The sequence below is a fragment of the Phragmites australis genome, chromosome 16 (genome assembly GCF_958298935.1).
Source record: "Phragmites australis chromosome 16, lpPhrAust1.1, whole genome shotgun sequence".
Classification (NCBI taxonomy): domain Eukaryota; kingdom Viridiplantae; phylum Streptophyta; class Magnoliopsida; order Poales; family Poaceae; genus Phragmites; species Phragmites australis.
In genome coordinates this window covers 3,167,185-3,238,214 of record NC_084936.1, presented here as the reverse complement: position 1 = coordinate 3,238,214, position 71,030 = coordinate 3,167,185, and the positions used below count along the sequence as shown (strand labels likewise).

General features: G+C 43.7%; 4 protein-coding genes, 1 non-coding gene and 3 pseudogenes across 7 annotated transcripts; 5 read left to right on the top strand and 3 right to left on the bottom strand.

Annotated features, from left to right (window-relative positions):
* The window catches only part of LOC133895789 (uncharacterized), a 5,160-nt pseudogene extending 4,006 nt beyond the window's left edge, over positions 1-1,154 (top strand).
* Positions 1,155-10,767: 9,613 nt separating this feature from the next.
* Positions 10,768-15,271, top strand: LOC133896039 (monocopper oxidase-like protein SKU5). Its single transcript, XM_062336553.1, has 9 exons — positions 10,768-10,878; positions 11,674-11,783; positions 12,647-12,917; positions 13,086-13,224; positions 13,618-13,984; positions 14,203-14,568; positions 14,658-14,736; positions 14,862-15,061; positions 15,160-15,271. The coding sequence occupies exons 1-9, from the start codon at positions 10,768-10,770 to the stop codon at positions 15,269-15,271; spliced, it is 1,755 nt and encodes a 584-aa protein (XP_062192537.1).
* Positions 15,272-16,283: 1,012 nt separating this feature from the next.
* LOC133896018 (uncharacterized) lies at positions 16,284-18,287 on the bottom strand (annotated as a pseudogene).
* A 24,105-nt stretch (positions 18,288-42,392) lies between these two features.
* On the top strand, positions 42,393-43,502 carry LOC133895779 (uncharacterized). 2 transcript variants are annotated; one of them, XM_062336286.1, is made up of 2 exons: positions 42,393-42,605; positions 42,700-43,502. In XM_062336286.1, the coding sequence occupies exons 1-2, from the start codon at positions 42,426-42,428 to the stop codon at positions 43,315-43,317; spliced, it is 798 nt and encodes a 265-aa protein (XP_062192270.1). In that variant the 5' UTR covers positions 42,393-42,425; the 3' UTR covers positions 43,318-43,502. The 2 variants fall into 2 exon arrangements, with proteins under 2 accessions (XP_062192270.1, XP_062192269.1); XM_062336285.1 differs by having other exon boundaries at positions 42,697-43,502.
* A 2,525-nt stretch (positions 43,503-46,027) lies between these two features.
* On the top strand, positions 46,028-47,393 carry LOC133896101 (uncharacterized). The gene is made up of 2 exons (XM_062336618.1): positions 46,028-46,327; positions 46,425-47,393. Exons 1-2 carry the CDS (start codon positions 46,085-46,087, stop codon positions 47,025-47,027), a joined length of 846 nt encoding a protein of 281 aa, XP_062192602.1. The 5' UTR covers positions 46,028-46,084; the 3' UTR covers positions 47,028-47,393.
* A 6,217-nt stretch (positions 47,394-53,610) lies between these two features.
* LOC133896017 (pentatricopeptide repeat-containing protein At4g16835, mitochondrial-like) lies at positions 53,611-55,567 on the bottom strand (annotated as a pseudogene).
* A 330-nt stretch (positions 55,568-55,897) lies between these two features.
* Positions 55,898-65,973, bottom strand: LOC133896114 (factor of DNA methylation 1-like). Of its 2 annotated transcripts, none has more exons than XM_062336628.1 (9): positions 65,847-65,973; positions 64,419-64,514; positions 62,444-63,336; positions 57,949-58,130; positions 57,583-57,672; positions 57,204-57,488; positions 56,855-57,064; positions 56,392-56,648; positions 55,898-56,283 (listed from the first exon to the last, which is right to left on the bottom strand). In XM_062336628.1, the coding sequence occupies exons 3-8, from the start codon at positions 63,327-63,329 to the stop codon at positions 56,421-56,423; spliced, it is 1,881 nt and encodes a 626-aa protein (XP_062192612.1). In that variant the 5' UTR covers positions 63,330-63,336; positions 64,419-64,514; positions 65,847-65,973; the 3' UTR covers positions 55,898-56,283; positions 56,392-56,420. The 2 variants fall into 2 exon arrangements, with proteins under 2 accessions (XP_062192612.1, XP_062192613.1); XM_062336629.1 differs by having other exon boundaries at positions 57,204-57,344.
* Positions 65,974-66,560: 587 nt separating this feature from the next.
* TRNAR-UCU (transfer RNA arginine (anticodon UCU)) lies at positions 66,561-66,633 on the top strand. The gene has a single exon. It is a non-coding gene; the product is annotated as a tRNA-Arg (tRNA).
* Positions 66,634-71,030: the final 4,397 nt, after the last annotated feature.

The window sequence follows — 71,030 nt, the reverse complement described above, 5'->3', positions numbered from 1 at the left end:
TAGGGTTGATTACATCATTGCACCACTGAAGATATTGCAGTCTCTGGAGGAATCTGTCACTGGTCCTGATGTGAAGTACGGTTATGTCCCGAGGTTGACTCCTGCTATTGGCAAGACATATGACTTCACTGAAGAGGAGGTTTGTGCGGCTATGGATCATGTTCCAGATTCACATATATCTGAACTGTTTAATTGGCAAATAGCTTACTGATGATCGATAATCATGCACTTTTTAGAGTAAAAAAAGAACACCTTGTAACACTCCACCTACCTGTCCCCTGTAGGAGTCATCGTAATAGTCATGTTGTATCTAAAATCTAAATAGATATTACTCCATCTTCACTAGGCATGTGCATTTCCACTAGACCACTATATAGAGAAAAACTAGCAGAGAAATGGATTGTTAGACGAGGAAAATATCTGTAGGATTCTTTTATACACCAAACATAGTTTGGAAGTTGGGTCCTTTTACATATCACCCTTAAAAAAAAAAAGAATGTTATGTTGAAGCTTATAGCAGGGATAACCATGATTCAACAAATGATCTGAACTGCCTGGAAGGGAAAGCTCTTTTTCTAGATATGCTAAATCAAATTGATTCTCTGATAACCTTCATGAAGATAAAACAAAACTAAGAGAAGAAAAAACAAACCGATCATGATCATCCTCTGGTTTTTATCTTGTATTTGTAAGATGATTGATTGTTCACACTTTGATGAACGATGTATGCAGCTTGTGAAGTGGGACCAGTTGAGTCTAGCAGCTGCGATGGGGCCGGCCGCTGAAGAACTACTTGCTTCTGGTTTGGAGGGATATGTGAACCAAGCACGCCGTGTGGAGGAGCTCTTTGGGAAGATCTGGCCCCCTCCCAACGTTTAAGGACGCCTCACTGCACCACAGTTTCTGGTTCCAACAAAGAGTAATAACAACAGGCAAGGATGGTGCTGACCGACATTTGCCTTTTTGCTTCGAAGAACACTTCTACTGCCTGTCTTCAGTTCTCCAAATGTGATTTACCCAGCAGATCTCGCAATGTAGTGTCAAAATCATCTTTGTTTCGTTTTTTTTTGGATATAAAACAAAGCGCTCCAGCGTTACATTAGCCCGTGAGATGTATATTATGTTTTTGTCATTTAAATGCTCTGCTGGATTGATGTGAACTTACTGCCGAATGTTTCCTACAAATGTCGTCGCACTGGCGGCAGCAATTTGTTAGTCCAGGTGGCAATGTTGGTTCCATAAGAGAATCCTACACCCCTCATATCACCGTAGTTGAATTTCTAATTCACTCTGTATACTACCGAAAGTCATCCAATGCTGGTAGCCCATGTTCATGTTTTCAGTGCAAATAGACAACAGTGGCAACTAATTCAGATCTAAGCTACTCTTCACTTTCAAATTGAAAAAAAGAAGTCTATTTTACTTTCACGAACTTTGCCCGTAGTTTGGATAGCTTTCTGAAATATTAAACCGTTTGTTTAACTCCTTTAACTTCGAATACCGGATCATATAACCCTCTAAAACCGGTTTTGTTAGTGTTTTTGCCACCGTGACTGCCACGTCGCCTGGTCTTTGCCACTAGCTACCATGCCATGCCTCTCTGTCTCTCTCGCCACAATAGGCTCCATTCGTCAGTGACTTGTGTTTGTTCTCGTCCTGTTGCGACAGAGCGCTGCCGCCGTGTGGCCGCCGATGCTTGAGCTCGTCGTTCCATCGCCGCTAGGTGGTGTGCTCAAGTGGGAGGAGCTGAGCTCCTTTACCCCAGCCTCCCCTCTGCTTTGCTCTCTCTCTCTCTCTCTCTCCCTCACTCACTTTTCCTCACCAACACCACAAGCTAAGCTCTCCTCCACATCAACCAAGTGTCGCCGATGAATTTGCCTCACCCGAGCATGGATTCGCCTAACCTGAGCTCTGAGAAGGCGGGAGGGAGGTCACGCGACACATTTTCAACTAGTTCGGCGCGAGTTCCCATTGGACTGAGCTGCATTCCACCATCTTCTTCAGCTCAGGCATCTTCCTCTACCACCTCGCCGTCAAATCCATCGTGCCACCTCACTGATGTGCTGCTCTCCTTTCCTATTCAAGCAACGGTGAGCTTCGCTATGACCCTATAAGCGTTTCACGCGCGCTAGTTCCCTTTTGGCCCGACACCGGTGGAATCGTCCACGTGAGTCGAGCTCCGTTGCTCCGGGTTGCTTGACGTTTGCCAAGCTCCAGTTGGGCTCGTCGGGCGCAACCCACACCGTCGGGTTCCCCATCTCGTGCTGAAAGCGATGGTGCCCTCGGCTGGCCATGCCACACGGTCGTTCACTAGTGGCGATGTGCACCGCCATGGCCACGCACACTAGCCCCAGCCCCACCATCAGAGACAGAGAGAGAGAGAGAGAGAGAGAGAGAGAGAGAGAGAGAGAGAGAGAGAGAGAGAGATGACATGGACACTAGGGAACAAAAACCAGGTGATGTTGTAAGACCCTAAACCTAGGGTCTCATATGTCTCTTGTATCAGTCCTTAGATTAAGTAGCTGATACCTATAATATAACAGTTGTAGCCTCATAGTCAAATTTTGTACATAAAGTATTAAGATTTCAGAGTACAAAAGGTTTACAAACCATACCGTATATTACAAACTTGGCCTAACGGCCAACAAAAGCATAGCGAAAAACATCTACCCAAAGCCACAAATAGTTAGGGTGCGAATGTGACTTCTAACTCTACTCTTCATCTACACCTCCATCTTCGACGTAGTCGACATCGGCTTCCTTATCTGAATGATAGCAACAGTAAGTATGGAAGGTACTTAGCAAGTTCTATACTACCTCAAGATGTTTGATAGATGCATAAGGGATTGAATCAAGGACAAGACCTTATGCTTTAGTTTTAATCGTAAAGCGGTTTTATGCCGGTATTCAATTAGGTTCTCTACTGTCAACCTTTAAAACAGTTTGAACAAGAAAAACCAAGTAACAAGGTATATCTGTGGGTTCTTCGGTTCTGAGAGGGGCTACACCTCGTTACGTAGTTCCTATCATCATATCTAGTGCACCTCTAGTACCACATAGCTCCTGGCAGATTGAGCTAGCAACTTCGCCTCACAGACATCTAGTACACACACTCACTCATCAAGACACACACACCCTGAGTCTAATCAAAGCGTGACCAATGCTTCGCATGTCCATGACCATGGACATGACTACTCGAAAAAAATTTACACTCTGCAGAGGTTGTACATTGTACCCACACGTATGCTCAGCCATCAATCATTGCAAGCGGAGGAGCAATCACACTGAGACATTTCAATCATCTTTCCTTGCCGGACACTACTACATGATACATCAAGTGCTTTATGTCTCGTATAGGGAGCAGACCCCCAAGATCAGTTAGGGCGGAAACTCCTTCGCGACAACCTAAAGACACTTGGATCAATGTTGCCCCCAGGCCCCCTTAGTAGGATGCCTAGTTCGATCGGGAGAAAGAACAGTCAAGTCCTGCCCATAACAGGGCGTATGATTGCACTGGGGTGACTTAGCATGACCGCGCAATGACTTATACGATCGAGACAGGTATCTACTGTTGGCAATGAATCACCACCAAGGCGATTCAAGCCCCCAAAAGAGCATCCTCGACCGGAGGAATACTCCACCTGCTCTCGCCAAATCAGTTTTCACCTATTTTTTCACCTCACCCTCCATATCCCATACCACATCAAGGATTTCACAACCATCATAGAATTCACAACCATTAAGGATTCATGTCATATGAGTTAAATTGATAAACAGTGAAGCGATATCTCCGAAGAGATGTATTCCAAAGCAACATCTCCGAAGACACTTATTCAATCCTAAGCATGCTACATATCAAGGCATTGTCCGACGTTAATATATATAACGACATGTAATCCTAGGATGATATGTATTATGGATGATGACATTTTAAGGTATAGCAATTGTTTGATAAGATTTAATTACTACAAGTAGTTTAAATAGCGCAATACATAGCACATGCAATAATAAGTCTAGTTTTTAGTTGATCATGTAGATTATTGCAAAACATGGGTTCAATATGATCGAGGAGATAGGACTTGCCTTCTCCGAAGTCTTCCTCTAAGTCTTGGTCATAGACAGAGTCCTCTGGGTTCTCTACGAAGTTTTCTGATTCTGTAAACGCGACTACGATCAATGACAAACTATACTAGACAAAAATCAATTAACACCAAATGAAAAACCAAATGAACCCTAATGGATGCCACACCATAATAGAAAGGTAGATCTCAAATTTAGATGAATTTAGGTGAAAAAATCATCAAAATCGGAGCAAGAACGGAGAAGTTAGGACTCTTAGAAGATTTATTCTAAAAATAAATCGAGAAAATATGAAATGGTGCTATTCATAGGTGGGGCCCATGGGTGGGACCCACTAAACAGTAACTTGGTGGGGCTTATGGTACAATAACTTAGTGTACGATAGTATTTTGCCATGTATATTCGTGATCCCCCATATACATATGCGTACATAAAAAGAAAATAAAAGAAGAAAAAAAAGAAGAAAAAAAGAAGCAAATGGGCCTATTTCTTTTCGGCTGAACCGGCTGAGGCTCCCCCTCCATCCGCACCAGGCCGGCCCGGCCCACCCCCTCCTCCTTATCTCTTGCGCCGAGCAACCCTAGGGAGGGGCTGGTTCCTGTGCGCCTTTCTTCTCCTCCCCTCCCTCTCTTTCCATGCTGCCACCGCTTCCCTCGTGCGCCGTCTCCTCGCGCTCGCCGGCTCGACTGCGCCCGCGCCCGAGCCGCGCCCCCTCCTCTCCCCTCTCACCTCTCTATGCCCCCTGGGCCGGCGCGCCCGAACGCGTGCCTCGACCATGCCGCTCCCGAGCCGCGCTCGCCTTCTCTCGTGCGCATCTCCCTTATCTCTTCCCTCTTGCTTATCCTTTCCCCAACCCTATCTCATCCCCAACTGAATTGATTCGAAGCCCTCCGCGTGGGAGTCCCCCCCCCATCGCCGCTATATAGGTTGGGAGAGGGTGCCCATGGAGGGAGGGGTCGAATCTGCAAGAGAGCGAGAAGAGAAGAAAGAGAGAGAAGGAGAAAGCTCGCCGCCTCGATCTTTGCTTGGTTATCGCCTTTTTGCTTGCCGGAGTGCCATGACCGTTCTCGCCTTGTGTGCCGGTGGGTCTCTGCCATAGCATTCCCCTCCTTCTATTCGTTACAAGGCCGCCGGTCAGCGTTCGCGCCGCACCGTGCGATGAGCAGATGGCCGGTCGGCTTTCGTGCCGCGTCCGTGCAAGCAGGTGGCCAGCCGGCTTTGCGCCGTGTCTGTGCAAGCAGGTGATCGGCTGGTGTCTCATCACCGCATCCGTGGAGGTGCTGTGATCTGTTGTTTTGTTCTTGGCCGGCGGTTGTTGTTCTGTTGCTTTGATCTTGGCCAACGGCGCTGTTGTTTTGGTGAGATGGTGTTATGAGCTGGCCGGCTGATGTTCTCGGTGCTATGATGAAATTCGGCTATTATGCCGCGTCCGTGGAGGTGCTGTGATCTGTTGTTTTGATGTTGGCCGGCGGCTGTTGTTCTGTTGCTTTTATTTTGGCTGGCGACACTGTTGTTTTTTGGTGAGATGGTGTTATGAGTTGGCCGGTTGATGTTCTCGGTGCTGTGATGAAATCCGGCTATTATGCCATGTCCGTGGAGGTAGCTTGGTGCTATGGTGAGAGTCGGCCGGCGCTTTGTGCCATGGCTGGAAGGCATGTTGGTTGTCATGAGTTTTAGTGGGCATATATGTGTTGTTGCCCCTCCTTTCTGTTTGCTGTAGTGCTCATAGGTTGCTGGCAGGGAATCAGAGAGCCGTCAGTCTGTCGGCAGGGTGTCCGAACGCCGCCGCATTTGAGCACTGTTGGGTGAATGATCTGTTGCCATGTTTGAGCGCTTGATCTGAGCACCATCATCCAGGGAATACGTTGGCAGCCAACTCACATTCGTTGTGGCCAACGTTGTGTGTTATTGCTGTGATTTTGGGATGTGGGCTGTGGCTGGGCATATGTGTTTGCTACCCTCCCCCTCTTTTGTTTATTTGCCGTCATGTTGATACAGCGTCGATTCGGCTGGGAACTCGAGCACCTTCGTGCTGGGGCAATACTGGCGTGGCTGGGAGCTTGAGCGATGTCGAGCCGAGCGTATGCCGTCATGCTGGCTACCTTAGGTGTTGTTTCTGTGATGGATGGTGAGATTGGCAGTTGTTGTGTCACTGTTACCTTGTGGCTGTTACCTATGGGGCTATGCAGCTTGTTATCACCCTTCACCTTGTAGTATTTGCCTTGTGGCTCTATTGCTGTGGGATAGGTCAAGATTAGAGGTTGTAGATAGGAGTCTAGAGACATCGCTGTTTGTCGAGCTCCCAATAGGTTGTAGCCGGTAAACATACATGTAGCTAGATTATCTCTCCGTCTGTCTCTCCGTATTACCTGAGGCTACAGCCGATGATGAAGGGCTACAATTCTGAGGCCTGTGTGGCCGTTGATGACCCGGGATGTATAAACAGTTCATAAAGTTCATGCTAGATTGTTTGTCCCGTTTCTTTTACTATTTTGATTTCTGACGTTATCACTTTGCTTGGTATGTGCTGCTTGTGACTACAACCTTGTAGGCTCGGAGACGACTTGATGATGACTAGCGGCAAAGCAGCCTAATCGAAGGTAGTCCGGCCGAAAGCCGGGCGTAATTAACCGGCGATCTCATGAGGCCCTGGGAACCAGAAGACACAGTCGACAGAAGCAGTCAGATAGCATGTGCGTTGTACTCATGTGTGTGACATTGTATTCATATGAAACTGTACTTTATGAATTCGAGATTGAATGAATAAGTTACGTGTTTCAATTACAATTGTCTCTTGTTCTTTGTATACAATAGTATATTGGCACGCCCACGACACATATACAGTGATACAATACAACAATTCGAAATACAAAGCGCAGTGTTCCGGATGAGTGAAACACTTAGGTTGGGCCAAAATGGGCTTGGATTGGGTTGAGTCGGGTTTGGACTATGTAGTATTGGGTTGCATAGTAGACGACCTACTTGGGTTGGGCCAGCTGGTGTTGCGGGCTATGGAAGTTGGGCCAACCCACTAGGGTACGGCCTGTTGGTGGCTAGGTTAGCCTGGCTGCCCGATGGTGCGTGGCCGAGCCACGACCCACTTGGCCAGGCTGTGCGGCGTGGGAACAGTGGCCTAGCCACATGAGCGCGGGCGCATGGGCACACTGGCAGAGCTGAGCGGTGGCGAGCAATCATGATGGAGCCGTGTTGGAGAGCTCGCCAAACTCACGCTCCCGGCGAGGACTCACGACGATGAAGACGTGATGGGCATCTACGCACTACGGGGAACTTGTCTGGAAGCTCATTGACGACAGGCGACGCTCGGAGCAGCATCAGACGAAGGCCGGCGAAGATGGTGGCAACGCACAAAACATGGGCAGCACCTTCCCTATACTACACGTGGTCTACTTGCAAGGAAAAGGAGCCTAGCGCTCCTGGGCTACACGACACGACGGCTGGTTCACACACAGAGGGTATGTGCACGCCGACGGTGAGAGTTCGATGTGGTAGCGGGAGGAAAGCTGGCGGCTGCACGCGGCCAGGCAATGGAAGGGCACAAGAATGGTGACACGCTAGCTAGAAGGGTGTAAATGAGGACGAGGATGCTCACCAAGCTCAAAAACGGCGAGAGGCTGGACGGCGGCTGATGATACGATGGTGCGATGGCGGCTGTGCAGCTCAGCTTTCGGCTCAAGCGCGCTCCCATCGGGCTCCTAGGCGATGGAGGGTGGCACATAGACAACAACAATCTCTAGAACCTCCTCGACAGCTCGCGGGGACGGAATGACTAGGAGGAGGTCAAGGCAGCTAGCAATGACGCGATGGCGGTGCTGTGGTGGTGATGAGATGGGAAAGTAGAGAAATAGAGGGTCGGACGCTCTATTTATAGAGAGAGGGAGCGGCAGTAAGGCGGCAAGGAGCGAGAAGGAGTGGCACGGCTCGATGGTGGCGCCTACTGGATTTCACGCGGTGGCAACGACTTTGCACTAGCCAGCACGTGCAGCGGGCAAGGAAGTCAGGAGTGGTAGGTGGTTCAGGTTGCACGCATGAGAGAGCAGAGGGAGGGAGAGCAAGAGCACGGAGGGATGGGCGAGGTGGCGAGAAAGTGGCCGGAGCATTTACTGTATCGGCCATCGCGGTGGCGGGACAGAACCACATAATGTCACGCTGAAGGAGGGAGATGGTGGGCGTCGATGGGGGATTGATGGATGGGTGACATGTGGGCGGCTGCGCGTGCGCGTGAGAGCGCGAGCGAACTCACCGGCCGGGCCGCGCAGGCGTGCGAGGAATGGGCTAAGCGAGGCGTGTCGTGGGTCGAGCGCGGAGAGAGAGCGGGGAAAAAGGAACCGACGGCTAGGCTGAGCGGTTGGGCCGGAATATAGAGGGGAGAGAGATTTGGCCCAGGGAGAGAAGGAAAAAGGAAAAAGGAAAAGGGTTTTGGGACAATTTCAAAAGAGAGATTTGAATATGGATTTGACTTTGGACTTGGCACAAATTCGAATAGGGATATTTGAATTATGAAATGGGAGTAAAGCTATGAGATTTGGAAGATGATTTGAATCCAAAAGATTTCAATTCAAATTGAATTTGAGCTAAAAGGAAACTAAAATAGATTTGAAATTAAGAGACATTCAATTTCAAATATCCACTCAAAGAACCATAAAAGCAATAAACCAGATACATATGATTCAATTAATGCGTGGAGAAGTTTATAATTTAATTTAGTTCAATCGGAACACTTAGCAAATTTAATATATATGAATATATACATACATGTATGCATATATTCATATACATATTTCTTTGATTTTATTTGGATTAATTAATTATAAAAATTTAAATTGGAGTGATTTTGTTATAATTCATATGCTTAAAACTCCGAATGTTACAGACGTGGCAACTATAATGGCAAAACCACTTGTAAAATCAATCTCAAAGGGTTATATGATTCGGTATTTAAAGTTTGAGAAAGTAAAATAAATTGGTTTAATAGTTTAGAGGGTTATATAGACTATATGCATAATTCAAGAGAGTAAAATAGACTTTTTCCTTAAAAAAAAATTAAGCGTCAACTATATCCATAAAAAAGGGCTCAAGATCGACTGCCTACCATAGAATGCTGATGTGCATCACGCTGAATGCGTGCTTTGTGTCTATGTGTCACATGATCGGTGCTTCTAGCTTGCATTGTGCTTAGGTTTGTGTCAAGTAATTTATAGGTGTGTGTATATTAGAATGAGGTCAGCGGCCGGTTGTTCACGCTGATGCAGTGGGTGAATAATCGTTAAGCAATTTTAACCTTCTTGTTGCATTTGAAATTTTGGACTCCCATATACACACTAGAAATTGCACACATATTTTACATACATAAAATCAATTCAAGATATAACAATCAAAAGAAATAGAAGAATATATTATAACAAAAGAGATATTTGCATACACAAAATTCATAGTATAATCATATAATTTTAGAAGAGAGAAGAATGATGAGTACCTGGATAGGAGGGTGGAAGGGATTTTATCAACCAGAGTTGGCCGTCCATAGCAACGCTACGAGGAGGATCAAGATGGTGACCGATTTGTGATAAGATGAAAATAATTCTCATATAGTAACTTAGTATAAAGATAGCTCAACGGAGGTCGCCTCTATGGTAAACAACGGTGGAGGCGACGTGCGAGTGGGGACACACTCTCTCCAGAAAGGCGGTGTTGTAGGCGAAGTGCGGGAGACGACACACCTTCTGGAGAAACCCGACGTTGTAGGCAAAGTGTGAGAGACGACGCAACATCTGGAGAAATCCACCGGTGAATATATGGAAGACAAATATTGGACGTCTAAGTATAGAAAATAAATAATAGGAGATTAGATGTATTTTTGTAATGTATGAAAGGTAATATCGGACGTTTAGGTATGTAAGATAAATAATTGAAGATTAAATATATATTTAGAAAGAAGAATGGGTCTAATTTTATAAGATGGCTATAAGATCAATTAGATCTATCATAACTTTTGCATTTTATAGAGTATAAATATCGGTAGATTCTGCCCATTTATAAAATCCCCCGCTGTCCCATTTTTTGCATGGCATGTAATTTTTTTTTCTTTTTGCAATTTCTTACTTTCCGGAAATAAAACTGAAAGGATACACGTGGAAAAGTTCATTGTGACGTAACACGACGCTTCTTGCTTATAGCTACTACCGCTGCAGCTCAGTGTATTTATACAATCGGTGCATGCACGACGCACTGATAATTGGTTGGATTCTGCGAAGGAGGGCCTCCGAGGCGGCAGCTCACCACGCCCTTAATCCTGGCCGCTAGAAACTCGATCGGACGGTCCCAAACCCGCCTTCCTCAATCCTTGGCACATATATAACACTTAATATAAACCCATGAATAATCGAGTGAGATATTGCACATTCGTATTTTTGCGATTATTACTTATTTATTATTGGCCATAAATAAAAGGCACCTTCGAAACTTCCTTTTGCTCATTCATGTTTGGTTTTGGAACTTCTGCGTTGCTTTCCATCTTCTCTACTGTCTCTCTCTCTCTCCCCTCTCTTTTCCACTTTTTATAGCTCAAAACCCCACACCAAGAGAGGCCAAAACCCCTCACGCGAGGGCAGGACGAGAGGGACTTGGTGGAGTGCACGCAGCGCAGGAGACCCGTTCATGGCGGCTGTGATGGCGGCCGCCGTGGTGTTCGCGGCCGTCGTGGCGTCGGCGGCGGCGCAGGCGGAGGTGCGGTGGGAGGTGGCGTACCTGACGCTGGAGCCCCTCGGCTCCGCGCAGAAGGCACGTACTCGTTGCTGGCACCTCCCTCTTTCTCTTTCTCTCCGTGCCGCCTAGGTTCTTGGTTTCTTTCCAACTTGTTCCGTGGTTTTTTTTTTTGCTCTCGTTCTTCACCGTTTCCGGATTTCTAAGATCTTGATCTTGTGAACAAAATGTCATCTTTCTTTTGAGTTGTTTTGAGTTTTGACGTTTGTTTGTTCGATGAGCCTGTCTTAAAAATGCTTCCTTTATTTTCTCTTCTCCGCGCGAGCAGTTTCCATCGCACGATCTCGTCGTGGTCGTTTCGCTTCTCCGTTCTCCTACATGGATTTGTCCTAAAATTTTCGTAACGACCGGCCTCTCCTCTAAAAAACAAATTTGCAACGACGTTGCAAGAAAAATCCTCTCTTTTTAGATGAAAATCTTTTCTCTTGGTCGTGATACGTGTTCTTGGGATCAGCAAACCCCCCTTTCTTTTCAGGATGTCGTTTCTAGCTTGATCTAAACGCAGTTCATTTCTCGTGGGAAAAAGATTTCTTTTTATTTCTTTTGAATTTTTATTCGGTGGTTCATGCCTGAAACTCTTGTCCTGCAGTAATCTTGCATTAAAAAAAATCCCTCTTTCGCAATCCATTCGGAAGTTCCAAAAGTTTATTTTTTGTGTGTGTGCAAATAATCAAGATGAAGATCTTGCACTCGGTTTTTTCTTACATGTCTCCTACAAAAAAGTTTTTGTGAACAAGCGACTCTTTTTTTGGGGTTGGAGATGCAAAATCTGAGGGCACGGATGTGAATACGCGACTCTCCATTTGTCTTCAGGTGATTGCGATAAACAACCAGTTCCCGGGGCCGGTCCTGAACGTGACGACCAACGAGAACGTCAGGGTGAACGTCCAAAACAACCTGGATGAGCCCCTCCTCATCACCTGGTACTTACTACTTCTGACGCCTCTCTGTATATAAATACATCACCAGCTCAGATCAGTTCATTTTTAAAAAAAAGAAAGATCAGTTCATTTTGATGCAGCAGATCTCAATTAGTCTTATCATCTCCTGCAGAAAATCATTTCTTTGCCACACAAAAAAAAAACATGCGCCGCATATGCATTTTGTTGATCGAATAAAAAAAAAAGCAGCAGTGAATAGTATGAGTCAATGATATGTTCGCAGCCATATCTTCAGTTTCCATCTGTGATGGATGGATTTATGATCGAATTCTGGGTGGATTTTGAGCTGTACTTCCATTTCTGTGGTGCCTCTTGGCCTCCCTATTATGTATTGTGCCATATAAAATTATAAATGCCTTATGCATTTGAGACATTTATGGGCTTAATTGATCATGGCATATTGACATATATGGACAGGCACATCATGTTCTTTCCTGCTGACTTGCTCAGATCGCGTGTTTCTCTGCATCATATCATTTACAACTTTATAGTTCATACCAGCATGTCATTTGCTCTAACTATTTACTGAAAGAAATCTAGCAACTTTATGTCTTTTTAGATATCCGTGTTCTTGAATTATATCTGTACCCAATAAAATGTGTAGAACATCTCGCCCTCAAAATAAAATGTGTAGAACATTTCTACCCATGCCGTGTTCTTTGAAATTAGTAGCAAACAGCATTGCAAATGTCTAATCATGCTTGAGAACACGATAGAAGTGCTCAATACAATGAGGGTTGCTTCTGCAAGTTCCAACTTTTAAAACTGAACTAGCATTGGCGCCAATTTTCTTCTCATGTGGCAGCTGATATGGTAAGCTCTCTCCTTTCCAATGGCAATGGCAGGGATGGCATCCAGATGAGGATGAACTCGTGGCAGGACGGCGTCGCTGGCACCAACTGCCCGATCCCTCCGGGATGGAACTGGACCTACCAGTTCCAGCTCAAGGACCAGATCGGCAGCTTCTTCTACTTCCCGTCGCTCGGCCTCCAGCGAGCCGCCGGCGGGTACGGCCCCATCACCGTCAACAACCGCGCCATCGTCCCGGTCCCCTTCGACCAGCCTGACGGCGACATCACCCTGTTCATTGGGGATTGGTACACCAAGAGCCACATTGTAAGAAATTTGTTCTTGTGTTTGTCACTGCAATTTATTTAACCAGTGTGATATTTCAGAGATAAAGAGTGGGCTTTCTTAATCTTTGACACAATGATATGATGCTCTGGTCTTTGCGGAAAGATTTTGTATATTCTTCTTGTAATGTGAGAATTCTGTCCCATGTAGGAATTGAGGAACATGCTAGATGATGGCAAGGATCTCGGAGTACCGGATGCAATTCTGATCAATGGAAGGGCCCCTTACAGATACGACAATACACTGGTTCGAGATGGCCTTCAGTACGAAACTGTCGGAGTTGAGCCAGGTCAACTATATATCTTTGATCACTCATTTGTTTGCAAATTTGCAGCTTTACATGTACCCAAAATCCCAGATAATAGTTTTTTTGCGAATACATCACATTTGTGTTTAATGCTAGTCATGGTTATGTTTCAACTTGTCATCAATTTGGTACTTGCCGTGTAGCGGGGATGTTTCAATTGCAAAGGCCAGATTTTTCCCATTCTGTGTGATTTTGAAATCAAAATAAATGGAAGCAGGTGATGATTACAAATCATCCAGTTGCATTTGCATACCGATGTCGAGATTGTTTACAGAAGCATCTGATGCATCAGATGATTATCAGCATTACTCCAAAAATTCCGTATTTATCATCACCAGTCCTGTAAAATCTGATGCTCTGAATATTTTGGAACAGGCAAAACATATCGCTTCCGTGTCCACAATGTTGGCATATCAACTAGCCTCAACTTCAGGATCCAGAATCACAACATGCGTCTGGTAGAGGCCGAAGGAACCTATACCAATCAGCAGAACTACACCAACCTCGACATCCATGTGGGACAGTCCTACTCTTTCTTGGTGACCATGGACCAAAATGCGAGCACCGACTACTACATCGTGGCGAGCCCGAGGTTCGTAAGCGATCCTTGGTGGCGCGAGGTCAACGGTGTGGCCATCCTGCAGTACTCAAACTCCGAAGGCAGTGCTTCTGGCCCCCTCCCTGATGCTCCAAATGATTACTACGACAAGGTCTACTCCATGAACCAAGCAAGGTCTATCAGGTAAGTGCATTTGAGATTCACAAGAGTGCATTATTGTGATCTTGACGTGAAAGCACTTTTGATCTTGAATTACCATGGATTCTGAGCTTCATTTAGCATATCTGATTCTTCTGCTGTTGTTTATTTATTTTGCTTTCTAACACAATCTATTTAACTTGAATGACTTCATCTGATGTTAATATGTTCTCCATTAAGAGCCCTTGCCATTGTTCTTTCAGCATGAATACGAGTGCTGGTGCTGCCCGTCCAAACCCACAAGGATCATTCCGCTACGGTTCGATAAACATCACCCAGACCTTCGTTCTGAAGAACGAGCCGCCCTTGCGCATCAATGGGAAGCGTCGAAGGACGATAAACAGAATCTCATACTCTCCTCCTGAGACGCCACTGAGGCTTGCTGACCTCCACAACCTGACTGGAGTCTACGCAACTGACTTCCCCACGATGCCAAGCAATGCGCCAGCGAGGATAGCTTCATCTGCGTTGAACGCATCCTACAAGGGCTTCCTCGAGATCGTCTTCCAGAACAATGACACTGATGTTCAGACCTACCATCTGGATGGTTACTCATTCTTTGTTGTCGGGTATGTGCTGAACCATCACATTCTTTAGCTTTATCCAGTCTTCTGTTCAGCTTGATCATCTGAAAGAACTGCCATGTTGTAAATTTCAGGATGGATTATGGTGAGTGGACACCAGACAGGAGGAATGGATACAACAAACAGGATGCCATCTCTCGCAGCACTACTCAGGTACACAACTTCTTGAGGACCATCTGATCATGTGTCAAAAGTTCTGCACTTCATCGACAGAAAAAAAGTTCTGCATTTCACACAGCTGCACCCTTGGACATTCTGATCTTTCCAATGCCAAACAGGTCTTCCCCGGAGGCTGGACTGCGGTCCTAGTTTCGCTTGACAATGTCGGTATCTGGAATCTCCGCGCCGAAAAGCTGGATAACTGGTACAGAGGGCAGGAGGTCTATGTGAAGGTTCCTGATCCACAGGGCTACAACATCACTGAAATGATCATACCGGATAACGCCCTGTACTGCGGTCTACTGAAAGAAAGGCAAAAGTATGTTTCAGCTGAATGCTATCTTGTCCTTTGATGTAATGGTAAATTTTTGTTGTTCTTGGCCTACAACTCACATCCTGTTCTGAAAAACCTTCCAGGCCGCAGGTTCACCAGACGAACAGCAAATCGTCGGCACTTGCTGGAGCCCGATGGAGCGCCAGGCTCCTCGCGGCCGTGACGCTGATCATTGCAGCTTTGTGCTTCAGTTGAATTTGTTCAAGTTGTTTGTTAGGCTTTTGTGGAGGTAGAAAATCCTACATGGAACTGTTTACCATACAAGTTCACCACAGGGAAATTTATGGAATTTGGTGGAGATTCTCAAGTTCTTTTGACTGAAAAACTGTTTGTGCAAAGGCAAACTTTTTTTCTCGAACACATGCAAAGGCAAACTTGATACCGGCAATGAGAACTTGACAATTTCCCCATTGTTTGTTCTGATTGTTTTTATCGCTAGTTCAGGTAGAACGTTCATGTCTCGTTCCTTCATTGGATTGTACACTTTATGCGATAAAGGCTTAATCAACTGGTCCTGTTGTTGCTAATTTACAAGATATTTGAATTTAAACTTAATTTTGACACGAACCACTTGCATCTAGGTAGCCTTCAGCAAACAGCAATGCATTGCCGTGAACGTTAAAAAGATGGAAACAATATCAATAATTCACAATGATACAGTATTCTGATTGTAGATGGAATATTTTGCATTGACTGATTTGTGTGTAAGTAGGTTAGCACACAACGGTAGACGTACATAAGTGAAATCAGTGGTATTATAGCTTGATCCTGATTCAGACATCAGTAGTCAATGAAAAATCAGAGGAAAAATGAGTAAACCGCACATACCCAAGCATTTGGAAGAAATCGTCTTAACACTTGCAACCAGCTGCTTGTTATACGCATTGTCAACAATTTAACGAGATTTTACTACCACTTGCCTAAACATGATATTTCATATGTGGCCAATCCATTCGTGCACCTAATCCCTCCTGAACATACTTGTGGAATACCAAAGATCGAAATTCAGTGGATCGGTACACTGCTACATGTAAAAGCACACCATCTGTTTTCCCTACAGAAGAAAGGTACATATCAAAACCGTGATCCATCAACTAAACACCATAGCAGCATGTTCGTTTCGTGCTTGAGTCTACAACTGTTTTCTGAGGAGCAAATAAAATCAAAGTCAATTCAGGAAAAATACCCATGCCAATGTTAATCTGCTTCAGTGCAGCAATGGGTCTGATGCACCACATGTCTCCTCCATGGTGGTTTGTACACTTGGGGGTAGGCCGCTTGCTGCATCTGTGGATATTATCAATGTCAAGAGGTACATCACCTGTAATTCTTTTACTTAATTGCCCCATAGCAGTTTGATCTTTCAGGGCTTGATATCGGCAAGAAGTTTACATGTACATAATATGCTGTGAAGTAAAGTATCTACTAGCTTCCGGCAAATTGTCATCCCATCCGCAATAGGCACCTGCAAGTCCCCCAAATAATAATGCCATTGTTAACAAATGAAGGATGCTGATATTGCAGTACTGCTACACATCAGAGTTTGTACTGTTCCCATCTTCTACAGGACAAAAAATTGTGCTGGCATGTCAAAGTTTCTCTAAAAAATTGCAAGTAATATGCATTGCACCAGATATCAAACGTATTACAAGGGGAGGGAGAAAGAGACCATGCTGATATCGACACGCTTATCCTCCAAAACTTTCTTATTGAAGTTCCTTATACTGATTGTCTTTTGGTCATCAACCTAAAAAAAGGTGGATGTGTTAAATATGATGTCTACTCTGAAACATATTAGTATGCTATCTCTCAAAGCCATTCTAACCGACCATTGGATCAGCAACTCTTCCATACCAAAGGACATTGTCCATTACAATTAAGCCACCAACTCTTACCTACAGTTGATATCTAAGAATATTAGAAACCAAATTTGAGACAAGAAAGCTTCTAAAATAACTAATTTCTTCAAACAGTATAAGAAACATAAGGACTAAAAAAGGGTAAAGCACTCTATGGGGTAAATTGAGTGTAAGACCGCATGTGTTAAATATGACCCAGAAGATAAACCAAATGTTAAAATCTTACTAGCTTCAGTAGAAGCTCAAAATACTACTCATACATTCTCTTATCAGCATCAACAAATACTAAGTCATAGCTAGAAAAGGTGGAAAAGTAAAGGTTAGATACAAATGTAAGAGGTTAACTTATGTGATCATGGATTAGAACAAACTATAAATCAGTATACCTGGAAGCTTCACCACAATCAAGCAATGATTGAAGAGAATCCGCAGCTAAAGCATGTTTCACATCAATCTGAGGGATTTTAACACATTGATCAGCATAAAAATCTAGAATAGAAAAACACAAATGGTTTATATAATATACTAATAAATTATTGCAATTGTAGGGTAGTTCCAAACATATTCAGCTTTAACTTATGAATGAGGAAATATTGGTTAATATAATGATGACTAGATTTCAAACAAGATTAAATGCAAATATGCAATGTATTAAGAATCCTTATCAGTGCCATAGAACTCAATACAATCTGAAACAAATCTAAGAACAGTGAAACAGATAGCACAAAGGAAAGAAGTGAACTTTAAAGGAAGTTTTTCTTTGGAAGAATTTCAATTTTGCACCAGAACACAAGGTCTTCAGCCTACTTTAAGCATCTCTAACTTTGTCCTACGAAAAAGTTCTTGAACTGGCTTAAAAATCACAAACGCTTAATTGTTAAATTTCTATTGAAGGGTTAAGATGTGAATTATCATAAGAATCACCTCGTGTGCAACACCAGCAAAGCTGATAGTATTTCTTGGTAACTCCTAGACATCTTTCATCCCTTTCACAAGCAACCAAGCGACCAGATTCAGGGAGTGTTAGTGCTACAGCTAACGATGAATAACCCTGTAGAAAGATAAAAGCACTGCTAAAACAAGGATAATGAATTTGCAATAATAGGAATTTCTGTACAGTAGAAGTACCTTTTCAAAAGGTCTACAATGAACACTTTTCATTTCAACAACTGAAACAATTGTCCCTTAAGGAAGAAGGATGGAAAATATAGAGTAAATTTCAAAAACCTATAACTATTTTGACACATGTTGCAAAAAACTACAACTTCTAGTGCTAATTTAAAAAACCTCAAACTATTTTGAAATATTTTGCAAAAAAACTACAACTTTCTCACCTCAGGCCCACCTATCATGTCCGCACTATTTCATTTCTGGATAATGTAAAGGACGTCAGCCTCGGTAGGGGCCCACGTGCCAGTGACACAGTTGCCCCTACTGCCGCCGTTCAAAAACCATGCCTCATCGGGCTCTCATCGCCATCCAGCTTTGACACCGAACAAGGAGGTCTGTCTATACAACACTTGGGATGTTTTCTCACCTCCCAAAACACTTGATTTTTAAGCATTGGATCTTTTACAAGACCAAGAATGACGACTAAAGGGATGTGAATATACGTCTCAACAAATTTCTTTCAAAATAGATGATCTTCTCTTATTTTGTTACCCAACGTATCTCAAGAACAAAGCACAACACAAAACACAGAAACACAGCGAAAACACAGAGCTCATTCCGGAAGATCCGACTAGAACAGAATAGAAACTCAAATAATTCAAAAACCAAACTTGAAGATTCAATCAAAGGTGGGTCTCATGGTTGGAATCGAACACTAGGTTCCACAGTAAACTAATCCATAACTCATCCCCACATAAAGTTTGGAACTTGAGAAGAAAGATTCAAAAATCGAAGATAAGGTTACCGGTTGAAGAAATTCTACAAGTTGATAATCTAGAGGTAAGAGAGTTCAAGACCCATGAGTATATACTTGTATGTGATTTTTATGTATTTAGCAACAAGAAGAATGACTTCACAAGATGCTAAAATTCAGCCTAAAAAACAAAACGAAAATAAAAAAAAACACCGAAAACTTTCAAACTTGTAAGAGAACCAATAGAGTGAAATTAGAAGGAGCGGAATTCAAACATGTGCAAAAATATAAACTTCATTACTTAAAGAGGTCAGCCCTATTTTAGACGGATTACAAAGATTTTTCACTCAAAACTATCACTTAATACATAAGCTAAGCACTCATCATTCCCCTCCTCTGAAACCCTAGCACTATGCTCTCAAATGAGTAGCACAATAGGCTCAAGTGGCTGGTTTCATCTCTCTCACAGCCCTACCTCTCTATTTATAGTTCTAGAAATTTGATCCCTAAATTTCATAGCTTTTTCCCAAAATACCTATCTCTTTTAGTACACTCTTACCTACCACCGAGGATATTTTGGTCCATTTTCTTCATTTATCGGACGATCTCGGCGCCTTTACGACTTAGCTTCGTCTCGACGCAAGCTTTACGATGGTGTCACATACTCTTCTAGTCCTCCCATGATTTTAAGGCCAAACCGCGAAATCCTATCACGTTTCTCAAAGCGTGACTAGCCGCCACTTGCTTCCTCCTAAAGCAAGTGCTCTGATGATGATGTGTTTGCTCCGTCTTGCGATCTTGACCACTGGCAACTCTCTTCTGCTCCCGATTCCTTGGGTCGTCTTGTCACTTGCACAGGTATCCCTTTCGCTTGATTTTGTCCACACGTCATCTTCATCCTCCGTTTCATATTTTGCTTGACCTCCATATGTAAAACTAGGATCACCATTGACTCCGTCTGACCCTCCTTGATCGTCCGGCACCACAAAGACAGAAAATATAGTGCAATATTTCTCAATCCACTGTCTTGAACCAAGAAGACATAGAGCAAGATATTCATCAAACTAGCCTTAACACAAGCATTGACTAAGCCTAAGCAATTACGAACATGGTGATCAAGAATATTGCATTTCAAAGCCTACATGATTCATAAAATTACTAAATTTCATCTTAAGGAAAGCAAGCTTGCTTGAAATGTATCATATCAAAGCATCAAGAAGAGCCTAAGATTAAAATATTGCTCCACACAACTACTCAACTTAGTCCAAATTCAAGTCTAGCAATTGAAAATGCTAAAGACATACAAGTAAAAGCTCAACTACTATGCTTATCTTACATAATGAAATGTAATGCAAATACAACAAAAGTAAGATAGAGTTTGTACAAAGGATAACTCCCCCTCACACAATGCTATAGGGATGACACACACCGAACTCTCCTCTCAAATAGGAAAATCTTGTAGCATTTAGAGGCTTGGTGAATATATCAGCTAGCTGATGTTAGGTATCTATGTAGCTCAACTCAATATCTTCCTTCTCATTACAGTCTTCTAGAAAGTAGAATCTCACATCTATGTATTTGGTTCTAGAGTGTTGAATTAGGTTGTTGGCTAAGCACTCCTAAAATTGGCACACTCCTAAAATTCAACCCAAAATCTCTCAAAGTAGCAACCATCCATAAAATATATGAGCAACAGCTAGCAACAGCTACATATTCAACTTCAATAGTAGACTGTGCAATGCTAGACTGTTTGCGAGAAGACCAACACACAAGAGAACTACCCAAGAAGTGACAAGTACCAGAGATACTTTTCCTATCAATTCTACAACCAGCAAAATCCACATCTAAAAAACTTCGACGAGAAAGCAAAGAGGAAGAGAAAAACTAAAGCCCATACTCGAGAGTGTGCTTGAGGTATCTCAGAATGCGTTTCACTGTTTGGTGGTGAGACATCCTCAGTGAGACTTGGAAACGAGCACATAAGCAAATGACGAAGTGGATGTCGGATCTTTTCACCTTCAAGTATATGAGAGAGCCGATCATGCTCCTGTACTCCTGCTGGTCCACCTCCTCTCCATCTTCATCTGGATCAAGCATAATCGAGGTGGCCATAGGTGTTGCCAAGGGCTTCGCATCACTCATATCGAACTTCTTTAGTAAATCCTTGGTGTACTTCGTCTGGTGGACGAATATACCTTACTTGCATTGCTTGATTTGTAGCCCAAGAAAGAAGTTGAGCTCGCCAATTATCGATATCTCGAACTTCTTGCTCATAGTTTCTGCAAAATTGGCCATAAATGAATGAGAAGAGCCATTAAAAAATAATATCATCCAGATATATCTAAACAAGTAAGAAATGATTGTTATGTCTGAGAGTAAACAAAGTTTTTTCAACTAACCCCATCACATACCCATGCTCTAGCAAGAAAGACCTAAGCCTATCATACCAAGCTCTAGGTGTCTGCTTAAGCTCATACAAAGCCTTTCTAAGATTGTAAACTCTATGTAGGTATTTGGGGTGCTCAAAGCCTGAGAGTTGCCTAACATAGACCTCTTCCTGAATGAAACCATTAAGAAAAGCACTCTTGACATCCATCTGGTACAACTTAAAACCTCGAGATGCCGCAAATGCAAGGAGGATCCTAATGGCTTCAAGTCTAGCTATCGATGTAAAAGTCTCTCTAAAGTCTATCCCCTCTACCTGAGTGAAACCCTGAGTCACTAGTCTAGCCTTGTTTCTCATTACAGATCCATCATCTTCCTGTTTATTTTTGAAAACCCATTTTGTGCCTATGGTGTGAATATTAGTGGGTGGCTCTACAAGAATCCAAACTTGGTTTCTCTCAAAAAATTTAAGCTCTTCATGCATGGCATTGACCTAACTCGAATTAGATAAAGCATATCCAACATCGTGGGGCTCAAAAGAAGTAACGAATGCAGAATCAGTAAAAGAAGCATGAGAAACAGATTTGGACCTCGTTACCCTCTCATTGATATCACCAATCATCGTCTATGGAGGGTGTCGCCGCTAAATGTGTTGAGAGGTCTAATGCTGTGAGTGTACCTCCCCCTCAAACACTGCTGGTGCAGGCTCAAAAGCAGCTGAAGTGGAAGTAGAGACTGCAGGACCCTCTGCTGGAGTAGAAGAAGCAGGAGCCAGGTCTGGAGCAAGTGTGGTAGAGGGAAGTAGTGGATCATCCTTGTTATCACCAAGAGCTAGAAAGTCATCATCTACAGAGATGCTCTCGCTCATCTCCTGATCACCTACAAACTCAAAGACAGAACTAGTACTGGGGGTTAACTCATCAAAAGTCACATTAAAAGATTCTATGATTGTGTTAGTGTCAAGATTGTAAACCCAGTAAGCATGACTATGAAGAGAATACCCTAAGAAAAAGACATCGGAAGAACACAACTCGAACTTGTTAAGATTGCCACGCTTTAGGATGAAGCACCGACACCCAAAAACTCTCAAATGTGAAACCTTCGTGTCACGTCCCAAATTCATAATCACATGATTAAGTCTAATTTTGTGTCATTAGCATCATAGTTAGTTTTGAGGTAATTTATTTTGGAACTCTAGTGCAATTTGTTTAAAGTCAATCGGGCGAGAGAAAGAATTTCGGGAGAGAAAAGAATGGAATTCGCAATTAAAATGGACCCTTTTCTCTAACACGTGGGCCCACCATGTGGCCCCACTACCCATTTCTCCCTCTCTATGGGTAGCAGCCCAACCACTCCCTCACTTTCCTCGTGCTCTCTCTCTCTCTCTCACTCCCATGCTCCTCAATCGACAAGCCAAGGAGCTCCTTCTCACTCGCCTCTCAAGCTCCCTCTCTCCTTCTCCCCTAAAATCCCACCTCAAGAGAAGGAATTGAGGTATGCATGTGTTACTCACACGATCATGAGCTCATGAGCTATCCATCCATCCAATTCATTTTTGTTTTCCTGAAGGATTCGATCCGGTTTTGATGTCTTTTGGTGTTCTTGGTTGAAGCACAAGGAGCACCAGTGTTCTTCCTCTTTCTGAGCTTTTCCTCCTTCAATTGATGGTCCTCAAGCCTAGCAAAGTATCTTGGGTGAGTCTCCTAGGCTCCCATGGTATAGATGCATGTTTTGATTGGATGAATCCCGAGTTTGAAGCTTTGATTGCAAAGTTTTTGTGTTCTTGAGCTTTGGAGCTAAAATGAGATTTTGGCTGAGTTTTGAGTTAGGAATCGTGTTGCTAGGTTGGTGAGTGAGTTCTAGACTCTATAAACTCTCTCAAACATGTTTCTCTTTGGTTTGGAGAAGCTCACAAATCAAATCGGTTGAGATTTCCCCCTTGAAGCAGCCTCTCTGGACAACCCGGATAATCCGAATTGACTCAAATACTCTGGGTAAACCTAGAGAAACCCCATTGAATTGTCCTCAAGAACTATGGCGTTTTAGGGTCAATTCGAGTTTAGAACCTTTTGTATAGTATATATCCATGTTTTGCTATAATAGATTTAGCATGCGAGTTGAATCGATTGGGAAAAACACTTTAGAACACAACTCGGCTAGAACCTGGATAGTCCGGATTAACCCGGAGTGTCCAACCCAATCTGGAGTATCTGGACTTGACTTGGAGGGTCCGAGTAAATACCCGAGAGCCCCACTCGGAGCCTCACCTGGAGTGTCCGGCCTAACCCAGAGTATCTGGACTCACCCAGAGGTTCCGAGTTATTTAAAAAATGGCTAACCGAGAGCCCTCATCTGGAGGTTCCGAAACCCAAATACTCCGAGTTCAACCCAGAGTCTCCAGCCTCCTGTTACTTTTTCGGTGTTGTTTAGATCACAAGTTTTGTTATTCCTCCGTATGTCTTACACATTTAGCTTGTTGTTATGCATATTGTAGCATACATTGTGCATTTTATTCATGCTCATCATTGCACCCATTCTTCTTTAGTGAAGGAAGAACCAGAGCGTGTCGCGACCGTGGTTGAAGGTGACGCCAATCTACCTGAGTTTTATGAGTGTTGCGCGAGTAGCATAATTCAAACCCCAAAGCAGTAAGGCAAGCATCTAAGCATATTTCTCTTAGTACTTTGGATCTCGTTTGATATGATGTGGTAAATATTCTTTATATATGTTAGGCATGAGTTTGAGTCGATATCGGGTTTATGATGGGTAGAACCTATATTGATGCATTAATTCTCCTATCTTGAATAATTATTGATCAGTATCCTTGTAGCCTAGGTTTAATATGATGCTGTCTAACTTAAAATATTATTCACGATGCTTACTATGTGCTTAAGTCCTCGGTAGAAGTTGAGCGGTAAAATGTTTCATCGTTCGCGAGCATAGGCTTTAATTACTTATACAATGATCATAATGATGGGTTGATGGTATCAGTTGGATGAGTGAGGTGGATGAGGCGAGATGTGAGCGGTGTTAGGGGTGTTTGTCTTACCCAAATGTGGAGTTCCCCAGGGTAGGTCGGGAGAGGGACCCGGATATCGTAGACCGCTTGCATTGTTTAAGCACCGATCGTTATTGCAGTTGGCTTTAGCACTTTCTGTGCTTACTACATGTGGTATATGGGAATGATAAGCCGATTACCTTTGTAGCTGTGGCTTTTTGATGTGTGGGTTGATGGTGTCAGGCATGAGGCCGGTTGGGGTATCCAGTTTGCTCCAGGAGTAGTTCTAGATGGCTGCTGCACCTATTGGTGTATGATCAAACAGTCAGGACTTATTGCAAAAGGTGGACATGAGTACCCCTTGTATGGACCTGTGTGGTCATACAAGCTGTATGGTCCTCAAGTTGTGTAGGTAAAGGAGTACCCCCTGCAGGGTGTAAAAATATTTTGAAATGTCGCGTTCTCGGTCATGAGCATGCTTTTGTCCATTTGCAGCAGTCATAGAGTTATGAATGTGGTTTAGTATGATTGAGATGTTGAGATAGTTCGTTGTAGATGTTACTACTATGGTTCATTTTACATTATGTTTAGTTGATGTTTATGGCCTAATTGTTTCTTTGGTCAGATATAGATGCTCACACATGCTTATGTCAAATTTGCTTTTGTATATAAATTTATTTAACCATATAGCAGTATTCTTGCAAACATCCCAATACATAATCCTTGGAGTTGGACTATTTATAAGTGCTCATTATGGATTAAGTCTTGCGATTACCTTCATACCCAGCTGCTCTACAGGTTTTGCAGGTGAGGAGTTGATTTTGGCTACTTCACGCCCGCTGACGCATGTGGCAGGAATAAGCAGTGCATCTTTTTCTTGGAGATCGTGTGTTCGGGGTGAAGCCTAAGGGCATATAGCTTCACACACCTTTTGCCGTTTTTAGCTTTTGTTTCTGTTGCATAGTTTCTTTTGTTGGTCAGGAGTTGAGTATGTTTTAGTCTCCACCTAGCTCTCTTTTGCTGTAAACAGTATTAACTTGATGCATGCTTAAGAACTGTAATAAAATATTAATTATTCGCTCTTTTTTAATCTTTGTTATGATGTTCCATGTTGGAAAGGCATGTATTTCGATTTTAGGCACAAAACAGGTGCTGGGACTATCAGAGCGGTATTCTGATTAATCGTTCCAGTCATGATTAAGAAAATGATTGACTTAATGTTAATTAAAATATTATTTGGATGGTTTCTCACACTTTGGCTTCCTCCTAAAATGTAACTCATAAGAAGTCAAATTCAAGATCGAGCACAAGAAAATCCGATTGGAGATATAGCACTCGGTGCTATGGCCTCAGCCTAAAACTTCTTATGAGTCCTATGCTTAATGAGCATCGTTCTAGCCATCTTCACCAAAGTGCGATTCTTCCTCTCAACCACGTCATTCTGCTAAGGAACGCGTGGGGCAGAAAATTGATGCTCAATGCCATGCTTAAGATAGAAATCATCAAAGAAATAGTTCTTGAACTTGGTGTCATTATCATTGTGCATTGCTTTCAATGCACTAGGGAGTTGTTTGAATAATCTCAAAGCCAAGCTTCGAAAGTGTGAAAATACTTCATCCTTGCTCACAAAAAAGAAGACCCAAGAGTAGCGAGAAAAGTCATCAACAATGAAAAGAACACACCACTTTTCGCTCGCCAAACGAACCAGAGAAGGACCAACAATGTCCATATGGAGAAGTTCTCCCGATCGTTCAGTCATCACCAGATTGACTGGTGGGTAGGCTACAACAACCATTTTTCCATGCCGACAAGGAGTACAAACAAGATTCTTCTCAAACTTGAGTTTAGGCAATCCTCGGATCAAGCTTAGTGCACTCAAACGAGTAAACAAATCAAAACTCATGTGCCCTAGTCTCCTATTCCATATCCAAAGCTCAGAAGAAGGTTGAGCAATCAAACAATAAGAAGAACCAAGAGACTCAGTTTAAATCAGCTCAAAAAACTCTCTCAACTCGAGAAATCTTGCAAATTAAAGTGTTAGAAGAATCGAGAACTCGAGAAGTATCGCGTTCGAAACGCACTTACAAGTCCTCATCCAACAACTGAGATACAGAGAGAATATTGTATCACAGATGCTCCGCCAAAGCTACATCTTTGAGAGTGAAACTCTCATTCACACTTACCATACCTTTGTCTTTCACTCTTCCTTTTTGATCATCCATGAATGTGTTGTACTCGTGTCACTTCACAGGGGTGAGGCTGGAGAACCATGATGAATCTCCGATCATGTGGCATGAACAACCGGAGTTAATAAGCCACTTGTTCTCTAGGCCTTCGATGCCACACCTACATATGAGAAGACTAATAGGTGGATGGCTCAATACTAAGTTTAGTCATAAACCTCTTGGGAATCTAGTACTGGGTCATCCGTCCTGAAGTGGTAAAAGCAGATACAGGTAAAATAGGTCTAGTAGGTTGAGGGCGAGTACCGCGATAAGAAAAATGTGGTCCACCAAAGCATTGGGACTCAAATCCTCTTACACGTGGACCAAAACTATATGAGTCATGGCAAAATGCACATCGAACAACACATCTAGAAAGAGACTGAAAAGTGCTAGGAACTCATGAGTGGAACCGAGAAAAAGGCTCATGTACACCAATAGAGGGGCGTTACATGTCCCGAGTGCTCTACTTCCACTCATGCCGCTCATCTCTCCTACGGCGAAAGCAAAACCCAACCAAGTGACCCTCTCTCTGGCAGTAGGTGCGGTGGTAGCGTCTCTCAGGAACTCATCTACCGATCACTTGGGGCCCTATCACACTCTCTCTCATCTTATGTTGTGGAGCTCTCTTGGGTTGTGGTGCGGGTTTCTTTTTTGGGGGTTGAGAAATGAGTTTCTTGATGGGTTGTGGTGCGGCATTGATTATGGACTTCTCAATTTCTAGAGTAGTAGGTATGGTGAACACAGTCTTACTCTCCCTACTATAAGCCACCCTCTCAAAACCCAACCCAAGAGCCAAACCCGCCTTATCAGCACACTTCTAGTCTTTGCCAAGATCAAATTTATTTTCCCTTTGCCCTCTGAGAACTTCTCTATCAGAGAAAGGAGGTACTCATTCTCGGTCAAAAGCTTTTGAACTTGCCCTCTAACCTAGTTGAGTTTGTCCTGAAAGATGGTATAGGTGTAACAATTTGGATGCACATCCTTAGAACTCCCAGCACTCTCCAATCTAGACTCTAGCTACTTCAGACGCTTATCTTTCAGTTCAACATCTTTTGCAAACAAAGGACAATTCTTACAAGCACCTAAGAGAGTAGACCTAGACTCCTCCTCAAGGAGTTTCTTCTCTGCACTCTCAAGTCGATTGGTGACTTGAGCATGCACATTATGAAGCTTAGCAAGTTCAGCCATGAAAATCACGCAATTCACACTCCTCAACATCAGACCTAGGCCTAAGCAATGCAAGTTCAGTAGAGACAGACTCATACTTAGGCCTAAGATCCTTCAACTCACGCACAATTTTCTTAAGTAACCTATCCTGGCTAACGAGAGCATCATTCAAGGCATCGACGTGGATGAAAAGTTGGTCGTAGGAAGATAATACTTCGGAAGGATCTAGCTGGGGGTTGTTGTTGTCGCGTGCCATGAAGCAGAGGCCGGTGAAGTCATTGGCTTTCTTCTTGTTCTTTGCTTGCATTTCATCCTCCTCCGAGCTCTCCTCCTCGCTAGAAGAGGTGCTGATATCGCTGAGAGCCGCCATGAATGCCCTAGAAGCCACCTTGTCCATCTTATCATGGTTCTTCTTGAAGAAGGGCTTCTTGTTCTTCTTCTTGTGCTTGTTGTAGTTTTGATCGCCGTCATCCCTCTTCTTGAGCTTGGGGCAGTCCGGTTTGAAGTGAGTAGTGTCACCACACTCAAAGCAGGCACGAGAACCACCCCTCCTCCGGTCTTGGTGATTGTTATAGAAGCAGGTGAACTTCTTCACAATTAGCGCAAGGTCCTTATCATCCAGCGCGTTCACCTGCACCTCTGTGACAGACACCAAAGAAAATAAAGCAAATCCACTCGATGAAGTGTTAGCACAAGAAAAAGGCAACTACAGACTGATTGCCACCACTAGGTCCAAAAACCAATACCATGTTCTGAGACAGTGGATTTCTGAGCTTGCTGAAGAGCTCATCACAAGTCAAGGTGTCATAACTTGGAGACTCTTCAATCCTCGAGATCTTCACTTCTCATATGCTGCAATCAAGAGCGTAGAGAAGCTTGATCGCTCTCTCGTGGTTAGAATAGGGCAAAACACTAGTTGATAAAAAATTTCTAACAATCCCATAAAAGCGAGCAAACATCACGTTCAAAGACTCTTTGGGGCCTTGCAAAAATATTTGGTATTCTTGGTTGTATGTGCTTTGGCATTTTAATCTGATTAGTTCCTTCATAGAATACACTCAGAGTATTTTAGATCTCCTGGGAAGTACGGAGGTGCTCGACCCTATTAAACCATTCCGACTGAGACTAGTAAACAAAATATTTCTGGTCTTATTGTTGGCCTCAAACTGTTTGATTTGAATCTGAGTCGTGCGAGCAGTTGGGATCTCGTAGTTGGAATCAACTACTTCTCATATTGCACTTTCTTGGCTTAGAAGATAAGCCTCCATGCGCATCTTTCAGTATAAAAAATCACGACCATCAAACAACAGAATCTTTCCATTTCTCTTTATGTTGCCTACGGATCATAAAACCAATTAAGATCAACAAGTGATCAAACCAGCTCTGATACTAATTGTAGGACCGAGAATATCGACTAGAGGGAGAGTGAATATACACCTCAACAAATTTCTTTCGAAATAGATGGCATTCTCTTATTTTGTCCCCCAACGCACCTCAAGAACAAAGCGCAACACAAAACACAGAAACACATCTAAAACACAGAGCTCAACCCGAAAGATCTGGCTAGAACAGAACAAAAACTCAAAGAATTCAAAAGATCCAATCAAAGGTCGGTCTCATGGTTGAAATCAAACACTAGGTTTCACAACGAACCAATCCATAACCCATCCCCACACAAAGTTTGGAACTTGAGAAGAAAGATTAAAAAATCAAAGATAAGATCATTGGTTAAAGAAATTCTCCAAGTTGATGATCTAGAGGCAAGAGAGTTCAAGACTCATGAGTATACATTCGTATGTGATTTTTATGCCTCTAGCAATAAGAAGAATGACTTCACAAGATGCTGAAAATTCAGCCCAAAAATCAAAACAAAAATCACCACGAAACACCGAAATTTGCAGACTTGCAAGGGAACCAATAGAGGGAAACTAGAAGGAGGAGAATTCAAGCATATGCAAAAACATAAACTTCATTATAAAAAAGATCAGCCCTATTTTAGATGGATTACAAAGATTTTTCACTCAAAACTCTCACCTAATACATAGGCTAAGTACTCATCCTTCTTCTCCTATAAAACCTAACACTAGGCTCTCAACTGAAACCTAGCACCAGTTTGAGTGGCACAATAGGCAAGTGGTTGGTTCCTCCTCTCTACCCCTCTTTATAGGTCTAGAAAAGTTAACCTCTAAGTTTTCTAGCTTTTTTCCAAAATACCCCTTTATTGTAATACATTTCTACCTACCACCAAGAGTATTGTGGTCTATTTTCTTCTTGGATGGTCTCGGCGTCTTCACGACTTAGCTTCATCTCGACGCAAGCTTTACGATAGTATCACGTACTCCTCTGGTCCTCCCACGGTTTGAGGCCAAACCGCAAAACCCTAACATGCTTCTCAAAGCGTAACTAGCCGCCTTGCTTCCTCCTGAAGCAAGCGCTATGATGATGACGCATGTCCTCCATCTTGCGATCTTGACTGTTGGCAACTCTCTTCCTTTCCCAATCCCTTGGATCGTCTTGTCACTTGCACCGGCATCCCTTTCGCTTGACTTTGTTAACACACCATCTTTACCCTATGTTTCATGCATTGGTTGACCTTCATGTGTACATTCTAGGATCACTCTTGACTCTGTCCAGCCCTCCTTGATCGTCCGCCACCAAACACCCGCTTAGCCCCGATCATCTGCTGTCAACCGCCAAGTTGCATCTGCCACCTGCACACTATGAAATAAGTAAACATATTTCTCCACACTCCAAAATATATCTAGGTTAGCACAAAATCAAAAACTTTAACTCAAAGCACATCCTGCAGGAAACGTGAACACCAGATGTTCCAGTGTGTTCTGCTCCTGAACACCGGACCATCTGGCGAGTGTAGCACTATTTGTTCCAGAAAAATTTTACTCACTGTAAGAAAAAGTCTGGTGGAAGCTTCCGGTGATTTCATGTCCATCACCGGATAGTCCGGTGTGTGCCAATCCACTGAATCACCCTTCTGCTAGCTCTCTGCAACAAAAAGGTCCGGCACATTCTCTGGTATTCACAAATTCAGTATCGGACCATCCGGCGTATATATTCAAACTTGGCGCCAAAAATCTACTCTCTGCAGAAAATACTCTGGCACTCTCTAAGTCCATCGCCGGACCATCTGGTATTTGCTTTCATTTCTGTTTCAGCACTGCAAATGTTCCAGTGCTTACTTCACTGTAACACCGGACTATCCGGTGTAGTCAAAAACCCACATATCGGATGTTCCAGTGAGATATAATTTTCTAGACTTTAAAACAGTCTGCTCCAATTCAAACATTAGTTATCAATAAACAAAATCACACACAAACAAACTCATATCAACTAAAATCATTTCAAATCCAACATTACTAATAATTCATCACATGCAAACTATGACACATTTCTATACAAACAGCTGCTCACATACAGTCTCGAAAACCTTCCACCATGCCGGTCGCCTCTTTCGTCGTCCCGGTGATTCCTGCGCGATGGTCTGCGACCGTCTTCCATTGTCTCGCTAACCTGTCCCGGATACACCTGGCACCGCTGCCCATCCTTTCACCACCCGCAGCTCTAGCGGCGTCGCCGCCGTCTAGCTACACCATCATGTCGTCGTCCATTGCCGGTTTAGCCGCTGCCTCCCTGAACCCCAAGACTAAAACCTCGCACGGAGCTCGTCGGAGATAGAAAAGGACACCGTACCATGCATGCATGCATGCATGATTCAAACGACTCTCGCGAGCGAAATTAAGCTGACGCTTGCCATGACCTTGTGGCACCGTGAGCCATCAGGAATTAAAAACGTGGCGTCCATGCTGTCAAGTGTCAACATAAAATCACACCAATTCAACGACTCGTGCTGGTTCAATCCCTTCGTTCCATGCGCCGCACGTACACACTTGCATATATTCTCGTCAAAGTCGATTCCATCTTATTCTCGATGCGTATGATCGATCTCGGAAAAAACGTACGTGACTGGCCTAATCTCGACAACTTGCAACTAATAATATTCAAACCAAGTACGTATCGACTCATGATCTTTTCCCTAGCTAGACGATCGAGGAGAAGGTCAACAAAGCATTTTGCTTGCATATATAGCTGGCCACTCGTCAGATGGGTGGTTCCCTGTATTTCTTTTGAAGAAATATATAAAAAATAAATCGAGTAGCAGAGTAGAGGAGCACTGAATACCAGTGATGAAATAATACTCTAAGCACACAGATTAAGGAACATTAAAACTGAGGAGACAACAAGCAAAAAAAAAAAAAAACCGTACCAGCCTTGCTCTTCCGCTGCAGGATGCAGGAAACAAAAACGATCAAGCAATGCCGACTCTTTGTTGGATGCGTAGAAAAAAAAAAACACCAGCTGCATGCTCTTTTTTTGTTTCTTGCAGCTTTCAAACTCCCAATCCTCTCATGCATGCGAGCGTGGTTGGCAGTAATGAAACGGGGATAAAATAGGAATGAAGAAAATGATGAATGATCGCTTGGAAATGTTAAACACCCTACAAAACGAACAAAATTTCTCAATCCTCAGACGCTAAACATAAAGAAATGCTCACACATATTATAAACACGTAAGGTACGTCGGGTACGTACGGTCGACAAATTTGAAGCGGTCTACGTCGTGTGTGTATATATATATATATATGACTTTTGCTAATTATTTTGTAGATTTTCTTGGATCGCCGGCAGTGACAGCTGCAGGAGATGGATTACTCTCTCCGGTCTTTTAATTCCTGTGGTTGGAGCATTTTGGAAGGTGCATGCAAATACTTAACGTTGAGTGAATTAAGAGAGGATTTAGACTCTTTTATCCCTGGTATTAATGCAGTTAATATCTTCTTTTCCTATGCCTCTTCGTGATTATGTATGTTGTGACTGTTAGGATTCCAAACATGCATCTTCACGGACGAACTACGAACTTCCAATTTGGCAGCAAGAGATCGTCAAGGTCATGTACGAAATTTGCATGCCTAAATTCTTTTAAAACATGAAACTTGTATGCGCCTAAAGTATGTCTCATTTTATGTTACCTGGACTTAAAAAATTCTGGTGATGTTAGTGCTTCCATTTAAGAGATCGCCAAGAGTATTTTTGTTCAAATTGTTTCATGCATGCTAAACACAATAGAGAAAAAAAATGCATAACTACTGAACACATGAGAATATATACGCGCTGCAGCAGCGGCAAAACTCGCCTAGCTTTGCGGGAAGAATAGGCACGGAGTGGCGCGAGTGAAAATCGTGCGGCGTACGCAGCGCGAGTGCAAATACGGAGTAGTTTGCAATTTTGGCACGGCAGCTAGCGAGTGCAAATGACATGACGCGACTTGCATGCAGTACCTTCCAAATTTTGCGGCAACAACAACGCTCGAGTAGGAAAAAAAAAAAGAGAAACCACATCTTGCATGCACAATGCAAGATTGGAACCTAGATCTCTTAACTACCTAGGTGTTAACTATTTCTTAATTACAGGAAGCACTCGGAGTAGCACATAATTAACTTTTTATTTGTATGTAAGATCACGTCTAAAACGACACGAATTAGAAAACCGGAGGGAGTATATATTCTTATTGTTGTCAGCATCAGCAACGGATCGACACGCACGCATGGTGCTCGTCAGTCGCGTGATCGATCCACCAAGAGACCGACCACTCTGTTGTCAGCATAGAATCAAGGGTGCTGACGGCGGCGACCGAACGTCGTCGTCCGATAGCATAGGATGCTTCCGTTTGTGGACAAGAGAATTCAAGGTGCACGCGCAACGAAAATGCTGAAAATCTCAAGTAAAATAAAGTTGGAAGGAAGATCACACGGCGATCCAAGAAAAGATATATATATACCTTTTTTAAACACCAATATAACTAATATGTACATACTCACACAATCGCCACACGCATGCACCCAAATATCTATTGAAAATCAGAGATGTTGAGCTTGAGGATTGATAAAATTATTATAGACGTCCCGTTATCGATGGGTACATCGTGTATAAAAAAAATTAAATCTTGTTAAAACATATAAGAAACAAATCTAGAATTTGATTTAAGTAGTAAAGGTTGTAGGCTTGATTCTCACACGTCCATGTATATATGAATAACCACTCAGGAAAGTGGCATAGAAAGTTTGAGGAAAAACAAACAACAAATTTGTACCATATAACTGCAGCTTGTAGGGTGGTGAGATAGATATTATTTTCGTTTTTTTACTTATAGTTTAGGAAATCGATACGGTCTGTATTAAGTACACGGCTAAATACTAGCCGTGCATGCTATAAGCGGATAGCATATACACCCTTAATTAAGAAAATATTTAATTAATTGCTTTCCTAATCAGGGCAAATTGGCATCCCGCACTCAAAGCGCGCTCACGGTAACACCTGGAAAAAAGCGAATTTGTCTATCCACAGGCAAAAATCATATGTATTGAAAAAAGTATTTTATATACTATTGAAAAGCATTTCATATGCTGTGAAAAAACATTTCATCTAACCATCTTTTCTATTTTTAGTAATCCTAACAAAGACTAGCAGGACATAGCAGCAAAGAAGAGAGGCGTACCCAAGCAGTTCAAAAAATCCAGAAAGCAAATTGTTTCAATTTGAAAAACTCAAATCCGTGTAAACTCATAAAAAACATATTAGTTCCAAATTACAAGCAATTCATATGAACCAGAAAAGCATATTATGTGAATTTGAAAAGCAAATTTAGCATAACTGGGTACAGATTTGAGAAAAATATTTTGACGAATAAGCAAGTTTTTTAAAGTCATGATCAAGTTTTCAAAAATCATAAGCAAATTATAATGCACACAGAAGCACTTTTTTATACGAAGTTGATGTTAAAAAAAATATCATCAAAATATATTCAACTGGGGTTTAGTTTTGAAGCTCTTATCGCACGAAACACAATGGTGCGATCGGATTTTAATTTAGATGCTCGTTTTGAAAACTATGGATTTTTTAAAGTTTTAAAATAGAGTTGCATATGAATGACATCAGCAATTTTATCATCTTTCACTTTCCATACATGCAACAGCACTGGACCTCTGATACTAAATGCTCGGCCGATCGTGCATGCCTCGCGATAAGGGCATCCACGCTCAGAATTTAGTCTTTAGGCTATAGTAAATACGTTTAATTATTATTTTTGACAACTACTTTTTAAAAAATTAATAAAAATTAAATGATTTTAAAGTATTTTTCATGATAAATTTACTACTATCATTTTCATATACTAAATTCTAATAATTTTATGTATATTAATAATTAAAGTTTCTAAAATTAAACAAGCAGCTGAGAGAGCTTCAATTCCGAGATATTTTAACCCGTCGGACGTCGCTACGATAATTGAGTAGAGTGGCAGTAGTAATTTCCTAGCGATCCAAATATTAGAAAAGTGGAGCAATTTCCTAAACGTTCAACTCGTACATCTTGTCAGCACTAATTGAGATTCGTGGACGTGTAATATGGATACACTCGATCGGGTGTGTGAGAATGCGGCGTATGTGCATAGTGGTGTTTCCTTTTTGTAATCGCAAAACCGAAAAAACTAACTAGTAATCTTTTTCCTTTCCTAATGTTATTGAGTTGAAATTTGCAAATCTCAACTAGAAGTTTGAATCTTTGAGTGGAAGTTTTAAAATGAGATATGCAGTACACATGACTGAATAACTTGGACTTATTTTGCTAGTAAATTTGGAAATCTTCTACGATTTGTTGACAAAGATCATTTTACGCTATTGAAACCAAGTCCCGGGGCTTTCTTGTGGCATAAAGTAGAGGTTTTATTCAATGGTATGGAAGAAAGATATCAAAATTTTATGCCAAATAGTTGAATTATTCCACAGACTATTTTAAGCAGTCTATGTCATGGTAAATAAACTGGCATGACTATTGTTAATATATTAGCCGACGGAGATAGATAAATAAATTAGTTTTCTCTCTCGGATAGATGTATTATTCCACAGAAGCTGGGATATGCCGTATATCTTTGGAACGTCATGATCCAGTACTCCAAAGTCCAACCACACATTTCCCATATTAGAAATTAGCTAGTGAAGACTGGAATCTTTGGCCTACGATGACGAAACCAAATTGATGACATGAACTCATGAAGATACATGTGCTCCACACATTTCCCATATTCGCAAGAACTGCGGTTTGACTTGCACACTTGTGCTTCACACAGTTTCCAAGATATTACTTTGGGCCCCTACATTTAATCTAAATCACAAAATTAAAGTTCAGACACCATTCACGTATGGGACGTTCCATACTTCATTAGACTTTTATTTATTTATTTTTGCAGTCGACGATTTCCACCATTGTTGGATCTGCATCAGACGACATAGGTAGCTTCCATCTTCTTCCTACCGTCTAAACATTCTTCTTCTTTCTCCCCCATCATTCTTCCTCACATGCTCATCCCTGCCCCTACCTCCTCTTGTATCCGGCAATGCTCTATTGCTAGATCCACAGCCACCACTCGACGCCACGCTAACCCGCTCTGCCAGTTAGTCTCCGAGTCGTCCCACCCTAACCTAGCCCACAAGTTGTCCGATTCTTTGCCACCCGCGGTTGCCACCTATCTCCTCCATCGGGTTGGTCTGCCTCCCAAGGAGCTCACTCTAAGCCTGGTAATGTTGAAAGCACCCAGGGAAGCTCAATTTCCACCGCTAACCTCAAACGACGTTCCACCCATGGGACTCTGGATACTGTGGAGGCACTGCTGCTGTTGCTATGGTGGTAATTGGCAATGAGGATGCAAGGTTATTTCTAGGATGATCGCCTATTTCCAGGCGAGCATGTGATCGCACGAGGAGGAGAATTAAGTTCAATTCGTGACGATTTCGACTACTTCCTCTACAATGATGCGTGCAACATTGGATTGAGCTAATCCAACTCTTCTTCTTCTGCTCTGCGCGTCTAGTGGTAACGATTTATGATCCTCTACTTGCATAGTTTCCTGGTTGAACGCGATATAATTTTTTTATTTACACTATTGGTGCCTACCCGTTCCTAAAAAATACACCCTAAAGCTAATATAGGGATGACAGCCATACCCGTGGGTTCTGCACCCGACGGGTGTGAGTTCGGGTGCTAAATCCCACCCACAAGTCTCGCGGGTCAAGTACCCAAATTGTAGCGAGTCAGGCGCAGGTTGGTACCTAAGCCTGTGGGTGCCCATAGGTCACCTGAACAGCTCACTCAGCACTCAACCACTCGTGTAGCCTAGCCCAACGCCTTGCCTCCATCCCTCCACGTGAGGCATATGCCGCATCTGCCCCCATCCACATTACACCAACCGTGTTGGCCCCCTCCGCGTCGCTCACGCCATGCCAGCCCCTCCACGTCGCCCCATCTGCACCGGCCCCCTCCGCGTCACCCACGCCACGCCAGCACCTCCATGATACCCAACCATGATGGCTCCGCCTCCTCCGGTGCCTCCTACTCTGTCGCTTTGGTCAGCGAGGCTTCCCGACCCGATGGGCATCTGAAACCTGACGAACACCCAGTGGGTGCGGGTTCAGGTGTCAGTTTTCGCTCGTTTGTCATTTCGAGCTCGGATTGGGTTGAGACTGTCGGGTTTCAAGTCAGGCGTGGTTTTGCTCCACCTGGCTCTGACCCGACCCGTTGTCATCCCTAAAGCTAAACCCCACCACTAACCTTGTCGGAGTATGTCGACAGTAAAATCCGCCATTTTTAGTCGATTGCTCAGTATGAAATGCATCTGTGTATATGTTAACAATGTCAGATGTTGTAGGACTTAGCATCGCAACAATATAATCAATAATGAAAACAAGAACACATGTGATCCAAAGATTACACGCAATAAGCCCTCGACTAGGTTTAGATCCTATCCAGGCTAGCCAAGACCTCCCCTGTAATCTATCTCAAAGATCAATACAATAACATAGGACATAGGACTATTATCCTTCGGGAGGCTTGAACCGGTATAAATCTCTATCTTTCAGTGCATGATTCATCAAGAGGGAGTATCCCCTACTATAATCTCATATTTGTAAGATTGGCGATTTACTAATAATCGACACGGATGGTATACCTACATGATCCTTAGACCTGAGATCATCATTAATACCCAGAATGTATAGTAACACACTTAGGGGTTGAAAAATTCTACTTTGTAATTGGGTAGTTATAAAGGTAGTTTCTGGATATGCTATGAAATACGTCATGAGGTGTGAATGATCAAGATGGAATTTACCTCTCCCAGATAATGAGAGAGGGGTATTTGAGCCCCTCGATGTGGTTGGATTAAAAAAGTACATGACCATACTAATATGATTAAATAGGTAATTACGAGTTAGTAATCTGTTACAAGATCGAGTGAATGGTCGAAGTATCATAAGAACGACACATATCTTACCTTGAGCTTGACTGATATTGTGAGGCAGAGATTGGTATATGTGTATATCAAGATTTATCCAATATGATTTTGTTCTAAAGTTAATATGTCTCGCTTGGTACCCCTATTGACTTGAGGTATCAAAAGAGTTTCCATGTTGCGATTGTTTACACATTAAACTAATAGGTTAGACACTTACATGTTTGGACACTAATTCAGACTGGGTCCATAACTAAACTACATGGATAATGATCCGTGAGGAATTAGAATACTAATGGGTCGCTAATGTGGCAGCCATTAGCATGCTCTATGTAAATAGAGGCATGGGCTGTGTGTGTACAACAATTCCACGAACCTGAAACCCAGCCTAGTCGCCACCTTCACTCGACATCCCCAAGACACCCTAGCTAGGCACACAGTGTTAGCACACCGGCACACGAAGTTCTACCTCTGGATGTGTGGATACTGTGGATACGTTGTTGTTGTTGCTATGGAGGTAATTGGTGATGAGGACTTGGGATTGTTGTTAGGACGATCGTCTACTTCCAGGTGAGCATATGATCGTACAAGGAGAAGTTCGATTCGTGACGAGATTGACTACTTACTCTACACTGATGCGTGCAACATTGGATTAAGTTATTCTGTGCGCCTTATGGTAACGATTCATGATCCCATACTTATATAGTTTCCTAATTAAACACGGTATAAAATGTTTGATTTACGTGATTGTAGTCTACCCGTTCCCCAATAATACCCTTAAACTAATCCCCTCTCACTAGCCTCGCTGGAGCACGTCGACAGTAAAATTAATCAGCCATTTTCAGTCAACTGCTCGGTAGAATACGCGTTCGTGTGCATGTTAACAATATCAGATCGAAAATGCTTAGCCTGCAAGGCAAGTACAGCAAGATGCTGTAGGACTTAGCGTCGCAACAATATAATCAATAATGAAAACAAGAACACGTGATCCAGAGACGTAGACGGCACGCACGCGAGCTTGCCAAGGCGAGTTGCAGCCGGGGAGGCTCGACGGCGCGTGCGTCACGCCAAGTCACAGACAGCGGCCGGCGGCGGCGGCGGCGCTCGGGTGGAGCGGTGTCGAGGTTGACGGTGAGTCGCGCTGCAGACGCGAAGACAATGGTCTCAGTCGCCCGGCCGGTCCGGTTGATCGCATCTAACTCATGCGATATGAAACGTAAGACGACAAACACATGAGCTCGATATATAGTTAACATAAAATCAATTGAATAAACCAGGAATATAATAGGGAGTATATGTTCTTGTCTGCTTGTTAACGTGGCCCATCAGCATACATGTGTGCACCAACCCAATCGACTGATCGAGATGGTCGGCGACGAAGTTTTCAACGAGCCGACTCAGCACGCGAGCGCGCATGTGTTGGAGGTCAGACGACGACGCCGACGTTCTCCCGCCACCGTATCGTGGAAACCAATTTGCAGAAGCTGCTAGCACCACCGTGTGAAGGTAGTCCAGAGAAAACGAGGGAAAGACAACTCCACATAAAGATATGGACACACAGGTTAACTCATTTGTTTATTCCTCTTACTTAATATTTATCTATTTGTTAGTTCTCTTACTCGTTGTATAAATTTTTTACTTATCTCTTTAATATAAATTTCAACATAAAAAACTGTAGTTTATATGTGTGCAAGAGTTAGTAAAATTTTTATTTTTAAGAAAACAACGAGGACGCTCTTCCATATGTGCATACAGCATATGGAATATTCACCACGGTCTTTGGCCTTACGCGTGGTCACCATTTTCTACGGCTCCTAGCAGCGTGGTCAGCCAGTCAGTCAGCAGCAGCAGTCGACTTCCTTGTTGTACTTTGCCCTTCTGGGCATTAATCTCTCCTGCCCATTAGTTTAAAAAAGTTTTTTTGACGAAAAAACAGAAGCGCTGCTTTTTATTTCATTAGAAGGAACAAAGAGGTACAAAATGATTAAAAATGAAACAGGAAAGGAAGCATCGATGTGTCTATCTAACTAACCAAAACAAAGAAGATCTATATATGGGTGGGAGAACCCATGACTTTCACGCCGATGAGGATCCAAACAACGTATTCTTTCCTGATGAAGGTAAAAAATGGTAAATTTATTGGTCGCTTGTCCTTAAAAGATGCACCAATTCTGAAGTTTTTTTCTTGACACTTGTGGTGTGACAGTTACACACTGTTTCCACCATTTCAAGAAGGGCGGATGGAGTTGATTGCCCATGTTCGGCAGACCAGACCAGGAGGCTACTATTGTCCAGATTGTTATGGAAAAATAACATTCGAGGAAGAGGTGATCAATGGTCTCTAGGTTTCGCATGCATAGGGGGCAAAAGTAGGAATTTGGCCACCCCTGCAGAATAGGTGATCTACAGTGTAGACACTCTTCTGGGCGAGTAGCCAGACAAAGAATTTGATCCTAGGTGTCACCCAAGGATCCCAGACGAGCGGCGCATAGTTGATGGAGATGCTGTCGGTGAACTGTGCAATGTAGACTGACCTAGATGTGTATTCGCCCAAGGCTGTCTCTCCCCACTTGATGTTGTCTGGCACGTTAGATAGAATAATTCCTTGTAGAGCCCGCCATAGTTGAACATAGTCCGGTAGTAGGTTTGGCGTGATGGTGTTCCGGATGTCATCAATCCATTTGTTTCCTGTGAGTGCTGCACAGATAGTTCGGCTATGTGGTCGTAAATTTGAGAATAGTTGTGGTGCTACGTTTTTGGGTGCCGAACCGTGTAGCCAAGGGCTGCTCCAGAAGTCTGCTATGTTCCCATTTCCCGACAATCACCGTTGTGAGGGTATAGAACAATTGCAAATTTGTGCCATCACATGGTAGTTCCAGTCCCACCCATAGCTTATCCGGTGTCTTCCAAGAGAACCATAGCTAGCGTAGTCTAAGTGCCGACCAAATTCTCGAGGTTCAGGACGCCTAGACCCCCAAGTTCCTTCGGCTGGCGGACTCTGGCCCATGCAGCTCCACTGGCCTCCTCAGTGCCCGCCCATAACCATGAGCACATGATTTTCTCAAGGCGCTTGCGGATGGACACCGAAAGCCTGTGTGTTGTCATGATGTATACGGGCAGCACTGCGAGGATGCTTTTCAGAAGCACTACTCATCAGGGCGGGGTGAATAATCTTCCTTTCCACTCTGCTAGGCTTCCAACCGCACGGTCAATTAGTAGTTGGAGCTCAACATGTCACAGCTTCCGTAGGGACAAAGGCAATCCCAAATACTTGAAAGGTAGTGATACAAGTGGGATTTGCAGATGTTGAAGGATGTGTGTCATGTCAATATTATCACATCAAATTGCGGCCACCGAACTCTTTGCAAGGTTTGCGTGCAGCCCCGAAGCTTGTCCAAAGGTGTCCATAATTTGTCTTGTGGTCTGTAGCTCATCCTTAATGGGCGCTAGGAAGATGGCCGCGTCATCGACGTATAAGGAGAGCCTCATGCGTGCAGCTCTATGATTGAGCTATGATAGGTAGCCTTCGTTGGTTGCTAGCTCTAAGAGGTGTTGCAGTGGATCAATTGTGATGATGAATAAGAAGGGGTAGAGTGGGTCCCCTTGTCGAAGTCCCCGGTGGTGGAGGAGGTACTACCCTGGGGAAGCATTGAGGAGCACTCTTAATGAGGATGTGGACAGGAGGATGGACATCCATTCTCGCCATCTAGCTCCAAAGCCCCTTACTTGTAAGAGATCCAGCATGTAGGGCCACACTAACATGTCGAAGGCCTTGGATATGTCGAGCTTCAAAAGTAAGGATGGTTGATGCTTGCGGTGTAGTGCCCAAGCTAGATTTTGGACATAGAGGAAGTTCTCTTGGATACACTTCTTCTTAACAAACACGCTATGAGCCATTGAAACTAGATCATTGAGATGCGGTGCGAGTCGCAACAACATAACTTTGATAATAAGTTTTGCCAAATTGTGGCCCTCCTTTTTAGGTAGCAAGGTGACCAAGACACCCTTTATGCGATCAAAGTGGCGTCTGTGCATGGCGTAGAAGTGGTGTATTGCGACCATGATGTCCCCCAACATGTCCGATAGAAACAACCGGTGAAGCCATGTGGGATAGGTGCCTTGTCGCTTGGGAAGGCCTTGATAACCACCCAGACCTCCTTCTTGGAGAAGGAAATCTCTAGGGATGATAGGTCAAGGAACGATAGGCCGAGTCCCTCCCAGTGTAAGGTTGTTGAGCTATCAGTTGGGGTGGCTAAGGATGTTGAAGAAGTGGCGTTGGATTTCAGCAGCCTTATCTTCGTGATTGACTGCAACGCCAGAAGGTATTTGCAAAGAGTGGATGTAATTTTTCCTTCGTTTAAAAAAGTCATCAGTAGCAGTGGCCACATTGCTCACGTACGCGCCACATCTTCTTCTATAAGTAGTAGACGATCGAGTCCATGCACGGCACGAATCTACCGCACCGGCTAGCTGATCGAAGCTACAGCTCTCAGATATGCAGATGGGTTCGAGTTGGACGACGACGCAGCTGGACTACCTGCTGGTGCCGCTGGGCCTGGCGGTGATGCTGGGCTACCACCTCTGGCTGCTCCTCCGCATCCGCCGCCGCCCGGAGACCACCGTCGTCGGCATCAACGCCATCAACCGCCGCATCTGGGTCCGCTTCATCATGGAGGTCCGTGTATGCATGCTACTTCATTTCCATCTTTGATTATTGAGTTGGACGGTCGGGATCGGTCACGCTCACGCACCATGCATGCATACAGGAGTCGTCGTCCGGGAAGCACGCGGTGCTGGCGGTGCAGACGATGCGCAACAGCATCATGGCCTCCACCGTGATCGCCTCCGTCGCCATCACGATCAGCTCCCTCGTCGCGGTCCTCATGGCCAGCGGCGTCGCCCACGGCCTCTTCGTCTCCTCTGGCTCCCAAGGCAGGGGCGAGCTCACCATCGTGGGCGCCAACAACATGACCGTGCTGACCATCAAGTTCTTCGCCATCCTCGCCTGCTTCCTCGCCGCCTTCCTCCTCAGCGTGCAGTCCATCCGCTACTACAGCCACACGGGCCTCCTCGTCAACGTCCCGCTCCACGCGCACCGCCGCCCGGCCCGCGCCGTCGAGTACGTCACCGACACGCTCAACCGCGGCTTCTACTTCTGGTCGCTCGGCGTCCGCGTGTTCTACATCTCCTGCCCCATCTTCCTCTGGCTCTTCGGGCCCATCCCCATGTGCGCATCATGCGTCGCCATGGTCAGCGCGCTCTACTTCCTCGACATCTGCAAGGAATGGGACAAGGACGACGGCGGAGACGACGGCGGCGGCGACGCCGACGGCCAAGAAGGGAAGACGGCCGCCTCTGGTAGGGTGATGCCTCAAGAAGTTGTGTGAACTGAATTAATCCAGGTCCATGCCACGCATATCCTCTGCCTTCAATTCAGACGGCAAGGTTTTTCAACTTGTCACTGAATTTGTAGCAAAATTCAGGATTTCAACAATGCTCGTTGAATCCTGATTAATGATTGAGTACCAGTACGAGTACTGGGATTTCAATTTTATTTTATAATTTTTTGTCACCAGTGAAAAGATCAAAATTCATGAAATTTTAGTCATTTTTCATCATCTGAAATTAGATAAGAAATTCATGAAAATTCGACGAAATTTAATCTCTGACGAGTACTGCCATGTAGAAATTAAATTCTTTTCGAAAAGGCCTACGGTGAACACTTCTCATTGCCACACTTACTGTCGCCCCTTACAGAAGAAGGAAGTAAAACATATGCAAGCTGGATTCTATTTTTTTTTTTCAAACTATGAGCAGGAGCACTGCTCTTTCATTTAAAAAGAATGAAAACAAATTCTTCATGCTGAAACTAAACATATAAACCGATTAGATAATAATCGCCTGCATTCCGCACGCCATTCTTCTGATCGAGAGCACTATTTCCTCCTTGATGAAATGGAAAATCTGCGAGCAGATCTGCTGAAATGCAAGCTGGATGATTCAGCATTACAGCACTGCAATTTACATTTACTAGAAATACTTACAGTGTACTATATGCTTGTAAATAATGCTGCAGTGTATATAAAGCTTCATGGGGAAACAGAGCGTCATCAATTGGCAGTATGACCCTAGCTTAGTATATATATATTACCAGCAGACATAGACAAAACAAATTTGAATTGGCACATTCTGGAAACAGCGGATCAAAACATGAAGAAAACAGAGGAGATTAGACGAACCAGATACTGAAACCTAACAAGGAGGCCTAGAGGACCAACGACCCAGAAGAAACTAAACTCATTTGGGCGCAGTTGGGCCTGATGCCAGGTGTTGCCACCCTTGGTGCCGCTTGGCACATTTCCATGTTGGGCAGTGTCAACCCATGTTTCTTTTTTTCTTTCTTTTTTTACAGCTGCGTCCTCTTTCCGGAACTTAGAGGCCTTAAATAGAGGTGTACCTCCAGGGTTGAAACCTGGACCGGTAAGAATGTGCCCGTGCACCTTACCAGTGAGCCGTTCGCTCGCCTGCTCAACTTTCTTCGAGAGGTCGTTCCCACCGACTTAAGGTTTACAAGGGTTCAGAACACAATTTGGAACTCATCTAGTTGGTCTTTCCATCGTCCCAAGAAAAGGACTCTATTAGGATGCATATAAATAGAGGACGTCGTGCACATGCTATAAGGATGCAGATTCCCTCATGGGGTGGGCTCAACTAGGGTTAGGAAACAGATATCTTCTACCTCGCCACATACCGAGGTGATCTGTCAAATTTTAATGGTGTGCCGCACGGAACCATCTTGATTGTATGGCACTGCAGCCGCCCGCCTCAAGGTTTATGCCCCATCTTTCGTGGAGGTGTTCCAGAGGTACTCTAGATCAACTTTGTGCCATGTACTCTCGAGTTATTATACAGTAACTTTCCGTTCTTTCTCTTAGATTGTTGGGATCTTGTCATGTTACTAAATATGTTCTCATTGCGATAGTTTTAAATTTGGAGTTTCCATATATTCTTGTTGATAGTGCATTTCCATATGACCTTGGCATAACCTACTATGTGACTAGGACCTAGTCAAACCTCTTTGTCTGCAGTGTAACTGTTGAGTAGTTCGTTATTAAAAAAAATTTAGCAGCAGCTCCCCACTGTGTAGCCTTCTTTGGAGATGGTAGGGTGCGAGATGGGGCTTAAAGCCCCACCGACTCGACTCATCTCATCAAGTCTTATCACTGAGCTCTATATACGTCCGCTGTAGTTAGTTATTCAATAAGTAGCGCAATTTGATATTTGCATGCAAGTAAACCTTGGGGCTTAAGCCCCACCGACTCGACTCATCTCATCGAGTCTTATCACTGAGCTCTATATCCGTCCGCTGTAGTTAGTTATTCAATAAGTAGCGCAATTTGATATTTGCATGCAAGTAAACCTTGCATGTGGGAAGATCGTCCCTAACCTTTCTGAGATGACGCTCTGTGTGGTAGCGAGTACACGTTGTGGCAAATCAATCAATTCGTAGTATGACCCTCGCTTAGTTTATATAACCAGCAGATATAGACAAAACAAATTTTTTCTGCTTGGATCTTATATTGACGTGTGGGCAGTGACAACTGACAGCTACTAATTACCACAGGAGATGGATTATTCTATAGAAGCAGAGACACATAATCCAAGTTCGTTTACACATGCACCGTCTTCATCAGCAACGGCGTTGGATCTTTTGACCTCGGATCACGAGCCAAATCGTTGACACCACCACGGTGCACTCCCTCCGATCGTTCGTTGCAAGAATTGCAATTTGATTTGGACACCCTAACCGACACGGTCGCCGATGCATCACTATTTTAATTTCTATGTCACAAAATATACGAAAATACATACTATTCGACGACGATCGAATCGAGCGCTGATGAAAACAATTTCATATGGTCGAATCAGATGCCTTTTACTACTGTATTTACAGACTTTTACATATGGTCGTCAGATCCAAGATGCATGATCGGCAAGTACAGGTTCTGGACAATATTCCAATTTATATTTGAAAACAACAGACGTACGGTGGTAAGTAAGTAAGTAAGCGCTATATAAGCAAGTAATTAACAGGAGCTTTCAGCTTACGTGGTCACACCGATCTACAGCACTGGCTCCTGCTGTGTTCACTGCATGCTCAGTAGAAGAAGCTACCCTCACTCACCCTCTCATCAGTCATCTGCGCCGGCTGGAGCTAGCAGCTCAGATATGAAGAGGGGGTCGTCGCAGCTGGACTACGTGCTGGTGCCGCTGGGGCTGGCGGTGATGCTGGGCTACCACCTCTGGCTGCTCCTCCGCATCCGCCGCCGCCCGGAGACCACCGTCATCGGCATCAACGCCATCAACCGCCGCATCTGGGTCCGCTACATCATGGAGGTACGTGTGTACGTACGTCCATGGTATGCAGCTAGCTCGTTTCTTTTGATGCATGCATATATGCATTATCTCCGATTCCAATCATGCATGCATGCAGGAGGCGTCCGGGAAGCACGCGGTGCTGGCGGTGCAGACGATGCGCAACAGCATCATGGCCTCCACCGTGCTCGCCTCCGTCGCCATCACGCTCAGCGCCCTCGTCGCCGCGCTCATGGCCAGCGACGCGGCCCACGGCTTCTTCGCACGCTCCGGCTCTGGCTCGGGCGCGGGGCTCGTCCTGGGCGCCGCCGGCAAGGCCGCGCTGACCGTCAAGTTCTTCGCGATCCTCGTCTGCTTCCTCGTCGCCTTCCTCCTCAACGTGCAGTCCATCCGCTACTACAGCCACACGGGCCTCCTCGTCAACGTCCCGCTCCGCGCGCACCGCCGCCCTGCCCGCGCCATCGATTACGTCACCGGCACGCTCAACCGGGGCTTTTACTTCTGGTCGCTCGGCGTCCGCGCCTACTACTTCTCCTGCCCCATCTTCCTCTGGCTCTTCGGGCCCATCCCCATGTGCGCCTCCTGCGTCGCCATGGTCGCCGCCCTCTACTTCCTGGACGTTTACAAGGAGTGGGACAAGGACGAAGGCAGCGAAGACGCCGGCGGCCAAGAAGGGAGGACGTCCGCCACAGGAAGGGTGATGCCTCAAGAAGTTGTCTGAAATCTGAATTGAAGCCAGGGTCCAGGTACATCATCAGGCTTCAGTTCAGACAGCAAGATCGATATTTCAACCTGTCACCGAAGTGCAGAGGATATGAATCCTTGCAAGGATTTGAAATAAGGAATTTCCCAAAAGAAAAGAAAAAAACAAGGGATCTGGATTTAATGCTCGTTGAATCCGGATTAATGAGTACTAGTACCAGTACTGTATTGTACTAGCAAATAAATTTGATCTCCTTGGTGTTTCTACCTAGGACCTTTTTGGATCTTGTGCTACTGTCCTATTGGGCAAGTCAATGATGTGATTGATGATGCAAGTCAACTCCACGGTATCTTGTGCTACTGTCCTTGTTGTTTTTATAACAAAACTAACAAGATCTTGTTGTCTACTTTGATCTTATGCACATACGGTACTTTCAAAAATAATACTCCCTCTTATTGCAAATATAAGTCGTTTTAGTCTTTCAACTATTTTCTAAATATAAGTTATTCTTAAATTTTTATGTATTTTTTTCTTTTGTTCCCTTCTTACCTTGTTCAATAAATGCTATCACTCTCACAAATTAATAAGTTATCATTTTCAATACAGAATAAATAAAGGCAATAAGGTCATTTGATCTATTTTCTTAATCCTTGTGCACAAGTCTAAAACGATCTACATTTACAATCGGAGGGAGTACCGATTATGCATCCTTACTTCTTTATAATAAAAGAAATCATTAAAGGATATGAATAAACAATATATCAACCTCTCTTCGTCGGAATCTGTGGTTAAGGACTCCCTTAAGCTACCAAATATTTTATTTTCCAACAATAGTCACATGACGACAGCTATTGCAACTTATTCTATAAATCAATATGTATAGAGATGGAATATAAGAGATAATCGATTCTGTCAATTTATTTTATAGTCCGGATGCTCACCGGTCTTGTTGCATGTGCAGTTATCTTCTCGTTGGAGTATCCTCTTCTTGACATACACGGTGATCTTGTTTGTGATTGCTCCTAAATAACGAAAGTATATATATCTTGCTTGCTTTCTTCATGCTCATGCACTAGAGCACTTAATTAGGAACACAATACCTGATGAATCACTTGGTAGTTCATAAAAGGTCGCTGAGGTCGTTGGTGATATTGGTGTAGTCCTTAATCCCCTTGTCGACTTGGACCTTGTTACAGACTCCTGGAGGCTGTGTCCTGTTCTGCAGGCTCCACTATTTGTAGCATGCAGGTTGTGACTTGTCCTGTACATGTGTTTGATGGTGTGACCTCGAGCTGTGCAAAGTTCAATTTTTTAATTTCTCTAACAAATTCAATCAAACATAGCTCCTTGCCCGTCTACTATCGTGATTTCGAGGTGCATAGCCTAAGCCTAGCTCCCGTATCCTTACTTATCAATCCACTACTTCGTCGATGTCTCTTGTGACTGTTCGAGGTTAGGGCGCTCCACCATTTGTTGCATGCAACACAACTTCATCGGTGTCTCTTGTCACTATTTTAGGTTGTTGCTCTTCACCATTTGTAGCATGCAAGTTATGCTTTGTCCCGTACGTCTGTTTGATGTTGTGACCTCGAACTGAGTAGAAATGAATTTATTGTCTGATTTTTTGATTTCCCTAATATATTCAATCAAACATAGCTATTCGCCCACTTATCGCCATCACAAGGTCCACAGCCCATAATGCATCCTTACTTGACAACCCATGGTTTTGTTGATGTCCCTTGTCGTCATTGCAGGTTACAGCTTCGCATGCTGGTTGTGCCTTGACTCGCCGCTTGCCCCATGCTACAGTCTCAAGTTACACAACAATAAATTTGTTATCTAATTTTTTTATTTTTTAATAGTTACTTTTCTCAGCACACAAATGCAAATCAAATTCCTACTTTTTTTAGTAACTTTTATTAAAAATCTTATTATATTTTATTCTGAATTTTACTTTTTTCTTAATTGTATTTGACTTCGACTCTTTTTTTTCTATTTTATAGCCCAAGTTTCAGTTATTATGAATTGTATTTTACATAGACTATTTATTTACATATTTTCCTTATCAATTAGTATGAAGATCAAACGTATTTTGCTTACAAGGACGACGGCAGCGTCACCGCCGTCCAGCCTCAGGAAGGCGTCTGAATTGAAACCAGGATCAGACGGCAAGATCTCTCAACTTGTCGCTGAAAATGCAGGAGAGAATATGAATCTGGCGAGTACTGGCAATATAGAAACAAGGAATTTCTCAAAAACAAAAAAGAGTTACTACCTTCATTCTTAAATAGATATCATTTTATGAGTTTGATTTTGTTTTTAAATAGATGTCATTTTAGATTTTTAAAGTGGTATTTTATTAGAATGCTCATATTAAAGACTATTAGAAAATAGAATTTCAATTTAATGAGTGCAGTGGATTAGTGGTTATATGCTATTGATTGAATATTGGAGAAATCGATATGAGTAAATATATCATATATGAAAAAAAAATTATAACCTTGTTCTGTATGTCGAATACTAAATCGATATTAAAAGAAAATAGAGATAGCACTAGTGTCAAGCGATCATGATTCAATGCTCTTTGAATCCTGATTAATGAGTTGTAGCACTGTCCTGTAGCAAATTAATTTGATCTCCTGGGTGTCTGTACCTAGGACTAGCTTCTTGGACCTTGTACTCTGGGAGAAGTCAGTGATGTCATTGATGATGCAAAGTCAACTAGTTATATGGTACTTTGATCATGTTGTTTTTATAATAAAATGGATATTTCGACAATCAGGATATGATGGAATATAAATTGAGATCAAAATCTAGAGTCTGAAATAGGACCAAAGTACAGCTCAACGAGGATCATTACATTTACATGCATCCAAGATAAATGCATCAAACATATTAGGGCTAATTAACCTTGTTCCAGTGTGACGCACACCATATTCTAGATTTCTAGTTCCATTATGCTGTACTGCTTCCTGTACATATATACCGGCCTCTCTGTTCCCTTTAATTTGTTTGATCCGACTTCAGAGACCACGTTACTGCCGCTAGCATTGTACACAGTGATCTCCAGCAGCACATCACAGCAGTTTGATACACTCCAGGCCATGCCGCTCCTTCAAACTAGTCACTTTTCATCCACAACTTGATGGAAAGACAGTCAGATTTTGTCAGCGTAGACTTAATGCAAAGAAAGTAAGAAGGTTCACAATCTATAAATTCATTATACCAAGTGCACCTCAGCCTTCTCACCTCTAATCATACTGGAAGCATGCCAAATTGACAATTAGGGCCTTGAGATGCTCCTGTCTTCGAAACCCATCGCTCTTAAAGATCCTGCGCTAGAAGAGAATGAATTAGGTTTTTGTAAGCGCTCAACGTGACTGTTCTCAATCTGTTTCATCTACATTCTTTTTGTTATCATCTGCTACATCGTCATCACGGGGTATCTACATTTTTGATTGCTGATCGATATGTTAACTATGATCAGATCTCTTGTTTGCTCATATCTGACATGCTTAGTGTCATGTTGTTTCTGTTATTAAGTATATTAGAGAGATATATGTGTAGTCTTATTACGTACATAATATACTACTGCTATATAATTATGATAGTTTATTAGTTCGTATTAATGATTTATCTATGAATTAAATTAAACCAGAAATGCTCTTTTATCCAACAAAACTCTCCATAAATTTTCTTGCATTCTCTAACAAAGGGATGGGAAAAGAATTCAAATCTCAACAATGTATATATGGAGCTGCAGAATTTTGTGAAAAAAATACTCTCCTATTGCGTCGCTGAAATCATCTATTTCTGTGCATCCCGCAGTTCCTGATTGACCGCCTATTTCATCAACTTGTGGAAGCCAAAATGCAGAGAAGATAGCTTAAGAAAATTCTTCTATCAGCAGGCAAGAACATAGGTGTTATGTGCAGGATTACTGTCCACGCGCACTGTTCAGGAGTGAACAGTAACCACGTCATTGTACCACGAAGAGATCCGATTCAAAGACTTCAAATTAGGATTTATCTATTCGGTTTATTACTTTGAATCAGATTCGGTTAGATATAAGATTAGATATTAATTAGTTTAAATTAGATAATAGTTAAAGATAATATTACATGTAAGTTAGTGTTGAATTAGAATTACGACTCTATAAGCTAACTAGTTAGCTATATATACACGACGTCAGCCATGATTAATCAATGCAGAAAAATAAATCAATCTAGTTCTCAGTTTTTTTCTCTTATGTCTTCCCTATAGTTATAAGTTTTTACAATCTATAGTTCAATCTCTCCCTAGCAGCTGATGCCACCCAACTATCCTCCAAGCAGTGTTTACCTTAATATTTGGTATCAGGGATGCTAGATTCCAAATCCGTCAAGAGCTCTAGCTCTTAGGTCGTCGACTCCCTAGCCAAGGTGGTGGCTGATCTACAGAAGAGCGTGCAACAACAGATTGAAGAATTGACACAACAAGTGGCTGCCATGTCCTCACAATAGACCATCATGTCTTTGTAGCTAGCCATGATCGACAAGCACGTGTAGGATGCCTTATCCTAGGTGACAACAGTACAACAACTATTGCAACATAGTACATGCATGCCCTCCAATACAACAGCCCCTTCACTGGCGGCAACCTAGCAGCAAATGACTAATTTGTCTTCTCACCTCTCGGCAGTGGAGAAGGTCATCAAGTCACCGCCGTCATAGAAACAAGAGGTAGTGTTTGAGCAACAGTCATCGCCGTCGCGGGCGTAGCAGGAGACGATATTCATGCTGATGTCCACTCTACTTGCGGTGGCCGTGAGGTCGCACTGGGTGGTCCCATCCATGAAGGGCTGCGTGTTAGGTGCTATGGCAATGCCCAATGTAGCTGTAGTAGCACCCTACCCGATTCTAGCAAGTTCAAAAGTTACAGCAACGTGAGGCTACCAAATTCTACCACCATGGTTACCACCATAGCTCAAGGATAAGCTACCTTGCAAGGAGGGTAAAGTGTTATGTGCAAGATTACTGTTGCAAGGATTGTACATGAACAGTACCATGCACTATAGTATGAAGAGATAAGATTCAAAGACTTCAGATTAGGATTTATCTATTCGGTTTCTTAGTTTGAATCAGATTAAGTTAAAGATAAGATTGGATATTGGTTATTTAAATTAGATAAAAGTTAGAGATAAGTTAGAGTCAAATTTGAATTAAGGTTCTGTAAGCTAGCTAGCCAGCTAAATATACATGGCGCCAACCTTGATTAATCAATGAAGAAAGATAAATCAATTTAGTTCTCAATCCTCTTCTCTTATATCTTTTTTATAGTTCTAATTCTCCTCAATCTATAGTCAAATCCCTCCGCTAACAGGTGATGCCACCTAACTATCCTCCCGACGGTGTTTACCTAACAATAGGCTAGCAAAAATGTGGGTATCCATAATTGTGACATTATATATAGTGCTGGGACTAGCAAGATGTACATCTTCAACTCCCTGGTACCCAGATGTAAATCTAATGCTTTTCATCAATCGTTCCATATGTTTTGGTTCTTGATTTGTCTACAACAATCACCGATAAGGTTCTGATAAATCTTATACTGGAATCATAAATCTTTTTCCCAGAGAACGGCGTCCTCCTTCTCCGGTGCATTCCTAAACCACTCCTCCGCTGCGCCCATGTCTCCAGAGCAGGCAAGCGCAGCAACCATCGCATTCCAAGAAACGGCTTTCCTCACCGGCATGGCCATGAACACGGCCTTGGCCTCCTCCAGGGCCCGTTCTTGGACAGCCCGGACACCATGGTGTTCCAGGACGCGACGTCCCTGACGGGCATCGCGGAGAAGAGCATCCGCGCGCCGTCGACGTCGCCGTTGGCGAAGTGGCAGGACAGGAGCGTGTTGTAGGACACGGCGTCCGGGTGCGGGATCCGGTCGAACAGGTGGCGCGCGTTCCCTGGCGTACCCCGCGAGGAGGCAGTTGTAGGTGGCCGTGGTCCTGCGGCGAGTCGACGCGAAGGCCTCCTCGGCGCCGGCGAGGTCCCCGCGGCGGACGGCCGCGGTGGTGATGGTGCGGGCGACGGCCAGAAGAGAAGGCTGCAGGGTCATTTCACGCGCGTCTCAGTCTCGCACCCAGTCTGGAGACTTGCATGGCCGGAGGTTGGATACGACGGCGGTGGTGACCGTCCGGGAGGAGGGTAAGTTCTTCCCTCATGGGCTCGGTTAGGATCGCCGGTGGCGACCGTACATGAACAGTAGCCGTGGCACTGTAGCGCGAAGAGATAAGATTCAAAGACTTCAGATTAGGATTTATCTATTCAGTTTATTAGTTTAAATTAGATTCAGTTAGAGATAAGATTAGATATTGGTTATTTAAATTAAATAAATGTTAGAGATAAGTTAGAGTCAAATTTGAATTAAGGTTCTGTAAGCTAGCTAGCCGGCTATATATACATGGTGCCAACCTTGATTAACCAATGAAGAAAGATAAATCAATCTAGTTCTCGGTCCTCTTCTCTTATGTATTTTCTATAGTACTAAGTCTCCTCAATCTATAGTCAAATCTCTCTGCTAGCAGCCAATGCCACCCGACTATCCTCTCGACGGTGTTTACCTAACAATAGGCTACCAAAAATGTGGGTATCCATAATTGTGACATTATAGATAGTGCTGGGACTAGCAAGATGTACATCTTCAACTCCCTAGTACCGAGATGTAAATCTAGTGTTTTTCATCAATCGTTCCATATGTTTTGGTTCTCGATTTGTCTACAACAATCACCGATAAGGTTCTGATAAACCTTAGACTGGAACGCATAAATCTTTTTCCCTAGCAAAAAAAACACCAGGTAGGGAACTTCTCATATGTCGACAGTTGATGATCCACGACCTTTGTTGTTGAACGGATCAGATAGTGCTGCACTCCCTGTTGTGAAGCCAGTCTATATCTAACACTGTTATTGAGATTCTTTACCAGTAATCCCCGCATGAGCAATGCCCACCTCTAAAATGGTGGAAACGTGTAGTATCCCTCAGAATGATTTCCCGATTCTCGATTTTTGAGATAAGCTTGGCTGCATTATGACAATCTCCACAAACCCTGAGATTCTTGAAGATCGTCAAGGTCATCCCAGGGGGGCTGCTAATCAGGCCAAAAGCAATAGCTAGCTTCTCGCTGTGCCTCATTAGCATTTGCACCTTCAGATTCTCCTCTACATCATGCAGTGCAAAATCAAGATCAGGAACGTAACCCATTGCCTTCATCAGCTCCTCTAACTAGTCGAATTTCTCATGAATCAAATGAAGCTGAGGATGCAGTCTGTCATTCGATCTGAACTCATGCCTCACACCCTTTATCTCAATCCAGCTATATCCAGGTGTTTTCACTACACCATTATCCTTCATCCACCTCCTTACTCTACAGACATCGGCCCACCTATTTGATGCAGCATAAATATTTGCCAATTGTACATAGGCACCTGCCCTCTGTGGGTCCTGCTCAATCAGCTTTCCAGCGGCAAACTCGGCAAATTCCAAGTTCTTATAAACTCTACAAGAAGCCAACAGGGTGCTGTAGGCAGAAGGATGCGGCTCAAAGGGCATTGAGCGGATCATGTTGACAGCTCTTCCAAGCAGACCAGCTCGACAGAGAAGATCCATCATCCATAAACTTCCTGCATTGTTTGAAAGCACTGCATTTCAAAATCACACAAGCTGTTAATACTGCCACAAAAGTAATCCAGGTAGGCACCACTCCTTCATCCTTCAATTTTTCGAACAACCTGATAGCTTTCCCTCCATCCCCATGCTGAGCATAGCCAGAAATCATAGCGTTCCAAGCAACTATATCCCTTGTATGCATCTCATTGAACAGCTTGCAAGCGTCGCCCAAATTGGCACACTTACAGTGTGCATCCATGGCCTTCAACACCCTTAAAGAATCAGCTGCACATGAATTCTTCACATACCCAGCAACCACCGCATTCCACGAAACCAAGTTCCTCACTGGCATTGCCTCGAAAAACTCCATGGCCTTCTGCACATTGCCAGAGTCCATGTACCCCGACACCATGGCAGTCCAGAGAACGGCGTCCTCCTTCTACCTTCTCCGGTGCATTCCTATACCACTCCTCCGCTGCGCCCATGTCTCCAGAGCAGGCAAGCGCGGCAACCATCGCATTCCAAGAAACGGCGTTCCTCACCGGCATGGCCATGAACACGGCCTTGGCCTCCTCCAGGACCCCGTTCTTGGACAGCCCGGACACCATGGTGTTCCAGGACGCGACGTCCCTGACGGGCATCGCGGAGAAGAGCATCCGCGCGCCGTCGACGTCGCCGTTGGCGAAGTGGCAGGACAGGAGCGTGTTGTAGGACACGGCGTCCGGGTGCGGGATCCGGTCGAACAGGTGGCGCGCGTTCCCTGGCGTACCCCGCGAGGAGGCAGTTGTAGGTGGCCGTGGTCCTGCGGCGAGTCGACGCGAAGGCCTCCTCGGCGCCGGCGAGGTCCCCGCGGCGGACGGCCGCGGTGGTGATGGTGCGGGCGACGGCCAGAAGAGAAGGCCGCAGGATCATTTCACGCGCGTCTCAGTCTCGCACCCAGTCCCCCCCCCCCCCCCGGGCCCACCCTAAAAAGCCTTTTTCTTCCTCTAAAAAAACTTTTTCCTCTGAATTTTCTATAAAGCAATTAAACATCTACTGTACTAGATGTATAACTCTGGGGCTGGAAAATATGCCAAAAACAAGTTCAACTTAATTTACAAACATTTTACATTTTTAACAAAAATTTACCAGTGCTTGGACTTTCCAAGAAATGGAATTTTTGCACACTGAATTGCAAGACCCATGCATTGCAATGCAAGTCTGCAACAACATGCAGGGAAACTGGGAATATCAGATTCAGGCTGCGACCATACCATATTACTATGCATCATTCATCACAGACAAGTTACCTCATGGAAACAAGATGAGACCCAGTTCATGTCACAGAAAATCACCAGGTGCTAACCCTGTTCCGCCTAAATAAAATCTGTTGCTGGAGTGAAAAAAAAATGGCACATCACCACATTATCGAGACAGGTCCATACCCGCACCAGTATCAACTGATGGCACCACAAAAAGTTACAGTTCACCAAGAAAATAAGTATATTCTAGGATACTCTCCAATCTAGTTTTCTTTTTTTTTGGACAAAAAAAGTTCTGCTAAATCATGGAGAACGCCACCACAGTTCATCTTCAGTAGAAGTAGCCTCTGAACTGGCCGGTGATGCTGACAGTTAGCTGTCCCTAAACTGAACATTCATAAAGGCAAGTGATCAACAGCTCATTACATGATTACAAGCACACAGAATGGGCATAATCTCATCAAATATTTACTGAATGCAACGAGCACAACAAACCTTGGCTTGTTCCGGTGGTGAGACGCATATCATCTTCTACGCTTCTGCGTCTTCCATTGCTTCAGGACATGCTGTATGGCTTCCGTTATGCTGGCTTTTCTGTTCTCTTTGTTGTTCCAGAGTTCAGAGACCACGTAGCTGCCGCTAGCGTTGTACTCGTTGATCTCCAGCAACGCTGTAGTCACAGCCTTGTAGACCTCTTCGTCGAGCTGCTGCTTCAGATCCACCAGTTTCTCATCGTGTTCATCAATGATTTGCTGAAACATATTACATCATATTAGTGCTGCGAGATGATATGTTCTTCTTGGAATGATTGATTAACGCAGTTAGATTTGAGGTTTAGACTGTCATTACCCTACTTTTTTATCTGATGACAACAGTAGGATGAAATATTCATCTTGCTAAGTATTGCCAGAAAATTTAAAGCAAGATAGAATATGTGCATTCATTCCATTGAGCATACCTTTGTCGTTGAGCCTATGGTCACCATCTTGAAAGGATGCCAATTAGGGTCCTTCAGATGCTCTTGCCACATGGAACAAAGTTCAGCTGCTTTCATTTCAGCGTCATCTCCATACCTTCGCTTGCAAGCTACAAGAAATGGCTTCTCATCAAGTTCACCCATCCTCTTGATCCCAATGTTGCTACGTGGGCCTAATAATTCTGTCAAACCCTGCGAATTACGAAATATTCACAGAAGCTCAAGTCTCAGCCAGAGTCAAGAGATAGTAAGAATGAATTTGAAGGAATCCAACATCTAAATAAGGTATGAATCTGCAACTTTTGTGAAAATACATTGCATATCACATTACCGAGATCAGCTCTTTTTTTGCATCTTGCAGCTCATCATTGGTCATCCTTTCTTTAATGATGAGAGCTTGATTGAGAGCTTCTAGATCTTCCATCTCCTCAATTCTTTGGTTCAGTTCCGCAGTCAGCTCCTCGGAACGTTTCTTCACATCAATACCCTCTCCCTCCATGTGTTTCACAACCTCCAGTCTGCCTTTAAGCTGCTGTATATCCAGCTCCAGCTTTTGCTTTTCATCCAGCTGCCTTTCTAACTGCAGGATTTTGTTCAGAACAACCTCCTTCTCTTTCTGTTTGGTTTTTGCAACCAAAAGTCAATTCTGGAGAATGAGAACTGAAACAAAACGTAAATGGTATCAACAAGAAATGGAATGGTGTGCACACCTTTTGTTTCTCAAGAAGCCTTAGCTTTTTTTCATCAGCTTTTTGTTGCTCAATTATAGCCATGTTAAGGGAATTGTTTTGCTCAGCATTCTGCAGGGAAATAAGCCCAGAAGTAAGACAAATAGGCAGCTAGGATCTTATTGTAATAAAGGCCACATGATCATAGTCAGAATAAAATGATGAAGGCAAGAACAGTATCAGAACATAGACGGACATAGAAATATACAGTATCAGAACATAGACAGACATAGAAATATACAAGTCATCAGGAAACATGACACCATTGGCAAAACTGCCAATGCTACTCGTAACTTTTGAATTGTAATAGAGGAGAGTTCATCAATCAAAGTGGGGGTACATCGATACCTTTGTCCTCTCTTTCTCCAGTTTTCTTCTTTCCATGTCGGTTTGAGCAACTAACTCATTTAGCTGCTTCGATCTCCTTTGGATGTAACTCTCTTTCTCAACCAACTGTTTTCTCAGCTGATCAGTCTCTTGAAAAATCCTCTGTGTATGTTCACGGGCAGCAGACTGCATATTGCGCATTTCTGTAGAAAAGACAAATCAAAACAAAATACAGTAGACATGATTATTTTGGCAAATATAAATGAGTAAAGATGGCCAAATGGGCCAATCGGGCCGGCCCGGCACGGGCCCATCTCGGCACGGCCCGAAATCGGCACGGCCCGATTGGCCCATTTACTGTTACGGGCCGTGCCGTGCCGGCCCGCGTGCCGAGCCGTCGGCCCACGGCACGGCCCAACTGTCACCGTGCCGTGCCGGGCCGGCCCACGGCACGGTCGGCACGATGGGCCCGGCCGGCACGATGGGCCCGTTCGGCACGATGGGCCCGTTCGGCACGGTGGAGGCACGATAGGCCCGTTTGGCACGACGGGCCCGATCGGCACGGTGGAGGCACGACGGGCTAGGTCGGCACGGGAAGGCACGACGGGCCCGGCCGGCACGGGAAGGCACGACGGGCCCGGCCGGCACGGTGGAGGCACGTTGGGCCCGTCAGCACTCAAAAAAATAGGAAAAAAATCAAAAATAATAGCTAAAAAATCAAAAAAACAATAAAAAATATGGAAAATAAATACATAACATCTTTATTGATTGGTTGCCTCGTTAAAAACCTTTCTACTAGAAGGAAAAAAGAGTACAACCAATGATTATGCTCCGAAAATTACATGGTTTCATTAGAAACCCCAGAATTTTGCTTGCAATTTTTCATATGCTTCCTCAAGTGTCCCGTTCCATGTGAAGATCTGGCACCTATTTCTATACTGCATATATTACACTTAGCAAATCTTACCTGTTCCCCGTTAATTTCTTTGAAGACCTTTTCAAAATGTTGCCACACTTGAGACCATACACCTGAGTTCTCGGCGCCTTGATCCATGAATTGAAATATGGAATTAGTTTCTTGATGTGAAGTGAATACTGGCTACTTGGCTAGCAAATAGGAAAAGAGAGATGGGTGGGCAGGGTGGAGTTTGAGATGGAGTAGATGGTATTTATAGGGATGAGAGGAGAGGTAGGTGGGGGTGGGGCCGCGGGGGGTATTTTAAAAAAATAAACAAAAAACATGAATAAAAAAACTTAGAAATAATAGGGGCACATGATTAATTCTAAAAATGAGCTTTATTGATAGGTTGCCTCATTAAAAACCTTTCTAGCAAAGGAAAAAAGAGTACAACCTAGCTCAGAAAATTTAAAATTACATGTTCTCATCAGCATCTAGATACAAATTTTGGAATGATTCTTCAAGCTCAGTATTTTCTGCAGTGTGTTGCATTCGTGCTTCAGCTTGTTCCCAATCCTTTACTATGGTGAGTATTTCAACCATCTCACTTGACAGATTTGTTCTTCTCTCTTCGATTATCCTTCCTGTAAGACTGAAGGCAGCCTCAGAAGAAACTGTAGATACAGGAACCGTTAACAAATCTCGCGCTAACAGTGAAAGAACTGGATAATTCGTCTTGTGCTCATGCCACCATTGCAGTATGTTGAAGTTTTCTTGTTCGTGGCTGATAACGTCACTGTCGATGAAGGTAGTTAGCTCCCCTCCGGATGTTGGAATTCCGGTGCCCGTAGACGATCGTGACGAAGAGTCTGAACTTCTTGATGAAGAACCTGCACCAAATATTTTTCCCCACGTTGTCGTCTTCTTACTTGTTGTGGGTGCTAGTGGAGGTCGTTGCAGGCGAACTCCGCCATACTTTGTTTCATATTTACTATAAACTTCGAATAACTTAGAACGAACATTAGTATAATAATTAGAATAATCATGGCCAAGAGCATCACCTAGAATTGCGAGAACTCTACAGAAAGCTGCAATTTTAGCTCTAGGATCTAAAATAAAGGCAAAAGCGTATAACAAAGGAATTTCTTTCCAATACTTTAAGAATTTAGATTTCATAGGAACTACACAATCTCTTAAAAGATTGTCATTTTCATAGTTGTTTAAATGAGTAGCAATTTCAACAATATTATGCACTACTAAACAAGATGTTGGATAATAAACTCCTGATAAACTCACAGTTGAATCATAAAAAAATTCAAGAAACTCCAGTATCCTTTCAGCAACATACCAATGCGCTTCCGTGAGTAAAGTTTGACCCCCATGCTGATGGTAATGTGTATGAATAAACACACCAAATGTGCTCTTATATGGTATCAAATTTTTAAGCATCAAGAAAGTAGAGTTCCATCTCACCGGCATGTCCAGAGCAAACTTACGTGGACGCACACCCATTGCAACACAATACTGTTTATATGCTGCAATTCGTTGGTTAGAGGAGTTCACAAAAGATATTGCAGTACGAAAATCTTCTAAGTATCGCGATAACCTCTTCAAACCGGATTTTACTATAAGATTGATAATATGACAAGCACAACGTTGATGTAACAAGAAAGATTCAGCATAGGTACTAAACAACGGAGTAAGAATATCCATTGCTCTAGAATTTGCACCGGCATTATCTAAAGTGATAGAAAATATTTTATTCGTGAGGCCAAAGTCTGCAACTACTTGAGATATTTTTTCAGCAATATTTTCACCGGTATGCGCGTTGTCAATCAAGCGAAAACCTATTATTCTCTTTTCTAATTCCCAATCATTATTAACAAAATGAGCAACCACACTAAGATAATCCTCTCTAGCCCTACCTGCCCATATGTCCGAGGTCAAAGCAACTGAAAATGTACATGTTTGCAACATTTCTTTAAGTTTGCTACGACACGTATTGTAGTATTTTACCATATCCCTACTAGTTGTCTGTCTAGAAACATGCGTGAACCTAGGATTATGAGCTTGCTTAATGTAATCTTCAAATGCAGCAGACTCACCGATATTGAGTGGTAGATCCGCTCTTGCAATGAAGCGACATAGCTCTTTTCGAGCATTGGCAGAGTCGTACTCCCAATGATGAACAGAGCCGTCGGGGTTGTACTGCAACACCGTCTGCTTCATGGCTGCTCCACTCTTTCGCTTGCAACTTATGGCGTGCCTCTTCAAGTGCCCCGTTCCACCCGAGGGCTTTGCAGATAATTCATTTTTACAAATATAACACTTAGCATACCTGACACTTACCCCATCTTTCTCTTTGTAGATCCTTTCAAAGTCTTGCCAAACATCGGAAGTACCGGCTCTTGATCTTTTAGACCCGCTGCTTGCTAATGTGTGCGCACTTGTAGAGCCTGACGATGGCACTCCTGCTGCATCACCTGGATCTGGATGTGAACCAACCGGAGGTTCACCGTCGGGTCCATCATCACCTGCAGCACTAGTATCAAAGGGGCCGTAGTCCCCTGTGAGTCCTTGGAGAAAAAAATCATGATCTATGGATGTATCATGATCACCGGCATCCATGATCAATGTCGAATGACACTACAAAAATTGCAAATATTCAGAGTTAGAAATAATCAAATAATAAAACTAATAATAAAATAAGACTCAACAACGATGCAAAAAAATCACCAAGATTTCTTCAACTTCAAGATAGCAAATCAGCAGGATGACGATTTTGGAATTGCTCGGATTTTTTTGCAATAATTCAAACTAATTTTGCCAAATTATCGCTAATTCTCACGAACTTTGAGACAAGAATGAGAGGAGGAAACAAGAGAGAAAATGGTGTTGCTGGTGTGGAATGGAAGGGCAAGGTGCTCCTCTATTTATAGGTGAAAAATGGTGATTTTTGCAATTTTTTTCGAATTTTTTGGAGCTCAAACGGTCACAAAACGGCTATAAAATTCAAAAATATCGGGTTAACGGGTTAAACGGGCCGTTCCCGGCCCGTTTAACCCGTTAACCCGCGTGCCCCCGCCGGCCCATCGTGCCCCACGTGCCGGCCGGGCCGTGCCCCCCCGCGGTGGGCCGTGCCGTGCCGTGCCGGCCCGGCCGTGCCGTGGGCCGCCGCGTGCCGAGCCGGCACGGTGGGCCGTGCCGTGCCGGGCCGACCGTGCCGTGATGGGCCGGCCGTGCCGTGATGGGCCGCCGCGTGCCGTGCCGGCCCGGCCCGGCCGTGCCTCCTGGGCCAACCGTGCCTGAGCCGGGCCGTGCCGGGCCGTGCCGTGCCCGTGCCGCCCGTGGGCCGGGCCGTGCCGTGCCGGCCCGTCTCAGCCGGGCCGTGCCGTGCCGTCCCGCCGTGCCGCGCGCTCGGCCCAGGCACGGCCCGTGGCCTCGTGCCGTGCCGGCCCGGCCCATCTCGGCTCGGGCCGGGCCGTGCCTGGGCCGTGCCTACAGTTCCGTGCCTCGGGCCGGCCCAATAAGCACGGCCCATTTGGCCATCTTTATAAATGAGTGCAACATTCATAAAGCTCTGGCAGGACAATTTTCATAAGTGAAATCAACGAGTACCTTCGTTGTAACGTTTGTGCAGCAAGTCGCTTTCCTCCATCGCCCTTTGAAGAGAGAGATTCATTTGATTACACTTGCACTCTAGCTCCTGCAAATACATGCTTTTAGCTGTAATCTCTTGTGTCAAATTAGCTATGATACTCTCAGTCTTGCGGGACATCTCATGTTCCAGATCAGACACTGTCTTCAGGTCACCATTGGCTGACAGGAACCTACCAACTGGATCATCTGACTTATAGTCTTCTTCTTTTGCCACCCATCCATACATATGCTTTCCCTGTCGATTTGTTTCCTTCCAGTCCATTTTACCCAAGCGCACTGACTTGAAATGGTTCTGGAATGCTAAGGCATTCTTGAACCCAATCCAATCCTTGGTGAAGCGGAGAATCCCATAGCCAGTGTACCCATCGGCACAGAAGACAGCAGTAAACTGCAAGGGTTTGAAATCAGCTAGCTGCTGCATCAGGATTGCTCCACCCCTCTCCGCTTGCTCGGCTGGAACGTTAGTGAGGATTCCCATCCAGGGCCAGACAAACATGTCCTGATCTTGAACTGGCTTCCGAGGGTTACTCAGTGCAACAGCCTGTTGCGGTGGCAATGTGCCTGCTGCATCAGCATGGTCCTCTTTGAGAAGCTTGGCCAGGGCCTGGTGGTTTGCCTTCACCTTTGCAGCACGGTTGGATGCACCCACCCCAACGGCATGCTGAAGCAGCTCGTTGTAACGGTAGTCCTGCTTCTTCTTACCTGGACAGAATGGGCATCTGAACCTGTCATTGCCCAGCCTCGCCACGAGCCTGCCAGCCTTCAGGTCCAAGTACGACTTCTCAGCATAGCCATCAATATCTGCATCACTCAGCTCTGATGACTCATCGGAGCTGCACTCCATTGCGGACCTAAGATATACAAACGTGTCCAGGTGAGAACATTGCATTGAGCACTTAAATAGTGAGTGCCATTTCTTTATTCAGTAGGATTAATGTAGCGATCAAGAATGTATGCGTTGGCAGTGGTGTGCATATGAGTTGCAGACACATCAATGTTCAGACGCAGCAGAGGAACACAAAAAACAACAGTGAAAGAGACATTCCGAATAGAAACTTGGGTATGATTAATATCTCAATTAAGGATCTTAGCATTAGCAGCGGTACACATATATATATACACAATGTTCAGACATATCAAGGGAACTCATGGAACAATAGTGCAACTCAACTGCCGTGTCCTCATCTTGTTAGCAAACAGAAAACGCAATAGGATCACAAATGGCCTCATCAGAAATGAAGTTCTAGACTCTTCCACAGCATCTAGTAACAAGAACAATGGTTAAGAAAATATTCCTATTCGTGGAAATTACTAAGTGACCAAGATTCCCAAAAGGCACATCCACTAATCACACACCAAGACCACCACACATGTATGGTATACCTCGTCCTCGATAACAACCAGCCATCTGAGGCAATAGCGCAAACACCTTGCGCGCGACATCAAAGCAGGGACTCAGATCGGTGGGCACCCGGAAATCTGGCAAGGGAACCAAAAAAAAAGGAAAAGAACTGCTCATAGCCGCGTGGATTGGGTCCGAAAGGATTGTTTCCAGGCCCATCTAGACGCGGCCATTCTTGTGGGCCAGGAATCATTTCCGGCCTTGTTATTTTCCTCACAGATTCTCACTGCAATTAGTACTACTCTACGGTTGCAAGATCGTGATGAGATGCAAGAACAGGAAGCAGAATTAATACGAGTAGTTTTTTTAGATAATAGGAGTATAACTTCCGGCTTCTGCACAGTACGAGTATATAGAAACAAGAACACACATTCGTGACAAAATCCAAGAGAGACTAGAAGCCAAACAAATTAACATCTCATTGAAACAGATATGCAACCGAGAGAGAGAGAGAGAGAGAGAGAGAGAGAGAGAGAGAGAGAGAGAGAGAGAGAGAGAGAGAGAGAGAGAGAGGGAGGTGAAGTTCTTCACCGTATCTGATGATCTTGGGCCAGGAGCGAAGGAGGAGGAGGATGGTGATCTCTTCCTAGAGATGGATCCTCCGTGCCAACATGTACCTACCACCACCTGCAGGAACGAAAACAAGCAGCATGTGTAAGGGAGAGCAATTAAGCAATTCTGGAGTAGTAATGAATTCCCCAAATCTCTTGCAATCAATCGGTTAATGCTGTGCTACGGGATGAAACGGAAGCGATTAATTACTGGGAGATCTTTGAACCAGAAAAGTGCACTGGTCAGTCAAAAGGAAAACAGGTAGTGAGCATTGAGGTAGATTTTTTTACCGGTAAATAAAATTACCAGGTCACCGGTAAATATGAGATATATCAGATAAAATTCAAAAAAAAAAATAAAATTCAAAGAAAATTCCGATAAATGTAGTAAATTAGTTCTACTAGAATCTACCGGTAGACCAGTAAACTGGGTTTATCACCGGTTTGTAGCTAAATTTTTTTTCCCTAGATGTGAACAGGAAACCCCAGCTGGAAGAAGGTAAAGGGGCAGCAGGAGAGAAAAAGGAAAAAAAGAAGAGAAAGAACCAAGGCGTGAAGCTCCAAACTATGGGACACGCTCGGGCAGTACGCATGGCGAGTGCGTGCTGCGGGTCGGGGTTCGAGCCCCGGCTCTCGTATGCGGCCAAGCAAGATGTTGGATTTTTGCAGTATATGCTCTAATGTGTAGTTTGCTAAATTATGGCCTTCAATGAAGATCGGACAGTGATAAATAATTAGGCCCTCTTTTTTAAAAAAGCTCCAAACTATGGCACACTTTAATTCCTTTCCTTGTTTTCCCTTCCTAGCAGAGGGACAGGACAGCGAGGTTGGTGCTTGGTTTCATCTCATCAACGACGTTGATGGCGAGTTGGCCGGGCACCGATCTGTCCACTGCATCTCACGCGAGAGAACGAGCGCGTGGGGCACGCGAGATGGATCGGCGGCCACGCATTTGCATGCAGTGACGCCGGAGCAACGGAAATCACAGGGAAGGTCGAGGAGAGGAACAGCGGCCCGGCGAGCTCTGATCTCCATGGATCAACCAAAGAACGAAGAAGCGAGCAAGTAATTAAACACGGAGAAAGAAAGGAGGGAACAGCCAGCCGGAACAAAGAAACGAGCACGAGGGTACGGACGGCGTGATGATCCGTCAGCACGGCGAAACAAAAGCAAAAGAGAGGAGGAGGAAACAAACAAACAAAGAAGAAGAAGAAGAAGAACGCACGTACGCACACCGGAAAGAATGAAGGCGAGCTCGACGGGGAGTCGTCGTTGGTCGCCAACATGGATGGGCGTGGCATGCAAGAAATTAAAGCAGGAGAAGAAAAGAAAGCAAGCTCTTGCAAGGGCAGAAAAGAAAAAAAGAAAAAGGGAAAAAGAAGAGATGCAGCAGGAGCAAGCAAATCACCAGCAAGCTGCAGGGCAGATGAGTTGAGAGAGGGTTTTCTTGGCTTCCCTTCCTCTCACTGTACCTCTCCCTTGGGCTTCTCTTCTCTTCTCCTCTCTTCTCTTTATAGGCAGGCAGGCACAGCAAGACTGCTGTGATCTCTGACGGGCTGACGAGATGTGCAACCACTCCCTCACAAACCACAGGCAGCCAGCCCGGCCGGCTAACACAGCAGGGGGCCGTGGCCCGTTCGATCCTGGCCAAGCCACATCGACGGCCGGCGGCGCTCACCGTGCAGTGCGCACCTGCGTGGGCCCGGCCACGGGCAGGGGCAGGAGATGCGGGCCCTTGGAAAGGGTAGGAGAAAGAAGGACGGGCCGGAACGCCCTTCTCCGGCAATCCAAAAGCGAGCGGCTGTACGTGCGTACGCTGACGCAGCAGGTGTGTGTTGGTTGTTGCGGCCGGAGCCAAGAAAGAAAGAGGCCGGGAGCGGGAGAGAGAGGGAGGGTTCCCAATGCAATCCCACTTCCTTGCTTGCTGCTGCTTTTGACCGGCCCGTCCTTCTTTGTCTCAGCTGGGCAGGCAGGCTCTCTGGCTGCACTGCGGGCATGCCGTTTCTGGGATGAAGCTGGATTCGGAGATCAAAACCGCAGCTCGGGGCCTCCTCGGGCGACGCGCGTGAACTACGAGACGCACTCGTATAAATAAGTTTTAAGACAACCTGAGTTCAAATCGGCGCCCATGGCCTAATGGATAAGGCGTCTGACTTCTAATCAGGCGATTGTGGGTTCGAGTCCCACTGGGCGTGCTTCACCTTTTTTAATTATCTTATTTCTTTTCCTTGTCTCTTTTGCACAAGACGTGCTTTACAAAGGCATCCGGCCGTCCAGCTGCAAGACGGCCTGCTGCTGATCTTGTCTAATCCAAAAAACGGCAGCCTTTGCCAGTCCAGCACCGATCGATCGATCAGGTGCGTCTCGGGGACAGCCCCACAGCCTTCTGCTGTCGTCTCCCGTACCGTCCTTCAGTCTTTCCTCGTCACCTAGCTTCTCCACGCTCGTCTCCCCCATCACCATCATCTCCACCGTGCTGGTGTCCTTGAACTCTAGGTGTCTGGATTCGGAGGAAATGGCGGGTCCTAAGATTTAGCTTACCGATCGGTCGTCGGTTACCGAGCTCGGGTGGTTATCGAAAATTTACGATTATCGCGATAACCGTTCGAAATTCGACTAAAATTCGGACAAAATTCATTTGCTAAAATTTAAAATTTGATCAAAAATTTGTCAAAATCGCATCTCGATTTATCTCTCAATTTTTTAGTGAAGTTCAACAAAATACCTAAAAATTGGATAATCTTGTAAAATTAATAACTAATTCATTTGAGTTTCAAATCAAGTGAAACAAATTTTGTTGGTCCTTGTAACATGATCTACATAATAAAAGTATTTATACTCATAAAAAAGTTGAAATTTTTCTGTGAGAAAATGTATTTTTAAACCAAGTTAAATGCATAGTTTACTCTTTACTAATCCAAAAATCATGAAACTAATTTTGTTAGTCTTCTTACATGATCCTATGTCTTTTAAAAATACATGAACTCATGAATTAGTTATTGTAACATGCAGGATTATGTAAATATATTACAACTAGATTAATTCATAACTGACCCATCACACCTCTAAAATTAGTGAAATCACTTTTATTAGTTTATTTATACTATGCTTTATGTAGAAAAAATAACATTAGACATGAAAAAAAATTTAATTACAGTGCTGTTTCTTAACATATTCACTTTATGCTTGTAAACTTTGTAAAAATTATAGAGAAATTAATAAAACTCTAAATGAAGTGAAATCAATTTTAAAGATTCTCTTAAGATACGTCCTACAAAAGAAAAAATATGTGTTTGCATGTTAAGCTTTTCCTTAACATGAGTTAATAACAAAGCCGCACGCTTCAACTTTTTCCATTTTTTTAAAACTTCCTCCCCATATAATATGATGCAAACGATTTTTTTTTTGAATTTTTTTTTTCACAGAAGGTCTTATAATTGTGTCTAGTTTTTTTTGAATTTTTTTATTTTTTTTCAAATTTTTTGAATTCAAATTCGATTACCGTTTAGTTTCTGAAACCGGACCGGAGCGGTAAGGTCGGTAACCACGAATTTTGACCGGTTATCATCGATAAATTGGACCCTGGCGGCATCATGAGATGGATCTATATGTGGCCTCCCCAAGGTACATCCTAGCCCACCTCTCATCCTTCCTTCATCCCCTCGCTAGTGTGCAGTGGCGATCCATCCAAGCGTGGATCGACACCTTCCTTTTCTGACAAAGAAGCCTTTTATCGATTGGATGAGTTATGGATTGTTCGTTTTGTTATGCAGTATGCTTTTGTTGCCGTAAGGACTCGAGTTCAAGCAATTTTGTCCTGACATCGATGCGATGTTGAATTGTCGTGCGGCGGAGTGCTACTTGCTGTCTGTTTGTTCTCCATTTTTTTTAACCCACATTTGTCGTGAGGTACTTCACGTTTCAAGCAATCTAATGTACTAAAGAAGCAGCTAATCTCGCTAACTATTGTAAAATGATAAACTAAAGCATAGATCCATATAGGATCCATTGTTAGTCTGTTGATTAATGTTTTGAGGGTAACATCATTGCCATTGCCAAGTTTTGAATCAAAGTTTTCTTTTCCATTGCAGATTTTTCAACGGATATACAGCTCATCGCCGAGGATGACCGGTGATGGGATAACTTATTCCATGTATAAAATGCATTATCATTCAACAACAAACTCTGCTTGCAAAAGTCTAGATTGATCAATCAATTCAGATAATTAATGTTTCCTCTATAAACTTATACTTAATACACAACTTGTCGTAACAATAATCTGATCTGTGTCAGTAATCGACTGAAAACAAACTGCATCACATGTCTCATAAAAGAAATTATTCAATTAAAACCTTAAGAAGTTATAAGCCATGTATTAATTTGGATTTTGGCTGTAATAGCTGGAACATGAAAAGAGTGATAAACAAATTTGAGGCTCCTAAAGCAGGGAAAGAAATATGTGGGACTCATGGTTTCTTTCAATGTTTCAATGAATACGATGTAATACAAATCTAGGACCTTAATAGAATCTTGTAAATCAAATAGAAAGGCATTGTGTTTGCCATTGGAAACTTGATATAGCCTCATTTTGGTCTAGTTCATAGATAGGCCATCTCAAAAGGGCTAAGGTAAATATAATAATTGTTGGGCCAATATCCATATCCATTAAATAAGTGTTATAGCATGCACGTATGGCACAACTCAACACTACACTAAACTTCCATGCTTATTCTTGCTTCTAAGAGTTGCAACATGACAATGTGGCTAGCTTCGTTAGGAGCACCTAATGCACTAACAAATGAAACATCATGTGGATTATTTTGAGATTGCAATTTGTAGCAGAGACTAAATGACGAAAGCGTGGCAGGAAGGTGACACTTGTCAGCCTTGCTGCATGGTTATTGATTATTAGAACTAGACAACAAAGCATTGAAGCCTACCAACCTGCAGGTGAATGCTGAAAGTGCATCTAGGCCCCATAAGTGGGTTTTAGCTTATTGATGACAAAACGATTAAGGATCTAATATGTTTATCTAAGTCATGAATTAAGTCTAAGTCTAAATGAAGAAGACATATGACGTTTGACGCCCTTCGAAAAGAAAAGAGAAGCAACGAGGAGTACTCAATAGGATTTAAATTTCTCTATTTTTGAAATTGAGTCTAGGATAGCCGCTCTATTAAGATGGTTGCATTTGATTGCTTGATTAGTGTCTCAATGCTCAAGATATCCTTTAGAACCAATAAGTTGAGAGACACACTCACCCACAAACACTGGGATGTTAGACAGAAGTTCACTGAGTCCGGAGTCTCCGAGTCAGACTCCGGCAGAGGGTGCTCGGTTCTGTTCTATTTTTAATTGTCCGGAGTCTCTAGTGTTCACCGGATACTCCGGTAGTTGGTGATTTTTAAGGCCGGAGTCTCCGAGGGAGACTCCGCCAGAGGTCGATCGGTTAGGCATTTATTTTTGTTTTTGTTGAAAAAGACCGGAGTCTCTGGTGTTCACCGGATACTCTGGTAGGAGAAAATATTTTTACCGGAGGAGTCTCCGAGGGAGACTCCGGCAAGGGTGGCTCGGTTAATATTTACTCTTTTGATAAAAAGGACCGGAGTCTCCGGTGTTCACCGGATACTCCGGTACCTGGAGAAGCCGGAGGGTCCGGCAAGTCTCCGGACTTAGTCTGAGTAGCAGCCCTATCAGGACCGGAGACTCCGGTAACTTAACAAAACTGTAACAGCTAATTCTGACACGTTCTGTGACGGTTCTGACGACGTTTTGGAATTGAGACCGGATACTCCGGTGTTCCCCGGATACTTCGGGTTAGGTCTGTCAGAACAGTAACGGCTAGTTTTTGAGAGAGGGCTATATATACTTCCACACCCCATGGCATTAAATGCTTGCTGTTGCTGTTGAACTCTACACTCCTAGAGCATTTCAAGAGCATTCAAAATCCCTCCAACCACCTCTAGTGCTAAGTTTTACGAAAATTTAGTGAGTTTGGGTTTGGAGTGAGATTAAGACACTTGAGCATTGAGTTCTTCATCGAGCATTCACTGTGATATTTTCTCTTGGAGCTTTGTGCTTCTAGACGGCAAGGCGTCTCCTGTAGAGCACACAATCTTTGTAGAGTGTCATGGGAAGTTTGTAATCGACATCAAATTGAGTAAGGAAATTCTAACTTAATCTTTGTGGTCGCTAGAAGAGGATAGGGTTGGAAAAGACCCAGCTCTTTGTGAGCTCCTCAACAGAGACGTAGGCACTTCTTTGTGAGGTGGCCGAACTCTGGGATAATCCCTTATGTTCTTATTTGTGCAATTTACTTAATCGTGTGGCTTTAAGAATTTACATATAAATTGTCTTAGTGATCATCTTGTTAGTATTTGTTGTTGTTTAAGCTTTGTAATATCTAGTAAACTTAGTATCTCCTTTAGATTCTAGCTGCTCACTTTAATTCATAGTTATTCTTGATATCCTGTATAGACCGGAGACTCTGGACTAGACCGGATACTCCGGACTGACCGGAGTATCCGACCTTCACCGGAGTATCCGGCAGCTTTTAATCCGTTGTTTAGTTTTAATTTTCAGAAAAGCCTA

Coding starts and splice junctions, on each gene's coding strand:
- LOC133895779 (XM_062336285.1), top strand. CDS start 42,426: ATGCAGATGGGTTCGAGTTGGACGACGACGCAGCTGGACTACCTGCTG. Junction 42,606..42,696: donor GGGTCCGCTTCATCATGGAG/GTCCGTGTATGC, acceptor GCATGCATACAG/GAGTCGTCGTCCGGGAAGCA.
- LOC133896101 (XM_062336618.1), top strand. CDS start 46,085: ATGCTCAGTAGAAGAAGCTACCCTCACTCACCCTCTCATCAGTCATCT. Junction 46,328..46,424: donor GGGTCCGCTACATCATGGAG/GTACGTGTGTAC, acceptor GCATGCATGCAG/GAGGCGTCCGGGAAGCACGC.
- LOC133896114 (XM_062336628.1), bottom strand. CDS start 63,329: ATGGAGTGCAGCTCCGATGAGTCATCAGAGCTGAGTGATGCAGATATT. Junction 57,673..57,948: donor TGGAGAAAGAGAGGACAAAG/GTATCGATGTAC, acceptor ATTTCCCTGCAG/AATGCTGAGCAAAACAATTC. Junction 57,489..57,582: donor GGCTTCTTGAGAAACAAAAG/GTGTGCACACCA, acceptor AAAACCAAACAG/AAAGAGAAGGAGGTTGTTCT.
- LOC133896039 (XM_062336553.1), top strand. CDS start 10,768: ATGGCGGCCGCCGTGGTGTTCGCGGCCGTCGTGGCGTCGGCGGCGGCG. Junction 11,784..12,646: donor GAGCCCCTCCTCATCACCTG/GTACTTACTACT, acceptor TGGCAATGGCAG/GGATGGCATCCAGATGAGGA. Junction 15,062..15,159: donor CTACTGAAAGAAAGGCAAAA/GTATGTTTCAGC, acceptor AAAACCTTCCAG/GCCGCAGGTTCACCAGACGA.